Here is a 71,186-nt window from a genome sequence, read left to right on the forward strand (position 1 = left end):
TTATAGTGTGAACTCAGATATTCTCAATCACCTCAAGCACATGCTACATCTGCCTTTAAGGTGCAAACTTAACAATGACACTGGCTAAAAAGAACTATAAGATCTGCTATACTTTGCTAGTCTTTCCTGAGAGGAATCGTGACTGCTTTTGAACCCGGAGCGTCCGATAAAATTGAAACGATTCAGAGAAGATTAACACGGTCCCTGCCGCAAGATGACACGCACAAATCGAGAAATGTTCCAAATTTTTAAAATTTTCCGTTTTTCCTTTTTGTCACTTAACGGTGGTTTAGAGTTCCTCTCTTCGATACACGGGGAAGGGCATGAAGAGAGGCTTATATTAGCTACAGGATTTGCAAGTGTGATTGGAATACCCGAAGGACACATGGTGATGAAGCAAATTTTCTTATTAACAGTTGATATATTTCAGAATTCTTAGATAAATGTACAACTCTGAAACATAAATATTCCTATCACATAATTCATCGGACAGACAGCTTAAAGGAACTAACTATATGCGCCCAACATTAAGTATAGGCAAAACTCCCTTATATATTTCTCATGACGACGACGCATAACATATCTAACTGCTTCTTCGCTAATCTTTCATCTTCAGCTCATCCCCGAACATATGTACCCGAGTAAACTGCTTCTTAGCTAACCTTTCTTCTTCCTGTTGTTTTTCTTTAATAAGATACCGCCACCACTTTGTAAACACTATTGATATGATTCTGGAAGAATCATATATGTAATATAACCGCAATAGTACGGTGTCTACAATGTAGAGAGAGGCGAGTACAGATCGTTCCCACGAGGAGCAGTGGAAATACGTAATCAATATCTCTAATGGACTAACAAGTAAAGATGTTTTTGGATTTTTGAAAGAATAAAGACAATGAGAAAAATAAACTCAATTAACAAAACGAATCAAATGGGAGAGTTGGTAACCAGGGTTTAATGTATCCACCACTATTTCTATTCAAATACTAAAATGAAACATAATTCATGAATTATTTATTGTTCGTTCTATTGACATCACCTATTATATATATCAGAGTCGCAAATATCACTGGGACGCCCTAAGCATGGCACATCAAAAGACTAAATCAAAGCATGCACCATCAAATTGCATTAGCGAGAAATTTATACGAAACTAAATACAGGTTCTCAAATAATACCTGACTATTCTAAGCATACCCCATCAAAGAATTTAACCCAAGCATGATATATCAAATAAGTAGACAAATATACTTTCGATCCTAACAATTATGCACAAAGGTTATACGAAACCGGTGAAGCACAGATTATCATTAAATCAACATATAAAATCATGAAATTAGTTACTCAAATCAAAATTTTCTATTACTATATAATCCAATCAATCAAAAATGGTCTAATACCCATGTAGTTTCAACCATAAAAAAAAATAATTAGCAAGACATGGCTTTCTCAAAAACGATAAACAAATATATTAAATATTCACTAATTAATCGAAATAGAATTGGAAAAACGGAACAACGCAATACCTTCTCCGTCTCTCCTTCACGGCTCTGTAGCCGCCTCCCTTCTTTTCGTCTCCCAAAACCGGCTTCCTCGAAGATTTTCGGTTTACTTTAATTTCTTTCTTCCTCACGCCACAAATGTATTACCAACGAATGAGAGCGTGCCACATCACCCTTCCAGCATCACTTATCTAAGGTATGAAATTACTTCCTGCATGCGGATGCATGAAAGTATATTCTTGCCTTATTTGTGGGATCCACATACCCAGCTTCCTTTGTGTTCCTACCGAATTGATTGAATCACCATTCGTGCCTTGACTCTCTCCAGAACTCAAATGGCAGCAACACCCGTCTAGTGCTCTTCTCGTCTTCTCAGCAACTTCGACGCACAATTTCAGGTCAAATAAACGCGGCCACAGTCACCTCAATAATCCATCGTTGTCCCCATTAAATCGATACCACCATCGTCAGTCGAGTCCAGAAGCTCTTGAGCATCACCAACTCTTTCCTATACTCCGACCATTCCTTCCTAAATCCAACACATCAAACTCCCCTTCTGCATCTCGTCATCACTGGTTGCAGGGATCAACCAATTATTCACTCGAGCACAAACCTATGTTGACTGATCCAACAATGAAGCTTCGACTTTCTCCCCTTCAGATCCAATCCCGGAAGACAGCAAATACTCTAACTGATCATTTGTAAATTACAATTACAACCACCACGTGCCATCAAATAGCCCTTAACGTCTTTGTTGCTGCTTCATGTCGATGATGTTTCCAACAACAAACTGAACCAAAAATCAACTTCAAAACACCATTAGACTCAACCAATTAACATGCGTCATTACTCCAGCAACAGTGTCACCTCTTGTAGCCTGAATTCGCTGCATCTCCATCGTTACTGCTCAAAACCAGCATCACTTCAATCTTCCCTGTCATATCGTCACGACATCCAGCAAACACCAATCTTTTCTTAGTCCTTCCAGTCGACATTTATCTCCAGCACTGCCAGATAGCATTCACTCGGCCAACATTTCTATTGTAAATTTCAGACCGAACACAACCCTACTCTTCACTGATTAGAACTCCATGCAAAATCAGCCAACATAGCCATACCATAACAGAACTTTCAAATCCATTGTTTCCAGCCAACATCACCAGCTAAACAAACACATTTTTAGTTGGAAGCTTCCATTTCATCTTCTTTCCTGATTCGAAAACTGACCATAAGACAAGCTACAACCAGTTCAACATGATCGAGCCAGCTAACTCACTTCGAACAACAACCCATAATACCCTGGAACCCATTACAGTTGCCAACCCATACATCTCCACTTCCTTGTCTTCTAAATATCATCATCAAGATCGGTGTTATTGATGCAGGAATCCGAAATATCCATCACTGCCTATAAGATTTGGTTTCACAACTGCTTGAATGAGATCGAGACCAACCCAGCACGTATGCTGCTCGGATAAATCCATTTAGACACCACCAGCTCCCATTAGGAAATTAAAGTTTCTTTTGTTACGTAAAGAAATGAGATTCCACAGACTGTGTTGATAGGAAGGCACGTGCCACTTATTGCTTTTAGTGCTTGGCACGGAAGAATATGAGACAGCTTAAAATAATTAGTCATAGTGGGCTCTCTCTCTTGATTTGAGTAGTAGCAGTGTAGATCTTCATGTTGTGAATGACTCTTTAGCTTGTAGCTTAGCCACGTATCCCATTTTGGTGCCAGTGATTGAATTTACTCTTCGAGCTGCAATTTTGGTGTTCAATACTCGAATGATTGAAATTACTTGTACTTTCTACAAAATCACTAAAATAGCGTTATTAGTTAAAATATAAGTCCTAATTAATATAAATATGGATATAAAATGTTGTACTTACGTGTTTATCAACTATCATCCGTGGTCGGTACTTAGTTATGAACAAAAGATACCAACTATCTCCTACTCCATAATCACTCATCTCCCATATCTTCAAACAAACATCAGAGCCGCCACCTAGCAAGCAAAGGTGGCCTACGAACGCATCAACAGCTCTATAACGGGCATCAACAATGGTTTCAGGTTGTGGTATTTCATTGAAGATTTCGGCTTCCATATCGTAAGAAAGTATAACTCGGATTTCTGTAAACGAATTTGCTATCCAATGGAGAGATACGTTTGTAAACACCCCAGGCTCTCCCCCGTTACAAAGTTTGTAAGGAATGCATGAACTTTCTTTCCATGTGCTTGAACCTAAACTGTATATTTCAACCATAGAAACATCCATGTCTGGTTTATTGTAAAATGATACATGTTAAGTTATATCCAAGATATTATACGATCTTGGTGTTATTGTGTTAATATATGGTTGTAACTGCATATACATTTCCTTCTTTATTTATCCTAGATGTTGTTAGATATTATTGGGTGTATCCTTTATTTTTTCCTTATCAAGTTCTATAAGTTTGTATAAATCAGGCCTTTGCTTATCAATGAATATACAAAGAGTTAATCTCACAACAACTACAGAATCTCTATGCTCATGTTTAACATGGCATCAGAGCTAGGAAAGATCTAACAACCAGTTTTCCGTTGCAATACAATCCATAGAAAACATTAGTCATTGCCTCCTGATCATAACCTAGTTCAAACATTAGTCATTGCCTACAATCACTTTGTCATTTCTCATGAGGAGCTTTCTTAAAGGAAAGAGTATGTAGAAGTATGTCGATGGTACAGAAAAAGATCCTACAACAAACAGTTCTGGTGACAAAGGAAAAGAAATACAAACAAAGGATCCAAAAGAAGAATGGGAGATTAACAATCACAAGATTCTCACTTGGATTGGAAACACAGTTATTCCTTCTATAAGTATGCAACTCACCAGTTTTGAGGTAGCCAAAGATGCATGAGACTTTCTTTCAAAAAGATACACTCAAATCAACTTTGCTCAGAGATATAAACTTGAACAAGATATTAGATCTATGAAGCAGTCACATGATCAGACTATTTATTTTTTCCATTCTGAGATGTCTATAGTCTGGAATAAATTAGCACTCATGGAACCAATATGGACTGTAGACTTGGAACTGTGGCAGAAATATAGAGAGGAAACACGTTTAGTTCAACTCCTAATGGCCTTACGTGATGAGTTTGAGTTAGTTAGGGCATCTATCCTTCATCGTTCACCTCTTCCAATTGTGGAAGCTACTTTGTCTGAACTTCTTGCAGAAGAAACAAGAAAAAGAATCACACCAGAGATATCAGGAGTGTTTGTTGTGCCTGCACATTCAAGTTCAAATAATTTTTCAAGAAACTCAAGTCCTTCAGTGCAACAAGACCTGTCTCAAGTGCAGTATCACAATTGCAAGACCTTTGGACACTTTGTAAAGAACTGCAATTTCCCATCTTCTAGTTCCTCATCTTCCCCAACAATACCTGACACACCCGCAACACAGTGTGGGTATTGCAAGGAACTTGGTCATTCATCCAGATTCTGCACCTCACCAACCTCAAGAAACATGATAAGAATCAATGCTAATGGAGGAAACAAATTCAGTACACCAACCAGATTTATGGCAGCTCCAGTCTCATATGCATCAACATCAAACTCATCTGCATTAGTTGTACCTGGTAGTAATTTTGCACCAAACCTTGCTGATATTCTAGAGATGATTAAACAAGCACTCTCAATTGGTAACAATCCTACGGCTGCATCCGCCTTCTCTATCTCCTCATGAATTTATTCAACTGAATGGTTTCTCGACTCAGGAGCATCAAACCATATGACTGTTAATCAAAAGTTCTTTGAAAGTCTTCATCCGGTCATTACTCCTAAGATTCATACTGCTAATGGATCAACAGTAACGGCAAGTCATATAGGCTTGGTCAACAATTCAAATAACCTTTGTGTACTAGATGTGCTTCTTGTACCAAATATTACAATGAATCTTATTTCGGTTGGTCAGTTGTGTGATCAAGGTTATAACACGTATTTTTTTCCTTTTGGTTGTGCTATACATGATCTCAAAATCGGGAAGATAGTTGGGATAGGCTGTAGAGTTGGTCGGTTATATCTTCTTCAATCACCTATCCTTTCAGCAAAATCTAAAAGTCATATTGTAGTTATTACTCCTACTGCACATGTCTTAGTATCTCCTTTCATGTCTTGGCAATCTATATTAGGTCATGTTTCATTTACTCTCCTTTCGTAAATGATCAATAAAGGTTTACTAGGAGACACTCAAAGAGAAAAAGAACCCAATTGCATCTCTTGTAAACTGGCCAAACAACCAACACTTCCTTTCAATATCAATATGACTTTTTAAAAAGAACCTTTTGAACTTGTTCATTCAGATGTTTGGGGTAAATCCCCTGTTGTCTCAAAAGGTGGAGCATTATACTATGTTAGCTTTGTTGATGACTTCTCTCGTTATACTTGGGTTTATTTGTTCTCCTCAAAAGAATAATTTCTCAAAATATATGTTGATTTCTCTACTATGATAAAAACTCAATTTTCAACACAAATCAAAATATTCCGTGCAGATCAAGGGGGGGAGTACATATCCAATCCTTTTCGAGAATTTCTCAAAACTAAAGGCACTATTCTTCAACTTTCTTGTACTGAAACACCTGAACAAAATGGTGTTGCAGAACGCAAACACCGTCACATCATTGAAACAGCCAGAACTCAGTTAATTTCAACTTCAGTTCCTTCCAACTTTTGGGGTGAATCTGTTCTCACAGCAGTTTATACAATTAATCGTGTGCCAACAGCTGTTACAGGTGGAATATCTCCTTATGAGTGTTTGTATGGAAACAAACCTAACTACTCTGAGCTTAAAACATTTGGTTCAACATGTTTTGCTCTTTTATCTGAACGTGAGCGAAACAAACTTAATCAGAAGAATGTCATGTGTGTTTTTCTTGGCTACGGAGAAGAACATAAGGGATATCGTTGTTATGATCCAGTTAATCGCAAACTGCGTGTATCTCGTCATGTTACTTTCTGGGAAAAGATTCCCTTTTGGACCCTCCCAAGTAGTAAGTCATCAACCTTTGAAATTTTTACATATTTAAATCTTTTTTCATTAGAGATCACTAGCTCTTCCCCAGAGTCATTAGTAAACCCTGAGAATGCTACAATCATTCCTGAAGAACTCGACCACTCTACGATTCAACCTGACTCAGGAACGACATCCTGATGCTGAAGAGAATTCTTTTCCACCTCGCAATCGAATACCACCAGCTAAGTATGCAGACTATCATTGTTCCTTGTCTTCTATTTTATCATTTTATGAACCAAAAACATACAGAGAAGCAGCAACCATTCCAGAATGGCAAGATTCAATGGATGATGCACTGGATGCACATAAAGAGGCAAGGACATGGGAAATGGTGGATCTTCCTCCTGGAAAATCAGTTGTTGGAAGCAGATGGGTTTACAAAGTTAAAACCAAGTCAGATGGTGAGTTTGAACGATGTAAATCACGAGTTGTTGCAAAAGGATAAACACAAGAGTATGGTGTTGACTATGAAGAAACATTTGCACCACTGACCAAAATGGTTACAGTTCGTACATTACTCGTTGTTGCTGCAGCACGACAATGTGGGATTCATCAAATGGACGTGAAAAACGCTTTTCTTCATGGTGAGTTACAAGAGGAGGTTTACATGAAACCTCCTCCTGGTTTGCCTCATGGACCAAATCAGGTATGTAAGCTTCGACGGGCATTATATGGACTCAAACAAGCACCTCGTGCTTGGTTTGAGAAGTTTAGAAATGCAATTCTACAGTATGGCTTTACACAAAGCTTCTATGATTCAGTTATGTTCATCAGATCTTCAAACAAAGGGATTTTTATTCTTCTCTTGTATGTTGACGACATGGTTATCACTGGCAGTGACACACGGGGTATTAATAAACTCAAGTCATATCTCAGTGACTGTTTTAAGATGAAACATCTTGGACCTTTAAGTTATTTTCTTGGCATTGAAGTTGGCACATCTTCTGCTGGTTACTTCATATCACAGGTAAAATATGCTTCTGAGATTATACAACGTGCAGGGTTATCTGACAATAAGTTAACTGACACACCTCTTGAATTGAATGTGAAATATAGTCCTACAGATGGGACTTTGTTGTCCAATCCAACATCGTATCGTCAGTTAATAGGGAGCCTTAATTATTTGACTATTGCAAGACCAGATATAAGTCATGCAGTTCACATAGTCAGTAAGTTTATGTCTTCTCCAAGGTCTACTCATTATGCAATTTTTCTTAGAATTCTAAGATATATCAGTGGGTCTCTGTAACAAGGTTTGTGTTTCTCATCTAAATCTGATCTCACTCTTTGAGCTTATTCTGATTCGGATTGGGCTGGGGATGTTACAGACAAAAGATCTATTACAAGATATTATGTTTTCTTGGTAGACTCTTTGATTTCCTGGAGAAATAAGAAACAAAGTGTGGTTTCTCGTTCAAGTGCTGAAGCAGAGTATAGAGCTCTTGCTCACACCACATCTGAACTCATTTGGTTATGTTAGCTCCTTTGTAATATGGGAGTTCAAATTTCTGCACCTACACCAATGTACTGTGATAACAAGGCTGTTATTCAGATTACACACAATGATTTTTTCCATGAACGTACAAAACACATCGAGATATATTGTCATTTTACTCGTCATCATTTTAAGAAAGGTACAATCACTCTTTCGCATGTCAAATCAGAATTTCAAGTGGTAGAACTCTTCACCAAGACACACTCTGCAGCTCGTCTTCGGTTCTTAATTTCCGACTCAAGATGTGTACTCCACCACCTTGAGTCTGGGGGGGGGGGGGGGGTGTTAAGATATATCTTGGTGTTATTGTGTTAATTTATGGTTGTAACTGCATATATATTTCCTTCTGTATTTATCCTAGATATTGTTAGGTGTATCCTTTATTCTTGCCTTATCATGTTATGTAAGTTTGTATCAATCAGGCCTTTGCCTATCAATGAATATACAAAGAGTTAATCTCACAACAACTATAGAATCTCTATGCTCATATTTAACAATACAAACTTGTAATCATGGGATTTCGAATCATAACCGAACTTATAACCAATATCTTCATCACTCACAAAGTGCCTGCTCGTCAGAATCCCGACTGTTGATCGCGGTGATGATATTATTTTGTACTCTCCGGTGGATGAATTCCAAACGGAAAAATAAAAACCAATGCGACTTGCACAAACCAAACTATTACAACAACCCAAATGTTGAACACCTACCTTCACGGGGCTTCCTGTATGGGTTGTTTGTAATCTTTTATACATCCTCAGATATCAATGCTGTCAATATTTATTCAAACTCATTGTCATAATTTACTGCTTCTTTTTGGTAGAATTAGTTCAGAATTTTCATGTTTAATATCATACTTAAGTTTCAGATTAGCAAAACTAATATCATGAGTTAGTATCTTATACCATGATTTGCATACACACCTGAATCTTGCGATAGAGTTTAATGGTAAGCGAAAGAGAATTTCAACGAATAAATCTTCTACAAGGTTTGCTTCAAATCTCTGCCTTCTCGTTTCCATTGCTAATGGACAAAAAATTTAGGTTAGGCTCCTAGTTTTTTGGTTTATGGTGGCGTATATTTATAAGTATACAAAATTATACGGGTCGGGTCGTCCGAGATGTGCTAAATAGCCTGGAATTTTTAGTCCGTTGAAGCTTCCTGGTGAGTTAGATCAAAAAGATGGAGAGTACTCTCTGTTCAATTCCTTGCTTTAATATACAAAATTGCAAACATGGAGAAAACTTCCTCAGGGGCAATACTTGTCGATACATATAATGTTTTCTATTTTTGTTACAAAATCATCGTTTTAAATCAAACCGCACAATCTGCATTCTGACAATATCAAGAAACAGACAGCAGAGTAATAATCATACTTTTCTATTCATCTTATCTAGTCTATTGTCAAAGCATATGATATCTTCTGTCACCACATGCCCTGCGCTATTAGTCTCATAAGTTAGTTTGTCGTGAGAGGGAGAGATGGAAAACTCAAATGAAATGAGATGAGAAAGGAAGATCATTCGACCTTGGCCACTTCACCCCAAGATTTAGATTCACATTCAGGTTCAGTTGGGGTTCACCATTCCCCAGACGTGGGGTTTATATTGTAGGGAGGTGAGAGTTGATTAGTATTGTATACACATAATCATCTACAACCAACCACGTGTCAAGAATAGCACATGTGCAAGCCAAAGAATAAGGGCACATCGAGATAATGATGCCATGTGGAAATTCCCAAGAATCATGCATCATCCTCATCTGCCACGTAGCTGCCACTATGCGAATCCAACGGATGATGGGATAGGGAGTACCTGATCGCAAGACCGCCGCGAAGTACCGAAGAAGATCTATAAGGTTTATTTTTACCATCCCAATGAAGATCCGGATCCAACGAACGAGAGGAAGTACAGCTGACATCTGCATTAACAGCTGTCTGAAGTGTGCAGACTGCCCCAACCACACGCCTTAAATGCTACACACATAGGTTACGTGTAGAGTATTCTGTGGAGAACAAGAAGGTGCACCATCGTCACAATAACATTACCGTTGAAGACAGCGGATCCAGACAAAGATGTCATCGGGATCGGCACAAGAATCAAGATGATAAGGGACAACTGTCTAAGAAATGAGGGGCCCATCTAATAGGCATATAAATACCTAACTCCTCTAAGAGGGAGGGGGTCGACCAAATTTAGAGAGATAGAACTATAGTTCAGGAGAGAGAAATTGTAAGAGTAAGTATGAGTTTTATCTACCCCGATCCTAAGCATCGTTCCCTACTCAGAGTCACCTGACTATACTTTGTAACCTCATAATACATAGTGAAAAACCATACCCCTGTGGATGTAAGCCTTAGTGCTGAACCACGTAAATCATCGTCTTATTTACATTTCTGCACTTATGTTCTTCTTTTATGCCTAGAATGCAACGTTCAAGTCATCATGGGCTCTTCAGTATATGTTGTTTTATATATGCTTTAATCCTTATCGTGATCTTGTCCATATTGCGAACATCGCCGTTAGTTCTGTGTTCACAAGTACTGCCGTCATAAATTAGGATTGCTGAAGATCAACTCGTGACGTCCAAAACTGAAACCCGGAATTCGTAAAATTTCAAGATCTAGTTTAGTACCATATCGTTTAGAGTACGAAACGAAGATTCATTTATGTACTGGGAGCTGCTCTATTAGCTCGTCTTTCGGGGACATCCGATAAAATTGGAACGATACGGCGATGATTTCAACCGCACCTATAACAAAGAAAGATGCTCATGGCCCCTGTGCAAGGATGACGCGCAGGAACCGAGAAATGGACCATTTTTTATTTATTTTTCTTTTTGGTGCTTGAAACATACCGGGAAGAATGTCTGTGGTGATGGATGTTGCTTTTGGAGGTTGGTTTTCTAGAGAAGTTGCAGGAATCAGGATTTTTATTTTACAACCTTGCTGGACTCTCACTGGGTAGGAAGTGTTTTCTGCAATCCTACCAAGGTTAAGTATAACAAAATACCCGGGACGTGAAAGTGCCTTGTGATCCCATCGGCACCATCTAATAAAGAAAGATGCGCCATCTGAAAGCTAGTGTCATGTTGTATGTGTAAGATGTCAACATATGAAGTTATGAACATTCAATGAAGCAGAACAAAAATCGGCTGGCAGAAAAAAATAAAAATAAAATAAGAACAACCTTAATTAGCAGTTTACATCTCAGAATTCATAGATAAGTGGAAACATAGAACGATAAATTGATTCATGAATGAAATTTTACTTTCGGAAAGTTCGAATTCGCCTATCACATAATGCATCAGACAGCTTAAAGGAATATGTAATCTTCCTGTTCCTGCTCATCCCCAACATATGCCCGAGTTACCTGTAACTACGTTCTCTACATTATCTGGCTTATTTAAGATCCTGCGGATTATAATTCTTAGGGCCACCCCACTTTGGAAACCCGAGTGACAACTCTTCTTCTTCGTTTATCTCTAGTAGGATTTCGCCACTTTTCAAATATTGTCATTAGTGGTGGGTAATTATCAGTTTTGTGCCGCATTAACCAACTACTGCTCACTCCGTAATCGAGCATCACCCATATCTCAATACCAACATCAGAATCTCTACATATCAAGGAAAGGTAACCTTCAAACACATCAACAGCTACATAATCGAAACCGACATAGACCAGATATTCAGGTTTTGGTACTGTGAAAACATCTGTTTCCACATTGTAAGAAAGTAACACCGGTGATCTTCCGGTGAGGTTACCTGCCAACCAATGGAGAGCTCCACTTACAAACGCCCCGGGCTCTCCTCCATTAGAGAGTTTATAAGGAATACATGAATTTCTTTCCACGAGTCTGAACCTAAATTATATATCTCAACGTTAGAAACGTTATCCATATTCGGTCTACTGTAAATTGATACAAACTTGTAATCACAAGTTTTGGGATCATAACCAAACCCATAACTGGTATCGTCGTCAGTCGCGAAGTGTCCGCTTGTTAAAATTCCGGCCGGTGATCGCGGTAATAATATTTATTTTGTACTCTGCGGTATGTGAATTCCAAACGTAATAAAACTAACCAAGACGTCTTGCACATACCAAACCATTACAACGGCCAAGAATTTCAATACCTTCACGGGGCTTCTCGAATGTAATTTTCTCAGCATCCACATCAGATATGCATGAAAACAATTGGCGTTTAAATTCAGTGTAAAAATTCCCTGCTTCTTTTGGTAGAATTAGTTCAGAATTTTCATGTTTAATATCATTAATGAGTTTCAGATTGGCAAAACTAATATCATGAGTTAGAATCTTATACCATGATTTGCATACGCACCTGAATCTTGCGATAGAATTGAATGGCAAGCGTCAGAGAACATCAATGATCAAATCTTCAGTAAGGTTTGCCATTGATCTCTGCCTTCTCGTTTCGGCTGCTAATTACGAACAAGAAGTTCGGCTGCTAATTACGGACAAGAAGTTTAGCTTAGGGTTTTAGTTTACGTGTATCTATATGATATATTTATATGCAAAATCTTACGGGCCGGACTGAACAGGCCCGGAAGGTATGGAGATAGGTCCGGGCTAGATCAACAAAGATGAAAACAGAGTAATTCCTTGCTTAATTCCTCGTTTAATTTTTGATACATTTTTTTTTTTAATGTCACAAAATTATGGAACCAAATTCAAACCCCACTCTCTACCTTCTCCCAATAACAAGAACAGACAGTAGACTATGAATCCTATTTCTCTATTCACCCCATCTTGTCTATTCGACCTTGGCCACTCCACCACCAGGCATGCTGCCTTCAGTAACAGTCTCCCTCACAAACCTGAGAAAAGAAAATATGAATACGTTAATTACATAAAATTATTTTGTAGCAGCAACAACCTCAAGCGCAGGCTCTAGCACATTTTACTATCTTTCAGGGCGGAAACTTGATAGTGCTACTGGCAAAAAAGAACGATAGGAACTATACCTTGCTAGTTTGTCCTGAGAGGACTGCAACACATATATTGCAAGGATAAATGACATCGCAAGCCCTGTTTCATATACAAAGAAGAAAAATTAGCATCTGGACACAGGATACACACCAGTTTCTGTAGAGTTCACTCTAAATGTGATTATCTATCATGCCACAGCATGAGATCTTGGCCAAAGTACATAATTCTGAACTTGACTATGCTGGATTAAGTCAAAATTCTCAGGAGAAGGAAAGTATCACCATACGATGCACAAATTCATTATTAGATCTGGTGCAAAGCTAATGTGGAAGTTGATGTGGATCTTAGATCAAACATCGGGAAACTGGAAAAACTGAGGAACATAAGGCAGCACCTTGAACATGATTCTTATTACCTGATCCAAACAATACATAAAAACCAGCTGGAACATCTATCTCCGAGTGCTCCTCCCTGAACACGTAAAAACCAAAATTCAATCAAAATTTACAAAATGAAACGAATCAAAACTGTTACACGGGTACACATACTTCATTCCTTCATGGTTTCTGTTAGTTTAGCTCTCTCAACACAGATAAAGTGGAAAAAAAAATTACACGAAAAAAGAGTACAACAATCTCCTAAAGAAACAAATGCTATGTAAAGAAGTAGAACAATGATGCATAGCTCCAGAAAAAGAAACCTACACTTTTCATTCATGTAAATGGTAAACGTTATACCTACACAATTAATAGTCTAAGTTTCTGATGATTGAATGATCGTTGAGATGAGATAGACATACTCATCCAGAAACATAGTCGGAACAACTTTTTGACACGTATATCATCTAAGAGTTACAGAAAACTAAGTATGGTGCCATAAATGGATCAGAAGATACTAACCATGTGTATCTAACAAGAACATGTTTTGGCCAGTGCTCTGGACTCCAAAACTGATTACGTATGTTGGGATGAACTTCAACATCTGCAAAAAACAAGAAATAAAGTTGTTTTCTGTAACTAAATCGATCCACATTAAGCAAAGTTTTCTTGGACAAGGAAACGTAAACAGTCTATTATGCTACCAATAAGGTGCACTGACAACTAATGGACTCCGCTGGTAGTGGAGCCTAAATTGATGATTCGCTTTCACACAATATATCAGAATATAGGATGAAGAAATTAACAACTGCGGCCAAGGTACTAGTGCTACAGTTTGAAGCAAAATAAAGAGACAAACGGTGTGATGAATCAAGAAGAAGAAGCTGAAGTAAGCTATGGCTGATTGGAAATAGTTATTGAAGAGCCCGCGGTTTAGAAATGAAGTATACACCGTAAGGCCAATTAAATCACTTTAAGAGATAAAAAGTATATAAGTCACGTACAATGATGAGGCATGTCTACAACTTTAGCCGTGACACCATGTAAATCATTTCCTGAATACCTCTGTGTGACATCAAAATTCATTAATAAGAAAACAGGTTGAAACTGATAAGTACTAGTTATAGTAACCTTTAAAAGCTATACATGTTAAGGAAAGGAAAGAAACATCTTAGCTTAATGAAACGCAAGCCCTACCAAGTTGACGTCAATCATAGGGACTTCAGGCCCCTTCCGATTTATTACAAGAAGCCAAGGAATAAGAAACTTCTCTTTGCCAACTTGAAATGATCTGCATGTACATTAATCACAATAAAAGTTAGTTATGTGCATTTCAGACCTAAGAGACATGTTTTTCATGTGTCACAGGCTTATATAAACAATAAACAAAGACGTTCAACAATTACATTAATTTGAAAACAACAGAGAGCATAAACAAGAAAGAGAAACAACAGATAGTCGTGGAAAGAGGGGTAAAATACGAGTCTCGGGTTGCAATCATAACTAGGCAACAAAATCAGATAAGAACCCAGAATAGTGAAGCCTGTTGGAGGAAAAACAATTGGTCTCTCGTTTCTGTAACTCTATTCCTCATCCTGCAACTGAGTCCATCTAATGCCATATGGTAATAGTCTAACAATAAACACTTCTGAGAGCACACCACCAACTTCAAAGAAAACATTGAAATCCCAGATGGAGGAGAAGGACTTTTTCTTGCAGAGGTCCTACCAGTACTTTTTCTTCTCAAATAAGTAAGCAGCACATTCCAGATAAAACTAAAGGGAAAACCGTAAAGGTCAAATGAAAAATCTTGACTTGAGAGGAAATGAGAAAATTATCTCAAGATGACAAATATGGTCATCATCTTCACAAAGGTATGGATCTATTAAAAGATGCAGGAAGAATGAGATGATAATGACCAAATTTGTCATCTTCATTATCGAGCCTCACGAGCTGATGCATGTGACCGTAGCACCATAAACAAACAGATATACTCATACACATTGATTTGGATGCAAACTATACCAAAAAGAGAGAGTACAACACACCCACTTCGAAGTTGGCATAAGATGTGTACAGTCAGCTAAGTTAGGCAATATCCTGTTGGAATAGGCTTCTCAAACCCTTGGTAATCTTCTTGATTTCCGAAGCTAGTTTCCAGTCGAACACCCTAATTGCAGTGACACTCATGTTTCAACCACAACGTAACTATAATCTAGTTACTAATCAGTACAAGACTACCAATAATCATAAAGTTCACACAATCACAGTTAAATCCGATAGCCTGTTGGAGAAGGCCTATTATCTGAACTCCTGTAGGCCTGTACTCTCCTTCACTTTTGTTTTGAGCTAGTCTATAGTCGACTACCCGAATTTCAGTGACACACTCATCATGCTTCAACCTGAATCTACCGTAAACTAACTATAACCTAGTTAATACACAGTAAAAGACTACGAATAATGATAAAAAATATTCACACAATCCTGGTGTATAAAGCCTGTTGGAATAGGCATGTCTCAACCCCTTGGCACTCTCCTTCACTTTCGGGGCTAGTTTCTAGTCTAATTCCCTAACTGTAGTGACACACTCATCATGCTTCAAACTGAATCTACCACAGATTGACCATAACCTAGTTACTACAAGGTACTGTACAAGAATAGCACAAAAATGATCACAATCACAGTACAAGTCTTTACACTACTCCAATCATACATATAATGTACAAAAATCTGTAATGCGGTAATGTGTATAGCCATATAGTGTTCAGTTTTTGTTTCTCAATTTAAGATGCTTCGACCTGAATCTACCTCAAATTGACTATAACCTAGCTCGTTACTACATGGTACAAGACTAGCACAAATTCACTCAACCACACAGTATAAGTCTGATAGCCTGTAGAAGTTGGCCTATTTCAAACCCCTTGATACTCTCCTTCAATTTAGGAGCCAGGCTCTAGTCGAATACACTAATTATAGTGACAAACTCATGGGTTCAACCTGAATCTACCACAACTTGACTATAACCTAGTTACTATACGGTAATTGTCACAGGCTTATATAAACAAAGACGTCCAACAATTAGATTACTCGAAAACAACGGAGAGCATAATCAAGACATGGAAACAACAGACAGTTGTGGAAAGAAGGGTAAAATACGAGTCTCGGTTGCAATCAGAACTAGGCAACAGCATCAGATATGAACCCGGATTAGGGAAGCCTGTTCGAGTAATATTTTTTATTTTCATTTCTGTAACTCTATTCTTCATCCTGCAATTGAATCCATCTAATGCCATAACAGTAACAATTTAACAATAAAAACTTCTGAGAGCAGAGCACCAACTTCACGGAAAACATCAAAATACTAGATGGTGGAAGGAAACTTTTTCTTGTAGAGGCCCTAGAGGTGCTACCAGTACTTTGTCTTATCAACTAAGTATGCACCACGTTCCAGATGAAACTAAAGGGCCTACCATATAGGTCAGATGAAAAATCTTGACTTGAGAGGAATTGAGAAAACTATCTCAAGATGACAAACATGGTCATCATTTTCACAAAGGTACAGGATCTATCAGAAGATGCAGGAAGAATGTGAAGATAATGACCAAATTTGTCATCTTCATTACCGAACCTCACGAGTTGATGCACGTGATTATAGTACCATAAGAAACAGATATACTCATATCCATTCATTTGGATGCAACTCTATACGAAAACGAGGGAGTGCAACATACCCACTTTAGAGTTGGCATAAGATGTGTACAGTCAGCTAAGTTAGGCGATAGTCACTTTGAATAGGCTTATATCATAGACTCAAACCCATGGCTATCTTCTTGACTTTCGGAGCTAGTCTCTAGCCGAATACCCTAATTGTAGTGACACTCATGTTTCAACCTGAACCTACCACAACGTAACTACAATCTAGTTACTACACAGTACAAGACTACCAATAATCATAAAATTTACACAATCACAGGTTAAGTCTGGTAGCCTGTTGGAAATGGCCTATACTCTCAACCCCTTGTTACTCTCCTTCACTTTTCGAGCTAATTTATAGTCGACTACCCTAATTGCAGCGACACTCATCAAGCTTCAACCTGAATCTACCGTAAATGAACTACAAGTTAACCTAGTTATTATGCAGTACAACTACAAGACAACCAATAATGATAAAAAAAAAATCACACAATCAAATTATATGTCTGATAATCTATCAGAATAGGCCTGGCTCAACCCCTTGGTACTCTCTTTCACTTTTGGAGCCAGTCTCTAGTCGAATTCCCTAATTGTACTGACACACTCATCATGCTTCAAAGTTCAAACTGAATCTTCCACAACTTGACTATAACCTAGTCATTACACGATACAAGACTAGCACAAATTCACACAATCATAGTACAAATCTTTGCACGACTCCAATCATACAAATAATTTACGAAGAATTGAACTTACATTTAGTAAGGATCAGTTCCGGTATGCAAACTTACATTTTTTCTATCAACTAAGTATGCAGAACGTTCCATATGAGCCTGGAGGGCATACCATATATACAGGGGGAATGAAAGCATCTGAATATGAAACATTTGGTCATCATCTTCAAAAAGGTTCAGATCTATTAGAAGATGCAAGAAGAATGTGATGCATGTAATCATGGAACAAAAGAGAAAGAGATACACATTGATCAAGATGCAACTACATACTAAAACGAGGGAGTACAATACACACACTTGGAGTTGGCATAAGATATGTAAGGACAGCTAAGTTAGGTTATATCCTGCTAATATATAGGCATGTCCCAACCCCTGTAATCTTCTTGAATTGTGTAGCTAGTCTCAAGTCGAACACCCAAATTGTAGGAACACTCATGCTTCGACCTGAATTTACCACAACTTAACTATAACCTAGTTAATACACAGTACAAGACTACCAATAATGCTAAAAAAAGAAGTTCACACGATCATAGTGTATAAGTCTGATAGCCTGTTGAAATAAGCATGTCTTAACCCCTTGGTACTCTTCTTTACTTTTCAGCTAGTCTCAAGTCATATACCCTATTGGTAGTGGCACACTCATGACTCATCATGCTTCAAACTGAATCTACCACACCTTGACTATAACCTAGTTACTACATGGTACAAGACTAGCACAACTTCACTCAATCATAGTACAACTCTTTACACTATTCCAATCGTACATATAACGTACAAAAATCTATGATGCCGTAATTCGTATAGTGTTCGATTTTTGTTTCTCAATTTAGGATACTTCGAACTGAATTACCTCAAATTGACTATAACCTACACGGTACAAGACTAGCACAAATTCACTCAACCACACAGTATAAGTCTGATATCCTGTAGGATTTGGCCTATTTCAACCCCTTGGTACTCTCCTTCACTTTTGGAGCCAGGCTCTAGTCGAATACACTAAATATAGTGACAAGCATACGGGTTCAACCTGAATCTACCACAACTTGACTATAACCTAGTTGCTACACCGTACAAGACTACCACAAATTCGCACAATCACAGTCCAACACTTTACACTACTCCAATCATACAAGTAATATACAAAATTCTCTAATGTCGTAACTCAATAACCATATATGTAGTGTTCATTTTCATATATCAATTTCGGATACTTTGAAAGCGTTACATCGGATTAGTTAACGATAAGTTGAAGAATTGAACTTACATTTTGTAAGGATCAGCTCCAGTATACCCAGTTGGTTTAGCTAAAGGTACCAAAACCTACACAGAAAAGAGCAAATTACAAATTCAGCCAAAAAGAAAATCAAAAGTCTAAGACTATATGAACCCTGAATCGAATCAAATCACAGAAGAATAAATAATACCTCACGATTTACGCCGAATATAGGACATTGACGACCAATCATATCATGCCAAACAGTTCTTTGCTACAAATCAGACACAAAATTAAAATCGAAATAAATTTCAATTTCAGTTTGAATCAACAAGAGATTTTGTTTAGGTTTAGGGTTCGTTTAAAATACTTACGGAATGATATTGACCCATTTTGCTCATAGGAACTACGTCTCCAGGTCTATAAGCAACTGAAATCGAAGCTAAGCACAAGAACCAACAGATGAGGATGGATAATGAGGTCGGAATCTGAACCCTGAATTTCGTCGCCATGATTTGGGAATTTTTCTTCAGAAAATCTCTTTCTATCAGAGTCGAGAAGAAGATGAAGATCTCTCTCTCCACTAGGCAGCTAAAGAATGAGAAACAATTGTTAAGAGCACCCCAAAATTTGTTAACATTTAACCACGTGAATCAGATCTTGCCCCAACGAAGCCAAAACATGCCGAACGAGTCAATATCCGGTACCAGATTGCTTGCCCTTAAGTTTAGGTGACTAACTTCATTTCAGAAAAAACGATATTTTTATTTTTAATCTTTTTCATTTTTGCTAAAAAAAAAATATGTCATATTCAAAGTGAAAATATCATTTTTACTAAAACAAGGCGTATTTGTGAATTATTCATGGAAACTATTGAAAAACTAAAAGTATCATTTTTCTTAAAAGGGAGAGAGTATTTGTGAACGAACCGTTGAAACTATCAATTTTAATGAAACAAGGAGTATTTGTGAACGCTTCGTCGGAACATTTGAAAAAGTAAAAATATCATTTTTCCAGAAATGGAATGAGTATTCGTTGTCAGAACTGTTGAAAAAGTAAAAATATCATTTTTTCTGAAACACAGTGAGCCTCCGGGAACCGACCGTTGGAACTATAGTTTGCACAATGCAAATTTGCTCATTTATGGGTAAAAGATCTTGATGCTAGCTGTTGTGGTCAAGTACTCAAGTTCACTGGGTTCTGGTCTCATACCTCGGTTCCCCGCTCTGGAAAATAAGAGCTAGCAGTTATTAAGGCCTTGCTGCGGCGACTCTAATAACCCAAAAGAGAGGATTCGAGTTCTAGCAGGTGAAACTGGGGCAATCGGGGTTTCCTATTTCGATAATCCAGTGCTCAACTCCCTCGGTCACTTTTTAATATGCCAGTTTTTTTTTCCTGAGAAAATTAAGGAAATTAAGAGAACTAATTATTGAAAGTGGTCCTCTAAACACTTGTCAATAAAAAAAAAGTGAAATGAAATGGTCCTCATGACACTTGTCAGCCAAAGAAATAAGTGAAATGGTCCACATACTACTTGTCATCAAAAGAAGTTAAAAGAAAAGTGGTCCCAAAAAATTAAACTAACATTTAACATTTGACTAAATAGTAAGATCAGAAAAACTGTTCAAGGAAGAAATGTAGGTTACTTTAGGATTGCATCAGTGGTCTTGCTCATTGGTTGCTCGTGGTTCGCAGGTGGATCTTGGGTTGCAGTTGCGCCGGTTCCAACAAGCGTTTCTAAAAAAAGAAGAAAAAAAATGAGGTATTGATAAAAATATTAAATAACTACCAAATCCTGAAAGGTGTGCATAGGTAAGTTTGATGAGGTATATACCGCTCTCACATAAGACCTCATTTTCTGAGATTCTTCTGAACTTGAAATCAGGTTCAGGTGAATCCCATATTAGATCCTCGTCTACTGGAGCAAGGTTTCCTCCTCTGTGCCTTGACGAATGCCTTTTTCTGCTGTATTCAGAAATCAATGTTTAGCAGATGCATATGGTGACATATGTTGTTGTGTTGTCTATGATGCTTAAACTTATAGAACTTGGCTCATGATAATTCTGGTTTCCTCTAACCTTCCTGAAGATAACTGGACTTCTGGTTCCACTAGCAGGAAGACATTTCCGAGTTCAGAGCTTGGAGTGGATCTCTCACTGTCCCCTGTTAATCCACAAACAAGTTATCGTGGCTATATATCTTAGAAGTACAAAGTTCTAATGGTGTCTCTGCTATAAAGGAAGGATGAAGAGTATACCAGAATGTCCAGGAGTGAAAATCATGTTGGCCTCGAGAGATATTGATATTGACATTTTCATTGGCTTCTCAATGGATGGTTGCTTGGAACGAGAAGCTTCAACCTCCTTCTCAGAAGATGCTTGCATGGAACGAGTCCTAACACCAGTGTGCACATCATCAATGAGCTTTATATCCAGAAAATTCGCATGTCAGGCACGGAGTATGTTTTTACTATGAAACATACTAGTAATGGGTGGATTTAACTTACAACAGAATGTCTTGGCATTTGCTTTTCTGCAGATGCTCGCATGGAACGAGTCCTAACACCGGAGTACAGATCTTCAATGGGCTTCATATCCAGAAAATTCGCATGTCAGGCACAGAGTATGATTTTACTACGAAACATACTAGTAACATGTGGATTCCACTTACAACAGTATGTTTTGGCATTTGCTTTTCAGCAGATGCTCGCATGGAACGAGTCCTTACACCGGTATGCACATCTTCAACAGGCTTTGTATCCAGAAAATTCGCATGTCAGGCACAAAGTCTATGTTTTTAATACGAAACAAGTACAGAAATGGATGGATTTGGCTTACCAGATCTGCTGGATTTCTATCAACTCTCTTGTTCACAATTGGTGTGATTGGTTCCGTTAGTTGGGGCTCTAAAGTACTTCCTGAAAATTGACCAGAAGGGGAATTGCGAATCTGGATTCTTCTAGTATACAGATCAAGCAGAGGTTTCGGATAATAGATCTCCGTGGTATGCTTTCCTGCCAACCCCATTACAAGAGCCACGGGAGGGATGTCCATGAGCTGTGCTGTGTTCATTCTAGGGATAGATGTTGCTCGCTGCAAAAACATCGAGTACAAAAGGATTTTTAGCATAAAGACAATACCAGAGTTTCGTATTTTCAGTCATAGATTTTGTGGAAAAAACATTAGAACCTTCCGTCTTTGTACAAGGTCGGAGGTGTCTTTAAGCCAGCTCTCCATTTCGTCATTGCTAATGACAAGATTGGAATCTATAGCAAGCTGTTTGTTTCTGTTTCTTCCCATATTCCCTTTTGGCTTAACCTCGTCCTCTTGTACCTCCTGTTATAGAGTTACATACATACGCGCTTAATTTCACAAAGAATGCAAGTAATTAGATTGGTTTAAAGTGCTTAATACTTACTCACCAGCTGGTTCATGTCATCAACTTCCATAGGGCCTAGAAGTAAGTGGAGGAGAAATCATCAGCTACGACATTCCAGAACAAATGAACTAGGCAGTTGTTTCAATTGTTTAAACTGTTAACCTTGAATTTTTGGTGGTGGTGTAGGAGCAAGTGTAATGGGTATCTCATGAAAACTGAAATTTGTATACACGTCTTCGTCATCCCCGTCAACATCAAACCTGTATGAGACTAGGCAGTCACTGAATGAAATTCTGAAATAAAGCAGTGATGTTTCTTCACAAGTGCAGGAGGGATAGTAGATATCTTGTTACCTCTCAAAGCGATTGAATTGATGTTGCTCTGGTGGAGTGATTTCGACAGGTTCAAGCAATGTAATTTTTTCTCTATTAGCTGAATAAGAAAAATGAGTTTAGTTAATTACATCAGTACTCCCATTCTACGGGAGACTCGTACTTGGAAATTAAAGGGGAAATTACAAGGTACCTTGGTGGTGGTTTTTATCCTCTGGGTGTTTCCCCTCACTAGTAAAACACTCCTCCATCAAGTCCAGTTCCTGCAATAAAAATTAAACAGGCTTTGAGTTGCAGACATATATATACATATTCCATGAAATTAAACAAAGAGACAAAAACAAAATAAGGATTTGGGGCAAAGTTTCTGGCGCAAATATTCTCAATACCAAGTTTAACCCTGAGGAAACATCCAAAATGACCCCATGAATTACAAAGTGGAAGGGCAAAGTATCAAAACAACAGAGATGTGTATTTTTAGGTCATTATCATACCACAGGGAAATAAGCAGCCTTATTGTGCTTGTACTTATAGTTGTTGTTATCACGTGATTGTTCGATCTCAGCTGTATCATCCATTGGATCGTTCTCAGCCATTGTTACTTCATCAAACCTTGAAATCACAGATTAAAATCAATAACACAGAAGAAAATAATAACATAACTATTGAAGACATGGGGGTGCAGTGTAGGTTAACAGTAGAAGTGGTGAAGGTTAAGACATGTGTTTATCCTTAAACCCTGACAGTAAACCGATGCTAACATGCGCCTCTCTCCATGAAAAAACACAAGGAAAGAGATGATGAAGATTAGTTTACTGACTTGGCTTGATTCTTCCCCTTAGGAAGTACATCTTGATCTCCAACTGCTTTTAACTTCCACATGTCATTGATCTCCAACTGCTTTTAACAAAGTAAAGTAAAATTGAAATTCAAAATTAACAATTCAGAAAACTCGAAATAAGTAGGAATCAATGAAGTGTCGTTTACCAGTAATCGAGACGCATCATCTGCAATAAAACGAAAAATCCGAATAACAAGAAATTTAACGGATTAATCACATGATTTGAATCGGCAATTTCAGAGTGAGTTAAGTTGATTACCAAGCAGAAGCTTCACTTTCATCTCATACACTATCACAACCCCACCTGTAAAATTCGGTTGAAAGAATCAGAGTGGAAAAAATAACAGAGTGTGAGAGGAAATTCTACAGACAATGAATCAGAAAACCTTTACCCATTAAAATTTCTGACAATCTCAAAGCCATAGGAACAGAAGGATTCATAATCTCTTGGCTACAAAAACAAAAACCCATTTCACAAATGAACCAAATCAGTAATCCAACAAGATTAAACGGAAAATAAAAGATTCATGTGATATTTTCTCACCATATTTTCACTATATCAAGCTTATCCAGTTCCCTCCTCTTTAGTTTCTTATGCAGAGTGGCCGCCATCCTTTCAAAACAAACAACCAAACCAGAGGAACTTCAATCAAAATAAGAACCCAATTGAGTAATCAACAAATAACAGCCAAGACAAGAAATTATGAGAGAAATTAAAATGAATCACCACACCAGATTTGGCCTAATGGTGCTTTTCTGGCGAGTAGTTGATGAGAGTAAAACATCTTTTCTACCTTTCAATTCTCTGTCACATAGTGATGAAGAATTGATCATCAATAAAACCAGACCAAGAACAATCTTTCTCTCTCTCTCCTTTTTACAGAACTATTATTATAATATATATACTATTACAGTTCTGTGAAAAGCAAATAAGATTGAGTTTGATGTCTGTGAGCTGACTCCACGAGTTAAAAACTCTAAACTGAGTACAGGTGGCAGAATACCAACTGAAGTTGACTTTAGTTGACTTTCTTCTTTTTCTCGTGTGGGTTTCTAGTGGACCCCAATATGATGGAGAAGTATCAAGATTTGATCAACAGCTTGGATTTTCTGATCAACTGTAACTATCTGTTTTGTGTATCTATAAAATAGATAGATGAGAGTAAAAGGCAAAAGTGAAAGCAGCTACACATTTTAATCACTGGGTCTGTTTCTAAACCTCATGTTAAACATTATTACACGTGCATCAACTGTATCTAATTGGCCACCACAATATCTCCACTATTAAAATGAAATTCTAGTCACCAATTTTCCAATTTTAACTCTGCTCTCTTTTCAGCATTTGAGTGATTGGCTGAGCAGCTGAGGCTGTTTACCAATACCAGCATGATATGCTCCGGTTTTGCCAGGGTTATGCACTACATGGGCAAGCCAATAACCTGGTTCTAAATGCTAATACTAATGAGATTCAACCAGTTAGTAGGAATACTGTCATGTGTTTTTCATGTGTCACAGGCTTATATAAACAATAAACAAAGACATTCAACAATTAGAGTACTTGAAAACAATGGAGAGCATAAACAAGACTGAGAAACAACAGATAGTTGTGAAAAGAAGGGTAAAATACGAGTCTCCAGTTGCAATCATGACTAAGAAACAAAATCAAATAAGAACCCAGATTATGGAAGCCTGTTTGAGGAATACTTTTTGATCTTCATTTTTGTAACTGTATTCCTCATCTTCAACTGAATCTAATTTTATTAGAAATTTAGGAGAGTGAAATATTTATGGAAAGTAAAATATATTGATGCTGCCTAAATTATAGGTAATTTTACTTAACAGGTTTACTAGAAATTAAAATTTAATAACCAAATATAGATATTTAGAGTATGTACCTTCATTCTCCTTGGCTTTTGTGACTTCTACCTTAATTTTCTTGCCTTCTTTATAAGGTTGATCACGTAGTTCAGTTATTATCTCATAAGGGGTCAATCTTTTGTCCGCAGCCAACACAACTACACCCTCGTGATCCAACACAATTCCACATCCAGTACCTCCTTCGCCTTCTGGAAAAGCCTTTGGTGGCTCCTGAATGGTTCCCTGCATAGCTATCTCGTTGAAAATTTCTTCAGAGAAGAAGAAACTGGAGCTACAGGGAAAGAGAGAGAGGAGAAATAACTAAAGCAACAAATTTGTAATTACAGTAAGAAAAGAAATCCAATAACAGAGACAGAGTATCATTTTTCTGACAGTACATCACTCATTGGTTATAGTGCATCACTGTTAAATCTTTAGAAAATCGAATTCAGAGTATAAACTTCAAATCACAATACAATATCATTACCAAAATCAATGAATGAAACAAGATGAGTTTCCATCTAAATCTTAGTTCTAGTCGTGATTTATGCTTTCGCATAAGAAAAGTTTTCTGAAAACTCAGGGTTTTTAGAACCAAAAACTTGGATTTCACGGTGAAGAACTACCTGCTAGTAACAATAATCACACCTTCAATCACCTTGAGAAACTATGTTTGGAGAAGAAAATATCTGAGAGTCACTTCTCTGACTCCAGCATTAAGCTTTTATGATTTGAACTTTCTTTCTAGTTTTTCCTTTTCTTATTAATGTACTTATGATTAATACCTTATAATTATTTTTTCCTTTTCTTATTAACAATAATCACTCCCCTAAAGTTCTAATACCTATAACTTAGGCAGAATCATAAGTACATTAAGAGCAAGGGCTCTATGGGGTTGAAACTTTCTTTCAAAACGAAAGAGTTGATCAAATTTCATCAAATTAGGTCATACTATGGGTAGAGGGTAACCCCCTTTCACCTCAAACTCAGTTGATCAAATTTCATCAAATTAAATCATACTATGGGTAGAGGGTAACCCCCTTTCACCTCAAACTCAGTCAGCTTCTCTTTCTTTCGATTGAAAAAGTACATGAAAGTCTTCCCTACCCGGCTAACAATTTGCCGTTTGTAATAAATATAAGAAAAACGGCAAGCGGTTTGCCGTGAATAAGTAGAATGAAAATTAAAGGGGAACCGTTCACCGTTTAAGTTGTTATTCTCTTCAAACGGTTTATAATTCCCCGTATGTATATATGCTAAAAGGACGGAAGCTGCAAGTTTGGGCTTTTCCCAAGTGATATATGCATGTTTGGATCCTTTTCATAAAAGAAAAAAATGGAGAACAGTTTCCCTGCTGTTTAGTTCTTTTGCAAAACGGGTAATCGTCTCCCGTGTAGTCTCTCCACACTCTATCCCATGGGTGATTTTTCACTCATTCAGAACAAGAATCCTCCATTTCGAAAGGGATTGACTCATTTAAAGTCTATCCCATAGCCCTTGATCTAATAAGAAAAGGAAAGATTAGAAAGAAAGTTCAAACCATAAAAGCTCAAGGCTGGAGTCAGAGAAGTGGCTCTTAGATATTTTCTTCTCCAAACATAGTTTCTCAAAGTAATTGAAGGTATGATTATTGTTACTAGCAGGTAGTTCTTCACCGTGAAATCCAAGTTTTTGGTTCTAAAAACCCTGAGTTTTCTAGAAAACTTTTCTTCTGCGAAAGCATAAATCACGACTAGAACTAAGATTTAGATGGAAACTCATCTTGTTTCATTCATTGATTTTGGTAATGATATTGTGTTGTGATTTGAAGTTCATACTCTGAATTCGATTTCCTAAAGATTTATCAGTGATGCACTATAACCAATGAGAGATGTACTGTTAGAAAAATGATACTCTGTCTCTGTTATTGGATTTCTTTTCTTACTAGTAATTACAGATTTGTTGCTTTAGTTATTTCTCCTCTCTCTCTTTCCCTCTAGCTCCAGTTTCTTCTTATCTGAAGAAATTTTCAACAGGATAGCTATGCAGGGAACCATTCAGGACCCACCTAAGGCTTTTCCAGAAGGCGAAGGAGGTACTAGATGTGGAATTGTGTTGATCACGAGGGTGTAGTTGTTTTGGCTGCGGTCAGAAGATTGACCCCTTATGAGATAATAACTGAACTACGTGATCACCCTTATAAGGAAGGAAAGAAAATTAAGGTAGAAGTCAAAATAGCCAAGGAGAATTAAGGTACATACTCTAAATATCTATATTTAATTATTAAATTTTAATTTCTAGTCTTAAACCTGTTAAATAAAATTACCTATAATTTAGGCAGCATCAAAATATTTTACTTTCCATAAATATTTCACTCTCCTAAAGTTCTAATTTTATTCCTCATCAAAATATTTTTTGCAACTCTAATATCATAACAATAACAGTCTAACAGCAAACACTTCTGAGAGCAAAACACAAACTTCTCATAAAACATCAAAATACTAGATGGTGAAAGAAAACGTTTTCTTGTAGAGGTGCTACCAGTGGTTTTCTTATCAACTAAGCACGCAGCATGATTCAAATGAAACTAAAAAACTAAAGGGCATACCATACAGGTCAAATGAAAATTTTCGACTTGAGTGGAATTGAGAAAAGTATCTCAAGATGACAAATACGATCATCATTTTCACAAAGGTCTGGGTCTATTAAAAGATGCAGGAAGAATGTGAAGATAATGACCAAATTCGTCATCTTCATTATCGAACCTCACTTGATTCATGCGATTGTAGCACCATACAGAAACAGATATACTCATATACATTGATTTGGATGCAAATCTATACTAAAATGAGAGAGTACAACATACCCACTTTGGAGTTGGCATAAGATGTGTACTGTCAGCTAAGCTAGGTGATAGCCTGTTTGGAATAGGCTCATCTCAACCCCCTAGTAATCTACTTAACTTTCAGAGCTAGTCTCTAGTCGAACACCCTAACTGTAGTGGCACTCATGTTTCAACTGCAACCTACCAGAACGCAACCATAACTTAGTTGCTCCACAGTACAAGATTATCAATAATCATAAAATTCACATAATCACAGTATTAAGTCTGATAGCCTGTTGGAAAAGGCTTATTATCTCAACCCCTTGGTGCCTTCACTTTTAGAGCCAGTCTATAGTCGACTACCCTAATTGCAGTGACACATCATGTTTCAACCTGAAACTGCCACAACATCACTATAACCTAGTTACTATGCAGTACAAGACTACCAATAACCATAAAATTCAACCAATCACAGTTTAAGTCAGATAGCCTATTGGAACAAACATATCTCAACCCCTTGATACTCTCCTTCAATTTTGGAGCTAGTCTCTAGTCGAATTCCCTGATTGTACTTACACACTCATCATGCTTCTAAGTTCAAACTGAATCAACCACAACTTGACTGTGACCTAGTTACTACACGGTACAAAACTCGCAAAAATTCAGTCAACCACAATATAAGTCTGATAACCTGTAGGAGTTGACCTATCTCAACAGCTTGGTACTCTCCTTCACTTTTGGAGCTAGTCCATAGTCAAACATTCCTGATTCCAGTGACACACTCATCGTGCCGCAAAGTGAATCCACCACAACTTGACTAGAACCTAGTTACCACACTGTACAAGACTAGCACAAATTCACACCATCGCAGTACAAGTCTTTACACTCCAATCATACATATAATGTACAAAAATCTATAATGCCACAATTTGTACAGCTGTATAGTGTTTAATTTTTCATTCCTCAGATTCAGGATACTTAGACAGTGGATTTTTCTATCGATAAGTTGAAGAATTGAACACTTACATTTTGTAAGGATCAGCTCCAGTATACCCAGTTGGTTTAGCTAAAGGTACCAAAACCTATACAGGAAATATGAAATCACAAATTCAATCAAAAAAAAAAAACAATTCAGTAGACATATGAATCGAATCGAATCGAATCAAATGGAATCAAGGACGAATTTACCTCACGATTTACGCCGAATATAGGACATTGACGACCAATCATATCATGCCAAACAGTTCTTTGCTACAAATCACACACAAAATTAAAATCGAAATAAATTTCAATTTCGGTTTGAATCAACAAGAGATTTTGTTTAGGTTTAGGGTTCGTTTGAGATACTTACGGAATGATATTGACCCATTTTGCTCATGGGAACTGTGTCTCCAGGTCTGTAAGCAACTGAAATCGAAGCTAAACACAAGAATGAACAGATGAGGATGGATAATGAGGTCGTAATCTGAACTCTGAAACTCGTCGCCATGATTTGGGAATTTTTCTTCAGAAAATCTCTTTCTATCAGAGTCAAGAAGAAGAAGAATATCTCTCTCTCTCTCCACTAGGCTAAAGAATGAGAAAATTTTGTTAAGGGCACCCAAACATTTGTTAACTGTTAACCACGTGACTCAAATCTTGCACCAACTCTGGCCAAAGCACGCCCAATGCCTCAAAACCAGAGTACTTGCCCTCACAAGTCTACACGGTCCTACCTCCGTTTCAGAAAAAATGGTACTTTCATAGGGGTTAGTCCTCGAGTGATTTCGGGGGAGTTGAGTGTATTTTAAATATCAGGGATTTTGAGAGAGTTTGAGAGAGTGTAGGGAGTTTGAGAGAGTTTTGTATTTTTGAGTTCAGGGAGTTTGCGGAGTGTAGGGAGTTTGAGAGAGTTTATTAGAGGGAGTTTGGGGGAGTTTGAGAGAGTTCACTCCTAACTCATTCTCTTTTAAGAAACAATAAACCCTTATTTGCAAATAACATTGATCTTTAATCAAAAGAAAAAAATAAATGAAAATGATCATATCTCTGTATCAATAGTATGTTATTTTGTGCAACGAGATGATTTTTTTTCCCTTCAATTTAACGGTCTCCATACAATTCTAACTCCCTTTGTTCACGAACATTTTCCCACATATCATCCGCTATACTCTTTCACCGTGCATTAGCTTCTTGACGTTGTTGTTCTTGAGTTTGTTGTGTCAAAATTTCATCGTCATTTACAAGTATTAACACGCAGAGCTACTTAGCCAAATTGTTAATCAAAGAAAATCCCTTAGCAACTCGCAACAAAAGCACCGTATGAATTGGCTAAAACACGCCAATACGGAATGAAGTACGCCACTGTATTGAACTTTGGCATATATAATAGAAGAGAAGTATGTGTCTAAATAAGAGGACTTAACAAGTGATAGTGATTCTCAATGACACCCATGCAAAGTAGCAAGCCAATTAATGCATGATGACATAACAAATTATGAAGATAGCTGTAAAGGAATTCTGTTTCACCGAAACACAGTTTCAGATTGTCCAATCTTTGCAGTACTAATACTCACCTGATCCTCTTTAATTTTTTTTGGTACACTTAGAACTCAATATTCCACAACACACTCAAAAATCATAGCCTTCCAACGGTTCATTAAAAAGATACATTACTCAGAACCCGACTATTTTCAATATGTGCATACAGAATTCAGTTCCGGATTTCTCACACTTTGATGTACCAAAAGTGATCAGAACTTCATGAAATTCCTACAATACGTAACCTTCATATATACAAACATCATACTAAAATTTCAGCTTTGTCCGATAAGCGGAGAATGAGATAAATAGGAATCAGTCCCCTATTCGGGATTTAAACTCATCGGACCATAGTCATATATTGTGCAAGCTTTGCAGTAGCAAACGTGACCTGATCCGCGTGAAAATTTTACTGTACTTCTATAACAAGGTAAACTACGACATACTCAAATTTCATCATATTCCAACGGTTGAATTTAAAGATAACATTATAATCAAATCATGCAATTTCTTACCAATATCTTTTGAACCACAAACTAGGGTTTTGACAGAGAGAGAGTACCCACAAAAAAAACTATACACACAATCAAAATAAACAATCATGGAGATCAAAGATATGAAAAACAATCAAAATAGTACACAAATCAAACTATTATAAACAATTATGGAGATCAAAGAAGAAAAAAACATACCTGGAAAAAAAACGTTTCCTCTTCTTTCTCCTATGGTTTTCTACGCACCAAACTCCTCCCAAATCTCTACTCTTTTGAGAGATTTGTTGTGAGACCAAAATACACTAAAAACTCCTTCGAACTCCCCAAAGAAACCAACTCCCTAGTATTGTAGGGTTTTATGACTAACAGGGAGTTCAAGAGCTTTTTTTAAACTCCCCAGCGACTAACAGGTGTTTTCTAGAGAGTTTAGGAGACTCCTCTAAACTCCCCCACGACTAATGGAGATTTGGAGAGACTCCCCCAAACTCCCTCAGGACTAACAGGAGAAAACCTAAATACATTAAAATCTCTCGAACTCTCCCACGACTAACCCCCTGTAAGTTTTTAATTTTTGCCTCCTTTTGCAGGAGAAATGATATTTTTATTATTATTTTTTATTTTTGCCTTGAAATAAGTCAATGGAAAAAAAATGAAAGTATCACTTTTTTTGGAAATGGAGGGAATAACAAAGAACCGTCCATTTGTAAATATGCTCATTTCATTTATGGGTAAAAGATCTTGAATGATTTTTTTAGGGACCATGGTTTTATTAGGTCACCTTCCCTATAATGATATAGTGTGTCCTAAAACGTTGAAATGACTAACCTACCGTTAACCTAATTTAATTTAAAACCAACCTAATAACCAGATATATATAACCACCATCTCCTCCCACCACCACCGCCCACCACGGCCGATTACCACCACCACCTCCTCCGATTATCACCACCACCAACCACCGATTACCACCACCACCGCCCACCATCGCCGATTACCACCACCACCACCTCCGATTATCACCACCACCAACTACCGATTACCACCACCACTTCCTCCCACCACCACCACCACCGCCTATTTAAGAAATGTAACAACATCAATGCAATCACAATTAAGTTCTGTTACATGATAATTTTATCGAGTATAAAAGACGCCAGCCGCAGCCTGATTCTGCCATGGGACCACTCCGGAGGTATTTTCCAACAAACTCTTCACTTTAATTTGATTTTGATTGCTTCAATCGAATAGAAATCATCAAAATAGGGTTTTAGTAGGAGTTACAGAGTCATGTTCGGTTAGGCCGATTTTCCAAAAAAACATAGTTTACTAACCGAACTTCTGGAAAATGAAGAACACGAAGAACAATTCGGTTCTATTGGATTTAAAACTAAGTCACCGAACTCTCTGTTCTGTTGTTTCGCAAAAAAAATTAAAACTACAAAGTAACCGAACTCCACCCTTAGAACCGAAAAAAAAAACAAATCCAGTCTAACCGAACTGTGTTGTTGTGGCCACTATCTTGAGTTCCAAAATAACCGAACTTAGCCAACAGAGTTCGGTTTTTTCGCAAAAAAATTTAAAACTATAAAGTAACCGAACTTAGCCAATAGATGCTGGAACTTCAATTTTTTTTGTTTGTTAAGTTCGGTAACTTCACAATTTTATTGCAGAAACCGAACTCAAAGTTCCGTTGGTTAGCTGTTAGGTTCAAGTTTGCGAAAGAACCGAACTTTGTAAACTTATATACTCTTATATTACGTAAAGTTCGGTTAGATCAAAAGTGCATGCAGTTTGTGAACCAACCAAACTTTGTACACCAAAGTTCGGTTAGTTGAGAACCAGCCGAACATAACGCTGTAACTCCTAGATATTCTATTATTAGAGATTTCGGTAACCTGCGTGTTTGGAACAAGTAACCGAACTACACTTTCATATGAGTTCGTTTACTTGTTCGTCTCACGGGGCAACCGAACTACAGCTTCAGATGACTTCGGTTACTTGTTCTTCATATAAAGTAACCGAACTACAGCTTCAGATGAGTTCGGTTACTTGTTCTTCATATAAAGTAACCGAACTGTTCAAAATCCAGTTCAAATCCGGATCATTTTGAAGATTAACAAATATTCTAGGAGAGGATGGAGATGAAGAATCAGATGAGTTTTCATCATTTGAATACTGAAACTTAGTGAATTGGAAAAAAAATCTATTTTCCATGTTTTTCTCCTTCATCTTCTCTAACTCTACTCTCTCAATAATTCTACTCAACTGATAATAAACCCATCTTTTAATTTAATCTCACTAATTATTTTTAACTAAATCATTCACTAATCATCACCCAAAATTAATCTGGAGGAAAATTTAGGTATTAATATAAATATCTAGGTAAGGGGTGACCTAGATTTACTTTTAATGTCTTTACCCAAAATAAAACCATGGTCCCAAAAAGAACCATGGGCCCAAAAAATCGTTCAAGATCTTGATGCTATTTGCTGTGAAGTTTATTTGATTATGGTTCAGATAACTCGATTTCCTGCTATGGATGATGAGAGCTTGCAGCTGTTGAGGCCGCCAAATCAAATGACCCAAAAGAGTGGATTGGGGTTCTGGCCTGTGATACTGGGCTTCGTGTTTCAACAACCCGGTGCTCAAACCTCCCCACAGGTTAAGCGGCGTACCTTAATTAGTGGTTGAAAATTATGGAAGAAAATAAAAAGTGAATCAATAGACGACGACACTGGAATTTCAATCTTGATTTACTGCAACTTGTAATTCGTGTAATACAGGATTTTTTCGTTTTCACTTTCGAATGACAGGCATTACCATACATAGATGCATTCCCTTAATGATTCATAAACTAGTAAAAGAGTGATACAAGTAAAGGTAATAAACAAAATTTGATGTATATACCCGTGCCAATAAAGGTATTCCAAAGCCCTCAATGTTTCTTTAAGGATAGTAGCGATTCTTCAAATCCATCTTAATATGCAATCTTCATAAGGTGTAGACAAAAACCTTCAGCCATTAACATTCATTGTTCAACAACAAACGAATAGAACGCCTTGGTTACATTCAGAAAATCTATTAAATCATCGTTTGTGAGCAGAGATATGCCAACCTTTTCTGCAGATCTAACACATCGGATAAACTGCAAAGAGACATATGATCTGATGAGGTCAGGTGTTAGATCGAGTGAACCGCCAATTCTTCCTTCAGACAAAGTTCAGCATAGATGAAGACATGCTACTGATTCACCTGGCTGAGAAGAATAAGTGGAAATATTACGTGAAAAGACCGGTGCCATGTTTTTGAAGCTCAACGACTCTTCATTCATCACATCATGGGATTCACCAGACTTCAAAACATTTTCGTCACAGGACTTTGAAACAGTTCATGGAAATTTTAATTTTGTAGGATCCAATGAAGATGGAAATTTTATTAAGAAAACTTCAAATGTAATTATGAACTCCATACACATGAGACACATTAGCGAGCAACAACAATGTTAGATTTAAAGAAAATATTTGCAGTATTCTGAAAAGGTCATGGACTTTGCAGGAAAGAGTAAAGTTGGGACTAGGATAAAGAAGCATACGGCATTGAATTCCAGAACTAGAATGGTCTAATATGACCTGCACCAACCTATTCTATGTTCTCGTGTTATTTATTAACAAATAAAGACAAACTTCAGTACCTGTTCAAACAATAATGCGTTATAGCAGTATCAAAACACTAGACATAAACATAAACAACTATTAACAAATTGGATCCTTGAAAGTTTATAAGCATATGTAATCAGGGTCCCCATCTTTATCATTAATTTCAATTCACTGCATTACTGTTTTATCTGCTTTGCCTAATTCTTTCAGCGAAACTAAAGTGTTTTTGTGAAGGCATACTTGAACACCATCATCCTTGAACTCCAAAAGATGTTTCCAGATTGGAGTTTTAATAGAGCAGCTGCTGAGATAATAAGGACTATAACCTATAACACGTTCGCTCTTCCTAAGGGTTAATAATTCGTGATCATCGTTGTCAGCGAACCTACCCTCTTTACTCCAAACCAATGACTCTCCATCTTTCATGTTTTTTAATATCCACAAGTCATACAATTCATCTCCTGGAACACTCAAGCAGAAAGACACATTCTTATCCCCTATTATACTATATTTCCAATACAGGTCTGGTGGTGGGGGAAGTTTTTTCTCGCAAAACTTTTCCTCAGCCAAATCAAAGATAGCGATCTTATCGAATACAGCATCTACCCAATATAGTGCTCCATTGGCAAAGACACCAGGACTAGTCCAAGTATAGCTACTGAATTCAGAATTGACCTTCCCAAGGTTTCTCCATCCACTGCCACTGCCTAGCGTGAATATACGGACTTTTACAAACCCAGTCGTCTTCGAGGGATATATTCCCACAACTTTGTATTCATTGGTTGAAGAAACATAAACAAAGCGATACCTGTTACTGTTACTCATACTCTTAAAGCTATACCTGTTGTTACTCTTACCCTTACTATCCGGAAGCATCGCAAATTCCTTAGTGATGGGGTTGCAAATACAAATAGATCGCTCAACATAAAGACAGATCAAGCTATTAATGGAATCAATCAATATAGTCATGCTTTTTTTCTCGGAACGGAGAGGTTATATTCATCATCCTAATTCTCTGAATGGCGTCGTCGTTCTCATTATATTCTACATAATAAAATCTTTTAGGCCCTAAGTTATTAATCAAAACAATGAAACCCAACATACCAGAATCATCAGTAGAATCCTTATGACGATGAAAATGCATCATGGAGAATGATGGATGATGTGAAATAAGATTATTCCAATCTGTGCAAACTGATTTGCATTCCAGAACAGATTCAGTGGGTACTCTGCTTAATATGTCCACTGTAATCTCCGCTGGTTGTCTTTTGAAGTGATCCATGAAACTCTTTCAAAGAGAAGAAATCTTAGGGTTTCATAAATATTGGGATTTCGCGAAGAGAAATTAGGGCTGGAAAAGCGTAAAGCTAAAAATAAAAAAATAAAAAATAAAAATACTAGTTTATATATGAGGAGAGGAATGGTTTGTTATCTTTACACACGGATTTTATATTTTGGCACCCATATACACTTCATTTCTCTACAGTGTGGTTGTCCATTTAGTTTGACTTACATTTCTCCAATAATCATGTGAAAATATCATTTTTCTTGAAACAGACGGAGTGTTTGTGAACAGTACTATTGTTGAGTCTGATGACCTGAAAGAGCCTGAGATACCGGGGCAATCGGGGTTGCCTGTCTGGTGCTCAAACCAACCCTACAAAGATAGTGATTGAGCAGCATACATTAATGGTTGAAAATGATGGAGGAAAAATAAAAGTGACAGAATCTTGATCAGGGAGAATCCATACACCTGATTTTGGATCTTGATTTACTGCAACTTATCACTCGTGTAAAACTGGACTTTTTGGTTTTTAATTTTGACTGAGACATTATCATACATTACAATACGTGTTGTTTATAGAAGAACCACCACATATACAGAGATCTACATTTGCATTATTACACTCGTACACACTGACGTACCCCGAAAAATGATGGGTAATAACACTAAATAAGAGAATGAGTGACTGTGAAGGGAGTGAAGATGTACATCTTACAGTCATGGGACTCGACTTCAACGCTGAATTTCGACACTGCATTTCCCGGTATGTCTTCATGCTGGCAATAATTTTACAACGAAGTAATGTAAGCTGCAAATGGCATAAAGCGAAAGCAGTTTGTATGGTTTAAGGAAATGTTAATCTGGAGAGGAATTTCTTACCTTCCATAAATCTCTTACAGAAACACTGGATCTCGATTCAAGGCCTAGTGCTTCCCATTTGGCAGTGATGATAACAGTTTCAGGGCATCGGTTCCAAAGGGCAACTACTAATCTTTTTCCAGATAAAGGACCTGCCCAAACCTGGAGCAAGAGGAACATAGTCAGTTATAGAACATGAATCAAGAATGTCGTGTCTAAGACTCTAAAAGTTAGGATCAAAGGTTGGAAAGAAGTATTGACAATGCTGCATTCATAGAGAGAAAAAGCACCTGATTGCATTTCCCCGGTCCTTCAACAGACACTTTCCTACCCTGAACACCCAGATGGTCTGCAAATCAAAATGAAAATAGGACAAGAATAAGGGCTTCAGCATTACTCTTTTAAGAAAAAGGAAAAAGAAAAAAAAAAATCCATGTTTTAACAACTATGTAATGTCTGTCTGTTATGTGGAGGGTTTAGCAAAATTGGAAGTCAGAAAGTTAACTTCGGAGGATGTTACCTTGGTTTACTGCAATAACCTCCTCATTACTTAGAAGCTCAAATGTTTCTGCAGTCATGTTTCTTACATCACAACCTACCAGAAGAGGAGCCTACAGACATGCAACCTTAAAGTTTAGTACAAAAACACAGAGAACAACTGCACATATTACGACCGTTACCAGTTAGTTTATCGTCCTTCATAAGCTTATTCTCATCAGTTAGTTGTCATTTTCCTAATTCAGATAAAAATGTGAATACTGCTTATGAGTCATGACAGCTGATAATGTCTAGAGACAGAACAGTTTCAAATGTAAGAGAGCAAATAAATAAAAAACACTTGGGATTGTGCTAGAGAACCTTCATCAAAGCCCATATACTAAAATGTGCACGATATTCTTGGTAAGTCATGCCTCCGTTACCAACTTCCAACATATCCGGATCTGCCAAAAGGTTGCCGAATAAAACATGAAAGTCAGCCAAAATTCAGTATTACTATCTGACAGAAACATTAATAGGAACGATCCAATAGTTGGCTTTAGATATAGTGATTTAAGTTCTTACCATTCCATCCACCAGGTCCAGCATAAGCAGCCCACTTGTCATTCAGATCAGCAATGGTGGTCATACTACACATCAAGAAACAGGCTTCATAAGTACCAGAATAAGACATTACCAAGTCAGTTAAAATGAATTCGAAGTTCAAACTTCGAACCTTGCCCATGAATCATTAATATCCTCTGTTGTTCTCCAACTATTTCCAACTTTTCCTGCCCAGAGTGCAGGGTCATTCACTCCCCTACCAAAGGAACAACATAATCAGATTCACCAAGGTCGTGCTCCGAGGGGTAAGAATAAACTTGAGAAAACTGGTGCAAATAAAAGTGAGCATATTAATACCATTCACAAAGTGAGTAGAAAATTCTGCGACCTGTGTCATTTAAGGCTTCACGCATTGGGGGGTACCTGTAAATGGAAGAAATTTATCAATCACGGAGTTACTAAAACTTCCTATAACAACTCTTAAAAATTTACATAGATAAGGAACCAACCGTTCCTGTGGTTCGATCCCAAGATTGAAACAGTTGTCATACTTCAAATAGTCGACACCCTGAAAAGAATCAAATGTTAAACATAAAGTCAAAATCCAACATCAAATACTGAGTCTAATATTCATAAACTGCGAAATCCAAGTAAAGCCAAGTACTCCATATCGAGAAATACATCTGTTAAAGAAACCAGAATTCTTACCCAAGATGCAAAAAGTGACGCATCAGCATTTTCATGGTATAGTGATCCCGGTCTAACTTCACATGTAAAAACCCTGGAAGTTCAACTTGGGTCAGACTAGAGTGAAAAGAAAAAAAGTATAGGAGCAAAAAAACCACGGCGAACTAAGCATCAATCACATCCTTGAAAAAAAAACAATCAACTCTTAAATTGGTATTACAGAAACTTACCCAGCATCAGAATAGATACCCAGCTTAAGGCCCTTCCCATGTATGTAGTCCGCAAGAGCTTTGATCCCAGACGGAAAATTCTTCGGATCAGGGACTAATTCACCCTGTATAACCAACCAATATATTTCAAAACGACAAAAAAAGATAAAACAGCAAAAATCACTAATCATTCGCTTATTTTGTTATGAAGATGAATTGAATGAGCACTATAGACTGGCAAGAGGGTGTGCCTGCTCTTTCATAGGAATTGGTTCAGACTTCAGACACTTGTCTGGCGATTGTCAGAATACGAGAACCAAAATATCCAGCACCCACAAGTCAAACAACGGAGTTAGATCAACAAGAAAATGGCTGTCCTCTACCACGACTGATTTTGAGGTACCAATATGGACATAATAATACACTTACATGATATAATCTTTGGACACAAATTGCGATACATACAGAAAAATTCTAAATGAATCACAAATTCACACCATCTTAAGAGCACTAAAAAGACATTTCAAGAGATATCCCCAATATGTTTGGGAAACTCAACACACATAAATACACAAGAATCAGCAAAATGATGACTTTTCGGCAACACAAAAAATGACAAGATATCAACAGCATACCTTTGAACTCCTAGAGAGGGCAGACCAGCAATCATCTGTGCCACAAAAAATCAAACATTTAGTCCACATCTAATGCATTAAAAACTTAAAGAGTCTTTGCAAGAAAATCATTACCTATATTAACATAAGTATAACCCAATTTAGCCAATCCAATATCAACAAGTGCATCAGCTGTTTCCTTTATCAGTGTTTCATTTATATTACAAGCAAAGAAATTCCAACTATTCCACCTGCAATTCATAACAACAAACCAATTTTCCAATTCAATACCAAATCATATGAAAAACACATGCAATCTCTAAATTAAAGAAATTAGAAGGTGGGTTTTTTATTACTAACCCCATCTGTGGTGTTTGAGCTAATCCATTGTTGAGTTGAAGTTTTCCATATAGAGATGTATCGAAGATGTTGTAGTTTTTGGTGGATGGTGTAGAAATTGGTAATACACGAAGAGATGCAGAGAGTATTATGGAAGAGAGTAGAGTCAGAATTGTTAGATGCAGAGTAATGGGGGAGAAGAAGAAGAAGAAGAAGATTAGTTTGACTTCAGCCATTTTTTTGTTTCTTTCTTTCAGCTGAAAGTCTGAGACAGAAGAAAGAAGAAGAAGAAGGTTGGACTTGGATAATATATAATATTAGGATTTATATTTACTTTAATTAATCCTGTTTAAACAGATTATCTCTCTTTTCTTTTTCCTTTTACATTTTCGAATAATCTCTCTCATTTATCAAAAACTACTAGATTTTGTGCCCGTGCTACGTTCGGACGGCTTCGCAAACTTGGTTCACCAATTCAATGTACAACTACAAATATCAACCAACCATAGAAGTAATGGTTCTTTTCCTTTGAATCATTTTTTGATTTGGTAAAGCTCGGCTTCGCCTCGCCCCGTGCAGATATGATTTGGGAAAGCTCGGCTTTGGCTTCGCCTCGCCCCGTGCAGATATGTAGGTAAAGCTTGGCTTTGGCTTCACCTCGCCTCGCCCAGTCCCGATATGATTTCGTAAAACTAACAACAGTAACTTTTCCCTTATCAGCCTTCCCTTTCAAGACGTAAGAACTGCACAAACTTGAACTGCATAATGAAAAACGGTTGCACCATCCTAACCACATACATTATCATTACTTTCGTCTTATAATCTTTAAGAAAACTGTTCGAAATTTTTAAGATTTTACTGATTTTATTTTGCTTACCCTGACCTGTCTGTAGCATGAGGCCTTGCGCATTTTCTTAAAATATGACTAATAAGAGGCTCTTTTGTTACAAAACCTATTCAAGCTCATTTGACATAAAATAAGCGAACTTTCATACACTGAAGCATTTTTACAACAACTACAAATTTTTCCTTATCAATACCATCAATATCTACACCATCTCAAAGTAGTTTATGCATAAAATAATTCTGACTTGACTATGCAATGGTCTCCACTTTTTCTATGTTAAGAGTCGTAACAATTTTCAAACACCAAAACTGAACTATGAATGCATGCCCTTTTTAGCGAAATTTTAAAGGGAACAAAAATCAAGTAGACAACAAAGGTTCAACTAACTAACAATTGATATTTTAGTAAGATCAGGAGCTTCAATTTGCTCAAGGATTGCCCTTTCTTCTGGTCCCAAAAGTAATTCAACTTCTCCAAAAACCAAAAACTAACTACATCTTTAAAACACGTAGAGTAAAACAACCTATGATCATATGGAAGGCTAATTACACTCTAACAAAGTATGTTTCATAGAGAAGATGGAGAAAATCCAACAGCCAATGACTAATAATTCAAAGTTTGATCCAAGATTTCCCTTTCTTTTGGTTTATTAAGATAGTTGATTCCCCAAAGATCATCTCATGCAACTTCAAACACAATAAGCAAAATAGTCAGCAACCAATGACTAATCCATTGCAATTGTATTGGATTTTCAATGAGAAATAAGAGACGTCTTAAACAGAATACTGGCTTGCATATCATGAATCACATACCCGTACGTACTCTATAATGTTAAAGAAATAATGCTGTACTTTTTTTAAGTGCAATCAGTTTCTTAATAAAACTAAAAAAAACAAACCCAGTTTTTTTTTCACTCGTAAGAGAATAGGTTTATCCGTTTAGGTTACCATAAATTCACTTGCACAAAAGGCAGAAAAAAATGGCAGCAACGTATTTGCAAGAAAAGCAAACCCTAATCAAAATTATTTAAAAAAAAAAAGAAGTTAGGGTTTGCTCCACCGGTGGAAGAAAATAGGGAAAAAAAATTCTTTGCATCTGTTCACTTCCCTTTCTCCTTGAACCTGAATTCAAATCCAACTGAATTATGACCTAAATCAACATACATGTCTTATCACTATCACTGACTGCACTCTTAATACTGGTAACATCCATCACGACCAACGCCAATTTTAGGTCAAATCCCTGAATCATAGAAACAATCTTTGTATATCCATCCATCATCCTTACTGAATTCCATCTCAGAACAACCTCATGATCCTCTCCGTTCATCACCATTTCGCCACACGTGATCAGTGGCAGCAGCAGTCCATGGACCCTCCTTTCTCGCCAGTTTATCGGCTTAAACGCAGTCGATATCCTTCAACGGACCGTTCCCCAGCGCCGTACAACTGCAAAATACAGCCACCAAATCTTGTCAACACCCATCGTTAACATATCACCAGCACCGTACCTTGTTTGCATGTTGGCTTCTAACAGGTCCAAGCCAATGCCAGGCACGCCTTGTACTCGGCTCTTGAACTCTGGTTAGAGGGATTACGATCAAATGTTTGTCAAATATTATCAAATTGTGTTAGACATGTACATGATATATAGAGCAGTAGGGTGGTTTCAGAAATTACCTGCCTTTAATCTTTCTTTTATTCATCGACCTTTCTTAAAGTTCCTGTTACGACATCAGCTGATGGATTTTGAAGACCGAATTGGAGACTGTTGGAGTCTCGTATGGATTACACGGGTTAAATAGTGCAATACCGTGGATATAACAACAAATATGCAAGGTTAAATAGGAGAAAATGGAAGGTATGAGATCCACATTGGTTATATGAGAAGTGTATTAGTAGAATTCAACGTATTGTAAATTTTCGTTACTATGATGAGTAAACTTACCTTGTCTTGGATGACATGAGCATTGTCAGAAGACATTTCATGTATCTCATTCAGACAGTGACCAAAGCATGAGTTCTCGATGGCCTTGATGATAAAGAAAAGAACTAAGAAGCAAAAAATAAAAAAAATAACAACGGGATTGCAATCACCTAACGTTCCTGATAATTTTCTTGCATATTGCGCCAGTGCAAAATCTTTATGTTCCTTTCGCATTCTCTTTAAAATTACTCTATAATAGATAAACACCTGAATCAATAGTCTAAATTTGTAGATTTTGTTTCCAAATACAAACGTAACTACGGAAACAGAGAACTCTTTATATGCTCGTGGAAAAAATAAAAACATGCATTTGTAAGAACTTAATATGTCACTCCAGTATTCTAATAAGTATACATGGTTTCTGCAACTCTACTTCATATATATATATATATATAGACTGTGCAAGAGTGTGAAATAAATTTTAATAAGCATACATGGTTTCTGGAGTTCGTGGGATTTTTAATAAGCATATATACATGCTTAAATAAATAAGAAAAAAATGATCAAATCACCTTGCTTGGGATTTTGCACGAATAATGGTACGAAAGATACAATCTTTTTCCTTTTTCTCCTTCTTATCAACAACACCATTAGAAGAAAAATTTGAAGTTCAAATCCATTAAACATCTGATATTTTTTTTTGGAGGGAGATGAGAACATAGAATTAATCCATGAATGACCAACTGCTAGTTAACCAAGTAAGACCCAATTTCTGGTATATGAGAAATAAAAACCATGAATTTCTGGTACATGAGAAATCAAAACAATTTGAAGTTCAAATCCATTAAACATCTGATATTTTTTGTGGAGGGAGATGAGAAATCTATGAACGACCAGCAGCTAGTTAACCAAGTAAGACACAATTTCTGGTATATGAGAAATAAAAACCCTAAATTGTTATTAATGCATCTGCAGTACCCTTAAAATCAACCTGACAAAAGAAGTAGATCAATGAAGAATTAAAAACAAAAAACTTAAATAGACAAACCCGTTGCTGCCCTTAAACAAAAGCTGCATTCTGGCTAAATGTTCAAGAAACTGGAAATTTCGTGATCCAATACATAATTAACTTGTTTTGAACCTTTTTTTGTTAGTTCAGGTAATGATAGCTAATAGCTTGATGTACAATCAACTCTTTTAATGGAAAGTATATAAAAAAAATATTGAAGAAGTTTACCTTCTGCTTCCATAGTAAAACAAAAAAAAATTGAAGAATACTAACACAATTCAGTTTAGACTGGTCATACAAATGATGGCAGCATCAGGCACTGTCTAGAACCGAGAACCTAGTACCCTGTCCATATGCAGTAATACTAACATCCCTATCAACACGGAAAACAACCACCAATTTCAACTAAAAATTAAATACTATACACATCCGTGCATAATAAAAAATAAGTCCTTACTATTAATAATCGACAGTGGAGAAAAGAAGACCATGATACTTGCTTTACTTTACTTTGCTGCCCTTAAACAAAAGATGTATTCTATCTAAATGTTCAAGAAACTGGAAATTGGTTGATCTAATACACAATCAACTTGTTTTAAACCTTTTTTTGTTAGTTCAGGGTAATGATAGCTAATAGCTTGATGCACAATCAACTCTTTTAATGGAAATATATTAAAAAAATTGAAGAATTTTACCTTCTGCTTCAATAGTAAAATGAAAAAGATTGAAAAATACTAACACAATTCAGTTTGGACTGGTCATACGAATGATGGAAGCATCAGGCACTGTGTAGAACTGAGAACCTAGTACCCTGTCCATATGCAGTAATACTAATATCCCTATCAACACGGTCAACAACCAACGATTTCAACCAAAAAGTAAATACTACACACCCGTGCATAAGAAAACATCAGTCCTTACTACTAATAATCGGCAGTGGAGAAAAAAAGACCATGATATTTTCTTTACTTTACTTTGCTTTCTAACATTGATATGTATGCGTAAACCTCATCCCGATAATGAGATCAACGTAAGGAATCCAATAAAGATATACTATATTCTGTCAAAGACTTCAAATTATTAACTAAAGTAACATACTCTCAAACAAAGATCACTAACTCGTCTCTATTACTGTAGAAAATGTATGTATAAGCTAAGTGGCCACATATATGAAATGGTTGAACAAACCACATACATGATCAGAAGAATTTAATCTAAATAGAATTTACCTAATTCATAATTTTTCGGTCAATCTTTGTATGATTTTATGGTTTTCTTTCTCCCTTTCCTTAGCTTTTACCTATAAACAATAAAACGTAAAAAAAAAAAAGACCGAAATTAGATATAGCTCAAAATTGGGTTAAGATGTCAAAGAGAGGGGGTATGAAAAGAGTGACTAATTGATAATATGTAACTAAAAACTAAATGAATTGACCCACCACCAAGCATCTTATGCATTTTTATCTAACGCTTCATGTTCCCTTGCTCATCTCCTTCTTCGCTAAGAATGCAACTTAGAACATACATAACCTCAATTACACAAAAATTAAACCACTAAACCTTTATCCTGAGCTAACAGTGTCCTAGGAACCAAATGAATGAGCATGGGCAATGAGAATTGTGAATTGCAAAAAAAAATAAAAAAGTTAACATTTACTATGAATTCCCGCCTGTTGAGTGTATCCAGTGTTCCATTGTTGTCTCTATGCACGTGGAAGCCTAGTTCCAAGCATGTGGTTGAGATCCATAACCTGCGGGCCACACGTTTTGCGCTGCTGGATATGCACCCATCGAATATGAAAAGAGCCCTTGTGGCACAAGAAGAGCTTTGAATGCTGTTTCTAAGCATTCTTGATTGACTGAGTGTCTCCATAAAGACCCAGAAACTACAAAACAGAACCATAAACAACCTCAAGCTTGAGTTTTCCAACCACACTGAGAAAATAATTGTTAATACCAGAAAATTCAAATTTGTGAATTAATAGTTCCTTGCATTTCAACTTAATAACATCAAAAAGAAAACGGTCCCTTCAAATGTCTAGCAGAATAACTTAAATGGAATAATCAAGTGAACAGTCAGCAGAATACATTTTACCAATCTGTCTTATGTTAGAGTGCCGGTATGCAACACAATAAAATCCCTGTTTTCTAAATTGCCTTACATTGTCTAACAAATATGTACCTGATGGAGACCAAATCAGAATATATATATATCAAAAAAATATTGTAAGAGGTTAACATAAACCCACCTTCTAATGGTAAGCCAATTTTGTCCCAAACTTTTAGGACCTGAAAATCACTCAAAATGCAAACGGATTCATAAGAATCAACAGAAACAATGATTTAATTAAAACCATAATACGGTGATCACATACCTTGGTTCATAATACCCTGGATTTCTTCTTTCTAAATGCACAAAACCTTGAATCAACATTAATCTCTGCAAAAAAAAAGATTTGGTTTATAGATTAGGGTGAGGGTTTACGAATAGTAAATAAGGTGTGAGATCAATGATTTATTTTGATTGAAAATATATGTACAATTTGTGTACTCACAAAGCTCGTATTTTCCTGGTCGGGTTTCCAATTTCTACGCTTCTATCACCATAACAACACTTATACAATCAAATATCAAAGCGAGAATTATGAGAAGAAATAGAGAAATGCAAAATAGGGTTAGGGTGTTGTTGCAAAGCTCATACCTTTTCAGTGAAATTCATGGGAAATAAAAAGTACTGTGGAGGTTTAGCCTCATTACTGTTGTTCAAGCAAAAAATAACTTTCTATAATCCAGCGATTTTTACTATTAAGCAAACACTAAGAATATATATGATGAACCCATCCCATCAGAGCATTGGTACAACCAAAAACTCAACAAAAGAAGAAATTAAGGTTAGGGTTTACCAACAAATTAAGGTTAGGGTTTACCAACAAACTATGAATCTTTTGAGAAAATAACGTACCTGGAAAATAAAATCAAACACATTAGGGTTAGGGTTTACCAACAAAATTATGAATCGTATTTGATCCTTTTGAAAATTACATGGTAAAAGAATTAGTCCCCTTTTCAGATTCCCTATCAAAGTATATCACCTGCGACAGAAAAACAAAACAAAACAAATCAATAGTAAATCAAAAAAAACACAGAGAGAATCAAGAAGAAGAAAGGACGGAGAACCAAATAGATGTGATGAATGAACCATCGCGATGGAGAAAGAATTTTTTTGGCGGTGAATAGAGGAGAAGATGACAGAAGAAGAATCTTTTTTTAGGTTTTGTTCTACGTTTTTTTTTCTCTCGATGTTTTTACTTTTTATTTTCTTGGATTTTGTTTTTATTTTCTGGGATAAATAAATTTGTTAATTTTGTGAGTAGAAATCGTTTTTTCTCTCCTTTGTTAATTTTAAAGGAGTTAGATTAGTTTCTAAACAAACCGTCCCCAAGCTGTCAAGCACCGACGTACCGGTATTGGTGTCGTGCCCGCGTCCAACGCGTGTCGGACACAAGACGCACGTGGGGCACCGATACAACGCATGTGTAAAAATCTACACTCCATTTTACTAGTTGGGTAATCTAGTGTGTCATAGAAATTAGAGTAATAGTTAATTTTTATACATGTGGACTAATCTAACAACATAAATTGAGTTTTTTCATATAATTGTGTGGTTAATGTATTTGATATACCATAACATTGTGATTTTTGTATATAAAAGTTATTTAATTAGTATAAATATGAACGGGTCTGTGTCCTGATGATTTTGAGTTTTGAAGGTCCATATGTCTGTATCGTGTCCCGTATCCGCGTCAGTGTTTCTCATCCCCCAAGACTCCCCAAAACCGTTGAGACAAAAGGAGTGGACCCAACTCACCCATAAATGGCCCCTTACTAATTCCCAGAGGGTTGAGTTCCACTGAGCTCTATCACATGATGGTTTTGGGTAGTTTTTTGGACGGTTTGTGCAGAACTACTTTATTTTTCACTCTCAAGCATCTTTTGAGATCCTGCTCGGAAATTCAACTGATGAGATGACTTGATTCGTAATCATCTATGTTGTAAATGATGCGGTTCACTAGGCATCAAAATAATAGGTAGCTAGACAAGGTGTAGGATTTTCAAGCCATGAATATAATGAACACATGTATGACTTCAGTTCCATCAAACAAAATCTCCAGATTTGGTTAGTTCTTACAACATTGTTTTCTTGCACGAGACAAGTTTTCATTTACTCTTTCTATTTTCGACATATAAATATTTTGATAAAAATATTGTACTTTGAACGATTCTTGTCAATACATAATTTCTACATCAGAAGAAACCAGTGTTCGAAATTTATCTCCAATTTAATTTCTTACCTCGTTCGCTGGTACGACGCTTAGACATTTTACTCTTTGGTGATTTCTAAGGTTGATTTGGGTTTATAAGCTTGTCTCTCTCTCTCTCTTTACGCTTGAACTCAATAACCTCCTGAAGAATCCTATTTTTCTGTTGCCTTTCTTTCTCAAGTTTTAGGAAACAAAAAAGAAGTATGTAACAAGGGGTACTTCTGTCAAAGTAAACAAAAATAAAATAAAATTCTTTTCCTACCAACTTGCTTATTTGCTGGACCGAGCTCAACCCACCTAGATAATGTGGAACGATAAAGAGGAATGCAACACAATATTGGTGGAGATGGATGATAATTGACAATATTAAATAGGAGAAATAAGAAAAGATAAAATAGAATTCGTACGAAACGAATAATAAGATTGTATCTTCTAAGACAACGCTATGCCTGGTTATCTAGGCTACTAGATAACTAGAGTTCTAAATAAAGAAAAATACTAAACAAGGAAATAGTGATTATTTGTAAAACAATGTAGATGTCTTATCTCAGTCCACCTTTCTTGAGAAAAACTCGACCTCGATTTCCCATCATAGAACGTGATTCAAGATCAAATAAATGCGGCGCTTCTTGTCATATTCATACTTCAAACAGTAATCTCAAGCCGCTCAACTGTTTATGCGGCTTACCAGAGTCAAATTCAAATCCTATGGATTTGGATCTAGATCCTAAAACGAAGTAGACAAGAAAATTTGTATGATGCGTGTCTACTTTTTCCACAATCAAACACAAAACTCACGTCATTGGTGTTCATAATAGTACCAACCATACGAATAGCGGTCACTAAATTCTTCACTTCTCCTTTTACTTGGTGGACCCAAGATATATCTTTCGCAATAAGATCATCTATCTTATCAACACATGGATTTTGTTTTGAATTAGCACGATCGAAAAGAAAATCACATATTTTGAATTTCTTGTAGTTCACTACTCCTATCTTCAAGTTCTATAAAGGCTTTATGATTTGCAATTGTGAGAGAAACCATAGCGACTGTGAGTAACATATTCCAAGAAACAATGGTATCTTGTAGTTAGATTTTTAAATTCCAAAAGAGTTAGTACACCGAAACGCTTGAACTCATCAGTTGTAGCATCTACTTTTGTCGTAGTATATTGGTCACCATTGATTTTGGGTGCCAAAACTTGAGCCAGAATATTTTGATTTGTTGGTTCCTTGAAGTAATGAAGTGCTTCTGTTATCCTATCTAAATTTCGACGATCGATTGGCACTACTCTAGTTGTAGCATTCATGCAAATACCAATGTCTTGATCGAAATACATGTTGTTTCTTACAAAATCTTTGGCTAACGCCATTCTCTTCATGTGTAAAGAAAATTCGACCACGAATTCTTCCAGCATAATTTTTAGTAATCATTTCTTTGTCAAATCGATAATGATTCACAAATGTAGACATACACAACGAAGTAAAATAATCCCAATAAGTTGATTCAACAAGTTGATTCTTGCTAGGTTATGAGACATGTTTGTTGTATACGAGCGATTAACAACTAGATTTTCTCAACAATAAGATAAAGAAGATAATTCAAAATCAGAATCTACTAAATCATTAGGTTCATCAAGATTTGAACACTCACTAATAACATCTAGTGATGATTTATGCGAAACCTCTTTGACATGATTTTCTTCTTCTTTCTTTTGAGTAGTAACTTCCATAAATTCTTCATCAACTGATACTACTGAAACAACATCAATACTCTTAGATAATGGAGAATCCTCTTTAGTCTCTATATTGACATTTTTTTCTTAACGTTGTGAAGAAGATTCTTCTTTGGGAATACCGAAATACGCCATGATAAGCTTGATTCTTTTTTTATTTCCGAAAAGACTAGCTGCATTGATTTACAATATCGTTACATTGATTTACAATCTTCTTATATTTATTTACAACTTGCTGAAATCTTGTCAAGATTGGAATGAATATTACTCTTTTTTCTCATTGTTTAAAACGGATAAAACTTTTAGAAGTAGGAAAGAAAACTAGGTGTGTGTGTTTTTTTTTTTGGTTTGAGTTGTAGAATCAATACCTAGGATCAAATTTTAGATAAGAATTTAATTTTTTTGGCTCTGGTGTCAACTAATGTAGAACGATAAAGAGGAATACAATACGGAGATTGTTGGAGATGGGAGTCGACGAAAAGGATGATAATTGACAATATTAAAGAGGAGAAATATGAAAAAATAAAATATAATTCGTACGAAACGAATAATAGATTGATAATAATATGATTGATAAAAGATTGTATCTTTTAAGGCAATCATATGCTTGTTTATATAACATACTAGATATCGAAGATAACTAGAGTTCTAAAAAAAGAAAAATAACAAACAAGAAAATAATGATCTTGTAAAACAAGGTAGCTAGATTTCCTACATCACTAGCCCTTTCCTCAAATTTTTGAGAACTTAGTGTCTCAACTAAGACATTCTCTGACGGACTGATTTGAACAAACATCCATACTTTTGAGCAACCCCCTGCGATCCATAACATATATGTTAACATTGATATTAAGCATCTTACCTTTATGAATCATATTTTGGAAAACCTTGACGTACCTAATGAAGGTTGAAGTAAGCGGGTCATCTTCCATCTCCTGCAAATGGCCCACGAAAATACTCAGCACCTGAATATAAAGTTTATACCAGATTATAAGAAAGTTCGAGTGAGAACCTATAAGGAACGTGTTTGCTGTTTGAATCTCCTAGAGCATCTATAACATACCCAAAAGCTGAGAGTGATTTTTTTTGTTCTTATTTTATTCTAGCGGGTCCCCCTCAGTTTAAGTTTTGTCTAGCCTCTCACTGCCAGCATCGAGAGGCTACTTGGGTGAAACGTGAAGCTCTTTTTCACAGTGGAGATACTCGGGTCAAACGTGATTTTTCACAGTGGAGCTACTCGGTACTCGAAGTTTCCCATATTCAGCAGCGTCGAAGTCGACAACTGCTGTTGTGAACCCAGCTGAAATGTCTTCCTATTTTAACAGACGACATCTGTAGAACACCCTAACATTTCCTTTCATCTCTAGGAGTTGGTTATGCAGTTTCTATCTCTCTGTTTGTTTCTCCAAGAACTTCCTTCTCAAGTCATCACATTCACGTTGCAGACCTACTGAACATTTTTCTTATTCAGTGAGATGCATAATATACATTCAATAAATATGAGAAATTTTCTTATTCAGTGAGATGCATATTGTACATCTAATAAAAATATAAAGATCAACTGAATCTCGTCAACTAACCGATGCTTGAACAGCAGACGCCATCTGACTCAAATCAGCGGCTTCTCGAGAATTTAGGGTCACCAAATATTCCTCGTACTTGGAAACTCGATCTATCAAGATTTTAACTTGCAAGAGCTGGTAATCAAGATTTTCTCTAGATTTTTGGAAATCGTTCTTTTTATCTTTAATTTTCAAAAATATGAAATCCATCATCTAAGGAAATCCCATAGTTGTTTATTTCTCTTTCTTTGTTGGAGATACACAATCGTCGTACATTACGCTCGAAGTCGAAATATTGCGTCATACACGTAATCAAATGTGAACATTTTGTCTTTAATTGCACATGTTTTAACCAATGGTCATTGAAGATATCCATGAGCTGGTATAAGATATGAAAGATGAACAATATTTCTATTAGTTTGACCCTAAATTATAAATCCGAACCTCGAGTCTAACCGAATCTCAGGATACTGCCACACTTCAATTAAGTTGTACCCATCAATATTACAATGATTGTAAAACTCATAATCGGAATATCCATTTTACCATTGTTTGTTCGCGCGAGAGTGTCTTATAAAACCTATGTTTTTTCACCAACGATTTTTTGATTTTTTTTTATCGCTTTTAAATTATAGTCTTTTTATCATTAATCTTTAAAAAAAATTATTTGTTAATACTGTTTTTTGTAAAAGAAATGTTAATATATTAAAAAGAAAACTTCAATACGGTTACAAGAAAAATTATTTGTTTAACTAGTTTTTTTAAAATACATCAACTTGAAGTGATGTTTCAATTTTCTTAGTTTTTTTTTTATGTTTTAGTAAATTTTATATCAATATAAAGGACGAAAGACAAATTTTGAAAATCCCATGCTGCTTTGGTTACAACTATGCATGATGAGTGTGAACATGGCAAGACTGATATTTGATCAATAAACAACTTTTGCTATTATATTGTAGATTTTAAAAGAGTGAATAATTCAAGCACAAGTTTAGTGAAAAAAGAATATCTGAAATTCTCGCTCCAAAGATGGGGCAAATGTTCATTCTTTTGAAAAAAAAGCACTTTCTTCAAGATATTTTATTTTGTCAATGTATTGAGTTATTTCCAATTAATTAATCAAATTAAACATGAAGCTATGTGTAGAGAACTTTTGTTTAATTTAATTTTAATCAACATCAAGGAAATGTTTGTTCTGAAGATGTTGTTAATTTGTCCTTTCAACAAACCATGGTGAATTGGAAAAAGATGTTAATTTTTCCTTTTTACATCAGAAGAAATCAATGTTAGAAATTTATCTCCAATTTCATTTATTACCTCGTTTGCTGGTATCACGCTTAGACATTTTACTCTTTGGTGATTGCAAAGGTTGATATGGGTCTTTTAGCTTGTCTCTCCTTACGGTTGAACTCCATAACCTCCTGAAGAAGCCTATTTTTTGTTGCCTCTCTTTCTCAAGCTTCGGGAAACAAAAATGAAGTATGTAACAAGGGATACTTCTGTCAAAGTAAGAGAAAAACAAAATCAAAATGGTTGTCCTACCATGGCTTTGACTTTCTCAAGCTCACTGACAACTTGCTTATTTATTAGACCGAGCTCAACCCTCCTAGCCAATGTAGAACTATAAAAAGGAATGCAATACGAACATTGCCAGAGATGAGAATTGACGAAATTATAATTGACAATATCAAAGAGGAGAAATAAGAAAAGATAAAATAGAATTCGTATGGAACGAATAATATGATTGATAAAATATTACATTTCTAATATGATTGATAAGGATGATATAATTGACAATCCCATGCATGTTTATGTATGGTACTAGATACCTAAAATAACTAGAGTTCTAAATAAAGAAAAATACTAAACAAGAAAATAATGATAACTTATAAAACAAGGTAGATGTCCTACGTCAGTCCAAATAATGATAACTTGAACCAGAAAGACGAAAAAGAGAAATCTTGTTTCTAAATAGATGATCCAAAATTCATGAATAAGAAAAGTCTTGTTTCCACGTTTCTATTGTATGTCTGTTAAAATAATCATAGAATTAATAAGACCTTACATCCATCATCTCTCATGAAGAATCACACACTAATTCAGAAATGTAAAATTTTATTTAGTTCTCCATAGTCACTCACATATCTTGTCAGTACCCATTGAACCTTGACGATCTACCTTCTTTCCCGGATCTTAAACCCCATTCATGTATATATACTTCATCAGAACCATTTTCTTTCGAATACTCTTTATGTATGGGTCACGTTAATTTTTTTTTTGTTCCAATATAGTAAAATGCATTTATTTTTGTATTATGTACTAGCTTGTCTTGCAGTTTAATTTCTAATAATTGCATATATTGAACTTTCATTATAAGTTTTTTCAGAGACATTATATATTCCTAGACTGATTCTCATAATTAATCAAGACTGCTTGAAATGATTTCTTCTACAATAGCATATCTACAAGTTAGGTTACAAGCCATTCTTCCTCGTTACATGCATCTATTAATTCAGACAATGCTATGAAAATGCTCTTTAATTTTACAAATTAATTATAAGTTACCTATTAGTTGTAGTTAACATTCGTAGTTCATTCACAAGAAACCATTATAGAATTGATTTATTAAAGGCATACACAATTCGTAGGTAACTTATACTCGCTATCTCGACAAGTATGTTAATATGATGAGTAAATTTCCTACTCATGCCTGATTCTCTACAATTTGTTTCAGAATATATATAATATTTAACATTATAAGCTACGTAGCAAGTGCCAAATTCATGCGCATTTATATTCTAACACCTAATCTTTCGATATTTGGTTGGCGCCCAATCTTCCACTACATAACATGTTAACCGACATTCAACTTTCAATGTCTTTTAAGACATGCCAATTTCCAGGTTCTAGAACGCGTACAATTCTTATTGCAAGAATTATGTTCATGTCATACAACATTTATCTCAACGATTATGATAAATTTGGTTATAAAATAACCTAATAACTAGATAATCTTATAACTTTGTTATCATATATTTTTTCTTGTTTAACGACGAAGCTAAGATCATGCTCATAGAGACAATTAAGAAATGAGAGAATGAACTTACGGAAGTGTAAGGAATAAATCCATAAATTTAAATTTGGAAACACTTTTAAAAACAGGTAATCTAGTACCTTTTGTAATTAACAGGGATCTAGGGCAGAATCGGCCCCAAACTTAACTTTGGAGTCGTTGACAATAGTGGAGCAGTGGAGGCAACTAACCCTCTTAGGCACTTACCATTACTTGGTCCGTGCCTAGTCGTATTCAGTTCCTCTTGGAAGCAACTCCAGGCCCGGACCAATTCGGCCTAACACATAACAGTATAAGCCTCACATCAGTAAGGCTGGCCTAAAAGGGCATCAAATATTTTAGTGAGACCAACTTGAAAAAGAATTTCTCTGTTACCGATCTCACTCCAATTTCATTTGGGGGAATCGACACCAGTTCAAGTAAGTAATCGAAACCCTAACTTACCATTTCCAATTCCATTTTGTGTGCTTATATTCAATTGAAATCGAGAAAATAATACCATAATCGCAAACTGGGTTTTTAATATTGGTTTGTCTCATTTGCCTTTAAGGTGTTTGTCAAAATGGCTAGGAGAATATTGAATGAAGCAATGAGTAAAATTGTCAATGGGCAGAGGAGAAATGGAGTTACATCCAGTTTGCAACCTGTATCTGGTCTAATATCATCATTTTTCAACGGAGGTAACTAACTCGCAAGCTTATTATCTCCATTGACATTGTAGAACTGGTTGGGTATACTTCTTGTAAAGTTGCTGAATAATTAAGTTATAAGCATCTTTGAAATGCATTCAATTCAAAATTTTCGGATAGAAAAAGAGATGTTTATTGCAAAATCATTTGTTATGTGATACAACTAAAGGACCTGCCCTGTAACTAAACTTGAGAATCGATGCAAAAGTAGGTGATTTCACATGGGGAATCGTATCCAGTAAGGATTAATAATATTCTGGTTTGATCCATGAGTGAAATGAATCCAGACCGTTTACACCAGAATGTACTGACTAGCTCTTGAACATCGTTTTTGCGTTAGGTTACTGTGATGTCTTTGACTCGACCGATAATTCTGTAGGCACAAAACCTGTTGCCACTAGATTTTCATCTCAAAGAAGGCTATTTCCTGCTGTTCCTAGGCCATACATTAATCTGGGCGGTTTTTGTGTATTACATGAGCTTCGTGCCTACCTAATCCTGCCTATTGTATGTCTTAGATGCATTATTTTTTTGTTCTTGTGAACTTCTTTGTGTTTGGCTACTTGACATGAGCACTTTATAATCAATACATATCTGTTAACACCAGAATGGACACTGTTAACACCAGAATTTACTGGTGTATCTCTCGAGGTTGAAATCCTAAACATCATTTTTGTGTTAGGTTACTGTGATGTCTTTTGATTCAACGATAATTGTATAGGCACAAAACCAGTTTCCACTAGATTTTCATCTCAATGAAGGCTATTTCCTGCAGTTACTTGTCCATATGTTAAATCTGGGCGGTTTTTGTGTACCAGCATGAGCTACGTGCCTACCTAATCCTGCCTATTGTACATCTTAGATGCATTTTTTATTTTTTCTTGAGAACTTCTTTGTGTTTGGCTACTTCGACATGAGCAGTTTAAAATCAATACATATCTGTGGTTATTCACTGCAGGAAGATCTTTTGTTTCTACTCCAATTGATGTTTTGGATCAGGAGGAAGCCATAGAACCAGGATTGTTGGCACTGAAAGATGGACATTCAGGGTTGCCCAATAAAAAGAAATCGGCCTCGTCGTCCAAGTGCTCGGAAATTCTTAGCTACATGGGAGGCCTGGATGGTGACCAAAACCAATTGATCAAGAAGTTGGTTAACTTTAGGATGAAAGAGGGTCAAAGAACAAAATCTCGTGCTGTTCTGTATCAAACTTTCCGTCGCCTAGCTCGAACAGAACGCGATGCAATCAAACTGCTGGTTGACGCCGTAGAGAATGTTAAGCCCATATGCGAAGTCAAAAAAGTTGGGGTAGCAGGTAGTCTTTATGATGTCCCAGGGATTGTATCTAGGGATCGTCAGCAAACTTTAGCTATTCGCTGGATTCTTGGAGAAGCAGGTTCCAAAAAAGGGAGCAAGAAGGCAAGTACGGAGGAATCTCTCTCTGCTGAGATACTGAATGCTTACCGTAAGAGGGGAGGTGCACGTAAGAAAAGGGAGACTCTTCATGGACTTGCTTCAAGCCACCGAGGTTTCGCACATTTCAGATGGTGGTAAAACGTTAAATTCCCCAGTTTTTCGTTGGTCATTTTTGTGAGTTTTGCTCTTGGACTTTTCAACTAGTTTTTGCCTTTTTGGTTAGTGTCTGGATAATTTTTCCTTATACTTAGAATCAATGGAAACAAATAAAACTGCAGCACCTGATCCTGTGAGCTCTGTGCTTTCCATTTCCCACTCGAAGTAGATGGGTTTTACATTTATGTTGTTTTTGTATAACTTCTAATATTCAATTGCAGTTCCTGTAGTTCTGTTTCTCCAAGTTTTTCCTGTTTTTAGCTTTGAAGTGCATGAAATCTGAAAACATGGTGCTTATATTGTGTCTTAGAATTGTTCAACAGGCTGAAAACATCAAATAAAGCCCATTAACGTTTAGTTCCTTTTCATTCAAAGCCTGCTTTGCCTTTGTATATCATAGGATTGGGTTTTGCCTTGCTTTTTTACCTTGGCTAGTTGGCTGTGACTAGGCCTGTCAATGGATACCGATTTTCCGTTATCCGATACCGATAATCCGTTAGCCGTTACTGCTACCATCCGACATAGCGGTAAACGGATATCCGATACCGATAAGCTAACGGATAATCCCTTCTTAACGTAACGGTAGTGGCAGAGCCTATTTCCGTTAGGTTTAGTTCCGTTATCCGCTAACGTGCGTACTGCACGTGTAAATTTTTATACGTTATGTATTGTTTGGTTTATCTCATCTCATTCTTCTGTTCTTCACTTCGAGTTTCGACACAACAGAGAAGTTCTCAGAGAGAAAAAGAGAGAAACTACGGATGCTGAATCAAGCATCGTCTTCTCTGCCTTAGAAATCATCATCTTCTCTGTGTGATTACTGATTAGAAACTAGGGTTCTCTTCTTCATTTTCCTTTGAGTTTAATCTCAATCTTCAAAACTCAATTTCAATTTAGGGTTTCTGAAATTAGGGTTCACAATTTCAGATTTGTGAAATTAATCATGTCCCAAAGCGAAAGAGGAGCATCAAACCATGTTGGGTCTTCACAAAATCTCTCTATTTCAGTTGCATCACATTTACCTGCTGCTGCTGCTGCATCCAACCAAGTTCAAGCTTCTGGAGTGAATTCAACACCTGCTTCTATTACACCTGCAATTCGTCCTAGAGAAGAAGAAAAAGAAGATGTAGAAGTAGATGAAGACCCAGTTATAGTTGAAGAGAAGAAAAAAATGCGCTCAGTAAGGTCTGATGTATGGGTTGATTTTGAAAGGAAGGTTGGAAAGAAGACAGTAAAAGGTGGGAAGGAGGTTGGGGTACTGATAGCTGAATGCAAACACTGTCACAAGAGAATACCTGCTCCCAGTAACCAAGGAACCAGCCGCTTGCATTACCATGCCAAAATCTGCAAAGAAAAGCCTGACAATAAGAAAGGACAAAGCAAGATTACTTCTCTCAAAACAGGTAATGCTCAAACCAAGTTAGCAAATTGGAAGTTTGACACTAGTTGCCAAAATGATTGCTAAACATGGTTATCCAATCACTATAGTTGAGCATCCTTATTTTAGAGAGTTTGTTAAGTCTTTGAATCCTACTGCTAAGCTTTACACTAGGAATACAGTTAGGGAAGACATCATGAGACTAACAACTGAGTTCAAACTGCAATTACAAGAAAAATTTGAGAATATTACATCTAAATGTAGTTTAACAACAGATATGTGGTCATGTAAGCATACAAAGGATGGTTATTGTTGTGTGACACTGCATTACATAGATGAGGAGTGGAAACTGGTTAAGAAAACACTAGCATATACTTTAGTGCCATCACCACACTCTGGAGAGGTTCTAGCATCTGTAGTGAAATCAGTGTGTCTACAATGGAACATAAACAATAAGCTTTTTGCTGTAGCTGCTGACAATGCTAGCTCCAACAATGTTATGATGGAACAGCTGAAGAAATGGCTTGATAGCAAAGACTGTTTAGTTCTTAATGGGAATATGTTCCAAATGAGGTGTTGTAATCATATATTGCACTTAATTGTTGGGTGGGGAATGAGAGTAGCTGCTCCATTTATAGATGCAGTTAGAGAGTGTGTAAAATATGTCAAGTCAACTCAGGCTAGAAAAGAGAGATTTGAATGTGCAATTTCCCAAGTTAAGCTTCCTGCTTCAAGGTCTGTCGGTTTAGATGTGGATACCAGGTGGAACTCCACCTTTAAGATGCTAAAGGATGCAATTTTTTTAGACAAGCTTTTGCTAGGCTAGCTGATTTGGATGATGACTTCAAGATACTACCAACCTCTAAGGAGTGGCAACAAGGAGTACACATATGTGAATGTTTGGAATTGTTTGATGTCCTTTCAACCAAATTTGCTGGGATTAAGTATCCCACAACAAATTTGTATTATAATGGGGTTCAAGAAGTTAATAGATGCATTAAGCTATGGGAATCAAGTGATCATGAGTATATCAGAGACATGGCCAAGAATATGAGGATAAATTTGATAGCTACTGGAAAGAAAGTAACACTTTGATGGGAATTGGAGTTGTTTTGGATCATAGGTACAAATCTAAATGGGTGGAGTTTGTTATGAAGAGAGTATATGGTGTGGAACACTATAAAAGTCACTATAACAAATTTGAGCTTGAACTCAATGCTCTTTTCTGTGCTTATGAAACTAACACTACAGCTCCAGATTACTTTGATACTGGAATGCATTCAACTGCAATTGAGAGCTCTGCAGGTACAACAACATCATATGAATTTGGTTATGATGATTTCATTATGGAAAACAATATGTTTGAGGTTGAGAAGTCAGAATTGGAGACATACTTAGCAGAACCAGTTCTTCCTAAAGGCACAGCCACTGAAGAAATGAGGTTTGATATCTTAAGTTGGTGGAAGAATAATGCTCCTAAGTACCCAATTCTCTCAAGGATTGCAAGAGATGTATTGGCAGTTCCAGTGACAAGTGTAGCATCAGAATCTATGTTTAGTATTGGTGGCAGAGTTCTCACATCTCACAGGAGTTCATTAGCTCCAGATCTTGTTGAAGCTTTGCTTTGTTTGGGTGATTGGCTGCCAGATCTCACTCTCAGTGACAGTGATAGTTGTGTTACAGGTACATCTTAATCTTTCTTTTTTTTGCAATTTATTGGCTTATTGCACTGACAATGACATTGCCAGCTTAAAATGTCTAACACTTTTGATTTTTCTTTCAAAATACAGAAGTTCAGGACTAAGGAGTAAGGTAAATGCATTTGCAGATGCAGTTGGCACTTGGGACTTGGCAGAGGAGAATCTGGAGATGGAGGAGGAATGCATTTGCAAAAAAACACATGAAGATTATGAACTTGTTTTCTTGTGTGGCAATGGCATGAACATCTGTATGTCTTTTTTTGGTGTGGCATGGATTTAGAACATGTTTTGTTGGATTTTAAAGCTGTTATGTGTACTTGTTCTGTAACTTCTGTGTTTTTAGCCTGTTTTGTGGCTGTCCTGTGACTTACCGGATGGCAGCGGAAAAATATCCGTTATCCGGTAAGTCAAACATAACGGTAAAGTTTTTGAATTTCTTATTTCCGCCGGAAATGAACGGTAACGGATATCCGCTAAATTTTAACGGAAACGGCAGTGGCAGAGCCTATTTCTGTTACGTTAGCATCCATTAACAGGCCTAGCTGTGACGGAGTAAGTATAAGACCAAATTTATTGTAGTATAATGCATGGTTCCCGTGATTTAAGTTCGAAAATCGTCAGCACCAACTTGTTTATTGATTTTTTAGGACAACTCCTTGGGCAAGCCTTCTTGCTAATTTCTTAGGCCAAACATTACATTTACACTAATTTTCCCCCATAGAAGTGAGATTTCTTATTTCTTCTCATGAAATTATTTCTGGCTCCACCCTAGAATCATCCTCCCTACTCAAAGCATGTGGAATTGAACAAACTTCTACTAGAGTGGAAGGAAATTTCCTCCCTTTTGTGTTTTAGTTAGGAAATTAAGAGACAGAATCCATCCATATGGTACGCAAACAATATAAAAAATTGTTTAGATTAGTTGAGATGTCGTCAAGACTATTAAGGAATAGTTGATATAATAGTAAGGGTTAGGCCACCCTGAGTATTAAAGTCTAGACTACCAACTAGTCTTTGTCTTCTCAAATCTCTCCCTATTCATCATGACTAGTCCCTACGTTCCTACCCCCTACCCCAATACACTGTTCAGTATTTACACAATTATAGTGAGTGTACTTATTGTACATATGCATGTACCAATAGTGCCGATTTCATTGACCAAAATATTGTGCGCACGACGTTGCAGTCTTAGATAAGGGTAGATCTACATTCACTGAAGTAAAACCCTCGATTATTCGTGATTTTTTTATTCGTAGTTTGATCTAAATTGTAAATGTCACAAGTTTCTAAGATTTAGATATACAAATCAGTGTTTAGACGGATAATTTTCTGATCGAGCACATGAAATAAGACAGATAGATAAGTTCTGTTTACTGACTTTATTACCCTGCATGTTTAAAACTTCTCTGTCTGTAACTATTAATTTCACAAAATTGGTTAAAAAGACCAAAATCAACAATTCATGGGTGAAAAGGACATTTAGATTTTGATACTGTTTAAATGGACAAAAATGTAAAAATAGCCAGGATGTAAACAATTTCATCCTACCCATTTTCAAATATTTTTTCTTATTTTTAATTTACATCAGGATGCATCCAGTTTCATCCTCGCTATTTTTTAAGTTTAAGCCAGGATGAATCCAGTTTCATCCTTACTATTTTTTTTGTGTCCATTTTACCCGTACTAATTTTTAGTCGTCCATTTGAACCATGTTTTAACAATATTTAAACAAATGACCCATTTTTCGTATTAATTTCTAAATCGTTTCGTGTTCTTTGGTCTATCTATCTATTGTCAGGATTTTCTTAGGGAATCACTGATAACCGCGGAATAACGGATCTTGAGATATTATGATGAATAATAAGTAAACCAAGCACAAGAAACTATAATAATACGAGAAAGATAAATCAACTCACAAGACACAAGATTTATAGTGGTTCGACCAATACATACAACTTGTATATATTGTCTACGTCCACTTTGAGCCGCACCAACTCAAATCCACTATGAAGGAAAAACGATTACAACGTCGTGTGAATCCCAGCAAACTCTTGGTTACACCGCAACAATTACCCGAGATGATAACTTGTCTCTTGTTCCTCACCAATATGCTCTCACAACGAAATCCTAGCTTTAGACCTAAAAGCTATACAAGAAATCTCTCATCGATATCTTAATCGTTTTCTACACAACGTACAAATTCTACAAGGCCTAGTTACCTATTTATATAGGTTACAAACTTGGCCACCAAGAATTCTAACCGGTTTAGGAAACCCCTTCCCTAAATAGCCACGGCTAACTTTAGGAAATAATTAATTAGTCTTCAATAACTAACAATCTCCCACTTTGAAGACTTATTGATTGTATTCCATTCTTCAACTTTTGATTGACGGTGCTAAAACATCTTCCTTGTTAGTGTGGATCCCTTCCCAGATCCTCATTCTGAGAGACCAACTAAAGCCTTGCAGAGCTTTAGCTTGTCTGATGTAACTCCCTTGGTAAACGTATCCGCCGGATTCTTCGAACCAAGAATCTTCTCGAGCTTCAACTCTCCTTCTTCAAAGAGATCCCGAATTAAATGATAACGGATATCTATATGCTTCGTCCTAGCATGATAGGCTGTGTTTTTGGATAAATGTATAACACTTTGACTGTCGCTAAACAGAACATTATCTCCTTGTTCCTTGCCCAACTCAGCTAATAATCCTTGTAACCAAATCATCTCCTTGCTCGCTTCCGTCACCTCTACGTACTCCGCTTCCGTAGTAGACAATGTCACCAACTTCTGTAATCTTGAGTTCCAACTCACTGCAACTGACCCCATAGTATAAACATAACCAGTCGTACTTCGCCTTTTATCTACATCACCTGCGAAGTCTGCATCCACATAACCCCTCAAAATAGAACCACTTTTTCCATAGCACAATGGTACATTTGTGTTACCTCTGAAATACCTGAGAATCCACTTCACAGCTTCCCAATGTTGTTTTCCTGGGTTGCTTGCATATCTACTCACTACTCCCACTGCATGTGCAATATCCGGTCTCGTGCACACCATAGCATACATTAGACTCCCAATAGCCGAAGAATATGGTACATTAGACATGTACTCCTTTTCTTCATCTGTCTTCGCACACTGCATACTCGAAAGACGAATTTGACTTCCAAGTGGAGAACTAACTGGTTTAGCATTCTCCATATTGAATCTTTTCAACACTCGTTCAGTATATTCAGCCTGACTACGCATAAGTACACCCTTGGCTCTGTCTCTTATGATCCTCATACCAAGAATCTGCTTTGCTTCACCAAGATCTTTCATAGCAAACTCACTTGCTAATTGTTTCTTCAAATTCTCAACTTCTTGCAGAGAAGTTCCGGCAACCAACATATCATCCACATACAGTAGTAATATGATGTAGTCAGAACCATCCATTTTGAAGTAACAACAATGATCTGTATTACACCGTGAGTAACCACTTCTATGCATGAAGTTATCAAACTTCTTGTACCGCTGTCTCGGAGCTTGTTTTAAACCATACAAACTCTTCTTTAGCTTGCACACCATCTCTTCCTTGCCTTTTACTATGAATTCTTCTGGTTGCTTCATGTAAATTTCTTCATCTAGGTCACCATGAAGAAAATCTATCTTTACATCCAACTGTTCAAGGTAGAGATCTTCAGAAGCCACTAGACTTAATACTACTCGAATAGTAGTCATCTTCACAACTGGAGAAAATATCTCGTTGTAATCAACACCAGGTTTTTGCTGGAAACCTTTCACAACCAACCTCGCCTTGTAGCGAATATCTCCATTTGCTTCAGATTTCATCCGATAAACCCACTTGTTATGAAACGCCTTCTTACCTCTTGGTAATTTTACTAACACCCAAGTGTCATTCTCATCAAGTGAATTTATCTCATCCTCCCTAGCAAGTTTCTACTTGCCTGAATCATCAGCCGCTAGTGCTTCCTTAATATCTTCAGGTTCGCCTCCATCCGTAAGTAATAGATAATTCAAAGCATACCTTGGGTTTGGTTTAGGAGTTCTTGACGATCTTCGTACTTCTTATGAAACTGTAGGAATAACTCCCACTGCAGTAGAAGTCTCTTCAACTTGTACTTCTCTACCATCAACAACATCATGCTCTTCTTGTTCCACACTTCTTACAGAAACATCATCAATATCGATATACAACTCCTTATCGACGTTGCTTGACCTGACATCTTCAACTTGTGATGTATTCCTGTCCTTGTACAACTCATTCTCATTAAAAGTGACATCTCTACTTCTAATAACTTTGTGACCCTCATAGTCCCAAAGGTTTATACCCAAAAGCGTCAATTCCATAACCAAGGAATATACACTTCTTTGCTTGAGCACCTATCTTAGGCCTCTCACACGGACTAAGATGAACATAACCAACACAACCAAAAACTTTCAAATAAGAAAGATTTACCTTTTTGCCAGTCCAAACCTCCTCTGGTATCTTCATATCTATAATGGACTACTAGGTGTCCTGTTAATTAGATAAGCATCCGTCTCTGTTGCATGTGCCTAGAAGGTCTCGGGCAAACCAGACTGCAACCTCATGCACCTTGCACGTGTATTCAACGTCCAATTCATACGTTCTGCTACTCCATTCTCTTGTGGTGTTCTTGGAACTGTCCTCTCCAAACGAATTCCATTTGTAGCAAATAACTGTAAGAATTCTGTTTTGTCATACTCACCACCGTTGTCTGACCTTAGACACTTCAACTTCAGACCAGTTTCTGTTTCAACCAAAGCTTTCCACTTTTTAAACACTTCATACACCTCGAACTTATTCTTCATGAAGTAAAGCCACACCTTCCTTGAGTGATCATCAATAAAGGTGACATAATACTGGAACCCGCTGTGAGATGCAACGTCAATTGGTCCCCATACATCCGTGTGAACCAAATCAAGTTTTGCATTTCTCAAGTCTCTTCCTCCTCTGCTGAAACTAACCCGTTTTTGCTTTCCAAGAACACAGTCTTCACAAAAACTCATATCAACAGACTTCACCTTAGGTAGATATCCTCCCGAACATAGAATCTTCGTGTTCTTCTCACTCATGTGCCCTAATCTTCCATGCCATGAGTTAGTGTCTTCACCACTACTAGCCACTGCTAAAGTAGTTCCATCTGAAGTCCGGTATAGAGTACGGACTCTAACTCCACGAGCTAATACCATAGCTCCTTTCTTCACTTTCCAATTACGTTTCGTTAACACAACTTCACAGTCATCATCAAAAAACTTGGCCCACAGACACCAAGTTCTTCGTCAAATTTGGAACGTGTCGTACATCCTTCAATTTCCATGTCGAACCATTGACTTTCAAGATCACATCACCCAAACCGATGATGTCGCATGCTTCACCGTCACCCAAGAATACTTGGCCATAGTATCCTTCTTTATAAGAAATCATAATACTCTTATCACCCGTTGCATGGAAAGAAGCTCCCGAGTCTATAATCCAAGACTCATCTTGCTTTTCCTCAGAGAGTAGTATAAAACCTTCCGTAATCATCTTCTTGTTATCAACAAGGACCTTCACCGGTTCCGCAGCTGCAACTACGTTGCCCTCTTCTTGATTACCTTTGTTTCCACATTATTAGCACCTTTGTTTTGCGGACAGTCGCATTTGTAGTGTCCTACTTTCTTACACGCCCAACACTCAACAACACCTCTAGGCCGGGATTGAGATCTCCCCCTAGACTTTCCTCTAGACTTCCATCTAGTCTTGTTGTTGTTCCTATTTGAACTCTTTCCTCTATCTTCTTCATGCATACTTAAGGCCGAGCTTGAAGAACTAGAAACACAACCTTGTTCTATTCTTCTCTCCTCTTCAGCAGTTATCCTTTGTTGCACATCATCAAGCTTCAACTTCTCGCTCCCTGCAGAATTGCTTATGGTTGTCCTTGCAGTCTCCCAAATCTTTGGTAATGACGACAACAACCGTAAAGCTTTTCACTTCATCATCAAAAGTAATACTAACTTTTGAAAGCTGAGAAATAATTGATTTAAACTTCCCAAGATGTGCTGAAATCGTCGCCTTCTTGCATCTTCAGATTAAATAATTGTTCACAGAACATAATCTTCCCCGAGGCTGATGACTTTTGATACAACTTTTCAAGTTTATCCATAAGATTCTTCGTACTAGTTTCTTCTTGTACGATATTGTAGACTTCCTCCGTTGGACATCTACGGATCACGGCTACACACTTGCGATCAAGAGTTGTTCATTCATCGTCTTTGCGTGCTCCCTTTTTCGCAACTCCATCCAATGGATCAGCAATGTCTTTCTCATATAGGTAGTCTTCCATCTGAGACTTCCAAAACGCAAAGTTCTTCCCATTAAAAAATTTAACCCTAGCTACCGTACTTTCGTTATTATCACCCATAACTCCCACTCCAATCGTACTACGATAAACCCTAAAGCTCTAACCCGAGGTCTGATACCAGTTGTCAGGATTTTCTTAGGGAATCACTGACAACCGCGGAATAACGGATCTTAAGATATTATGATGAATAATAAGTAAACCAAACACAAGCAACTATAATAATACGAGAAAGATAAATCAACTCACAAGACACAAGATTTATAGTGGTTCGACCAATACATACAACTTGTATATATTGTCTACGTCCACTTTGAGTCGCACCAACTCAAATCCACTATGAAGGAAAAACGATTACAACGTCGTGCGAATCCCAGCAAACCCTTGGTTACACCGCAACAATTACCCGAGACGATAACTTGTCTCGTGTTCCTCACCAATATGCTCTCACAACGAAATTCTAGCTTTAGACCTAAAAGTTATACAAGAAATCTCTCATCAATCTCTTAATCGTTTTCTACACAATATACAAATTCTACAAGGCCTAATTACCTATTTATATAGGTTACAAACTTGGCCACCAAGAATTCTAACTGACCCCTTTCCTAAATAACCACGGCTAATTTTAGGAAATAATTAATTAGCCTTCAATAACTAACATCTATGTACATATAGCATTATTCATGACAGCTATATAGGTAGACTTTTCTCTAGTGTTTTTACAGTGAACTAAACAAGTTGATTGTTGAATGAGACTAATCGAAAGATCTTGATCAATTAATTATCATACAGATATAGTTACCAACAAGACATACTTTTCTTTGTTTTCTTGTTGTAATGGCCCTTTCAATCCTTCCATTTACTATAACACACCCGCACGTATACAATGACCATTCGTCTTAATAAATTTTGTGATCATCATCAATCTGTTCTAACTCTATCTTACAGGGTTTTATTTCTGTCTCATTGTGTGAACCACAAACTAACACATCCCTCCTTCACTTTCACTCTTAGCTACACACACAGGGATCGTGATGGATAATGATCATTCATTCATGTACATTTGACCATTGAAAAGCTATCTTTTAAGTATACTACTCATTTTCGATCTGGTCGGCTCATCCATATGACAATGGAGGAGACAGTAACGTGCACGTCTACACTGAAAACTACGCAAAGGGATGTCTGCGTCTGTTGTGTTAACACAGTAGAGACCAGTTCATCAGGATGTGCATCCTAATTTTAAGTACAGCTTGATATATCATGATTTTACCACTGTACTACAGTGAAATCGGTTTTGTCATAAGTCTGTACGGATCAAATGACACTATATGAAATTAATTATGTTAAAATGTGCAGTAGTACTTGTTGCTGGTGGTGACGGTTATCCCCACCATTAACTGTTTGTCATCTGACTCCGACCAAGAGTAGTTAGTTTCCATTTGGATATTGTGGAAAGATATGCACTATACATAGTATACGGACAACACAAATGTTAATTTAAGATCTCCTCTCTTATCCATTTACAACTTTGACTCTACTAGAGAGCCATGACTCAGATTTTTACATTCAAGGGTCTATTCATATTTTTTTAACTCTACGTTTAATATGAGAAGTTTCGTGGAAAATCCGTTATTAAAAACTGAGAGTTCATAATTTTGCTGAATTTGATTAATATTTCTTCAAAAATGGTTCATCATATTTCTCCTAAGGTTTCCTCGGCAGGTGTAGCAGCATTGAAATCTGTATCAAGGTTTATCAATTTATTTTACTATTAGAGTAATCATTTATCTCATAAATGAAATTGTCATGGACAAGTGGCATCAATCGACTCCGCTCTGAAAATGAATCCTTAATATACCTTAATTAGTTTTGCATACGAGGTCTTAACTTAATCATCGTTATATTAACCACTATTGTTGTTGTTTGTTTACTTTTTGACACCTCAAAGAATGGTAGGTACAACTTGGGATCTAGCGAACAAACAGTCTACCAACTCCTTAAACAATAGTTTATCAATTCACATGCGTTTTGATCTATTACATATCCGTTGAGGTAAATTAAAAACAGGACTTTGAGCATTGATCAGATCAAGATCACCTGAAAGAATGAGACCCTCCTCATCAACTTTCTCTCGAGTCAAAGCAGTGTGCTCGAGTATTTATTTTGTTTTTCTTCTCAAAAAAGTTGAATGTTGGTGGATGATCATTTCTCTCTTTATCATCAGATCAATACAAATAAACAAGATATGACTCGAATCTTTCTTTGTAGAACCAAAAAAAGCAAATGGAATTGCTTTTTCGAAAAGCCAAACATATAAATGTCAATCTCAAAAGAAATTTTACTAAGTACGATTTTTAATCAGATTGAATGAATTATTATTTGATGGATTTAATGAGAATCATTATAATTTCGATTGTAGCAAATTAGCTATCATCGGATAATACAAATTACACTTACCGGTGGTGGTTTGAATTATTACTTTCTCGATAACTAGAAAACTTGCTTTTACCTCCAGTTTTTTTCCTTTTCAGCTTTAGAGCTCATGCGGGTATAATTTCTCTGCTACTCTTATAAACTTAACTTGTCCATGCTTTAAGCATGGCATTTATGTGCAAAAGTGTAAAAAATGCACCTCTTTGATTGTTACTTGGTTGCCGTTGAGATGTGGTACGTTTATGACCATGAATTCTCCTAGTTATTTCACGTTCAGACCAATAATTTGTTTAGGAAATAAATAAAGTTTTCGGGTAGGAGCATATACAGACATGCACCTTCAAAACTACACCTTATCAAGTTTCATGACTGATATATCATCGTTGAATGTTGTATGTTTAAAACTTCAGTAATGTTCTTGGAAACCTTTACTAAACTATTATCGCGTCAAACAAAGTGTAAAAGTATGACTAATCTTGCATTAGCTCAAATCTCAATTATACAACCGTTAAATTACACGTTTTGAAGTTCAAATTGCTTGTGAAAAAACTCACTTTAACTTTTCCAACTCAGAAAAATGTATTAAATTTAAATCATATCACCTTTAGACAAGATTTGAAATGTTGTAAACATTTTTGGGTTCATCAATAGAAAAGTAAAAAAATGGCACTCCTTTTATTTATTTTTTCAATTTTTTTACCAGAGTGTTTCAATTTCTGCTTTTCCTTTTCTTGTATATTTATTTATAGCAAAACTGAACTTCCCATCTCAAAGTTTTCGCCTTCTATGCTTGAAAATGAGTCATTTTTGTACCTTAAAACAGTAAAATTTTGTGTCAGTGTACGTATTTGAATGAATCTTTTATTGTCTTTAGTTTGAATGAATCTCATCTTTTTCACAATTGGGGTCACTCCTCAGACAACACACATTTATTCACTTTGTCAGATAGCAAAAACCGAGTCATGACAAATTGACCAAACAAAAAGCCCGAAATAAAAAACGGTGGAACTCTTTTGAGAGACATGGTTTCATTATAAGTACGTCATGGATAAATAGAGTCCACGTTTCAAAGCACTAGTGCAAATTTCTCGTGCATTTAGTGGAGTAACTGCAAAAAGAAAAATTAGAAACACGCCTTGATCTAAACGGTAAATGATATGGCTCCGTCGAACTAGTAATATAAAAATATTTATATTTTTACAAAATATATGGTGAACTCATTTGGAACGGTAGCTTGAGCAACAAATTTCGTTTTTCCGAATCGGTAATGCAAATTTCTCGCATAATTCACAAAATATACGTTAAACTTTTCAAGAAACGTGACTTGATCTGAAATGTGGGTGTTACAGTTTAGTAAATTTCAGGTTTAGATATCACTAGTACAAATCTCTTCACGTTTCCACAAATTATGCGATGCATTTTTTTTAGTGACGTGTACTTGATCTAAACTGTGAGTGAACTGTCGGTCTCATGCATAAGTAAATTCCACATTTCATATCATTGGTGCAAATCTCTCTCACAATTTACACCCATTATTGAAGAAGAAAAAAATGTCTATAATAAAACAAATAACAAGAATAAAGAAATTGTGCCACTAAATAATGCTCTGTTTTGCTCTCTGTTTTGAGAGAAATTAAGAACTTCTTTATTGAATCCAATAGGACTATTATTGTACAATTGAGATACTACTATTACTAACTAATGAATGTCAGTAAGATCAAACCAAATTTGTTGAAATACTTTAACGATGATATCATGATATTCATTTGAATTTAATGAAAGATAACAAGCTAATAGTTCTTCTAAATCACCTGATTTCCTTAAATCATTCTCAACAATCATCTCCACCATTGACTCTCTAAAATCCCTTTGAGGATCAAATGAAGATTTTATGACTGCAAAACTATCCGAAACATTCGACGACACCACCGGTATTAATTTCGATGATGAGATGGTTGTCGGTTTCTTCATTCCGGTGGTGGTGGTGGTACGTTGCTTATTTGGCTTTGCTCCAAGGAACGTCATCGTCATGTCCTTCGAGTGGACTTTACGTGACAGAATTCTCGGAGAATTTGATCGAAGCTTAAGTCCCGGAGATCCCGCTGAGATAGATTTTCGAACAAAAGGACTAGATTTTTGTTCTTTCGAAGAAAGTGACCCATGGACATTGTTTTCTTCCACATCTTTACTGGTTGATGATTTTCTTCTTCTGGATGATTTTTGTTCTCTCGTCTTGTTTGTAGGCAGCTTGGTAATGATCGGAGGAAGTTCAAGCTCCATAATGGGATCGAACCCATCATCGAATTTCTCAGCACAAGAAGATTTTTTACTATCAGTAATATCTATAATGATATCAGTAGTTGAAGCACTTACTCTGCAACTACAAGAAGTAGTACTACTAGACATCGACATAGACACAGAGTTAGCGTCAACTGTTATTGATTCAGCACATTCTTGATCATTGTCTAGTTCAGGAGAAACAGCAGGTGTAGAATCAGACTTACTAGCAGAACTCCATGCGGATGATGATGATTCTCGAATATCTCGACAATTACAAGACGGTGAAACCGAAGAAACTGATTTATTATTACCTGTACTTCTTCTTCGACTGTTCTTCGGCCTTGATCTTTTGGATGATTT

General features: G+C 36.5%; 7 protein-coding genes, 1 long non-coding RNA gene, 1 other non-coding gene and 1 pseudogene across 22 annotated transcripts in view; 3 read left to right on the forward strand and 7 right to left on the reverse strand.

Annotated features, from left to right (window-relative positions):
• Positions 1-144: 144 nt before the first annotated feature.
• Positions 145-250, forward strand: LOC113284739. The gene has a single exon (XR_003328361.1). It is a non-coding gene; the product is annotated as a U6 spliceosomal RNA (small nuclear RNA).
• A 10,504-nt stretch (positions 251-10,754) lies between these two features.
• On the forward strand, positions 10,755-10,884 carry LOC113284746 (annotated as a pseudogene).
• A 1,762-nt stretch (positions 10,885-12,646) lies between these two features.
• On the reverse strand, positions 12,647-19,593 carry LOC113283716. The gene is made up of 9 exons (XM_026533046.1): positions 19,397-19,593; positions 19,234-19,296; positions 19,074-19,129; positions 14,580-14,673; positions 14,387-14,447; positions 13,905-13,986; positions 13,421-13,476; positions 13,041-13,104; positions 12,647-12,893 (listed from the first exon to the last, which is right to left on the reverse strand). The coding sequence occupies exons 1-9, from the start codon at positions 19,532-19,534 to the stop codon at positions 12,830-12,832; spliced, it is 678 nt and encodes a 225-aa protein (XP_026388831.1). The 5' UTR covers positions 19,535-19,593; the 3' UTR covers positions 12,647-12,829.
• Positions 19,594-20,067: 474 nt separating this feature from the next.
• Positions 20,068-29,757, reverse strand: LOC113283715 (sister chromatid cohesion 1 protein 1-like). Of its 6 annotated transcripts, none has more exons than XM_026533042.1 (22): positions 29,585-29,757; positions 29,422-29,484; positions 29,260-29,315; positions 24,118-24,186; positions 23,966-24,024; positions 23,833-23,877; positions 23,720-23,739; positions 23,553-23,629; positions 23,227-23,344; positions 22,926-22,995; positions 22,754-22,832; positions 22,563-22,660; positions 22,444-22,475; positions 22,211-22,357; positions 21,860-22,114; positions 21,693-21,773; positions 21,529-21,609; positions 21,280-21,445; positions 21,101-21,185; positions 20,857-20,984; positions 20,669-20,759; positions 20,069-20,248 (listed from the first exon to the last, which is right to left on the reverse strand). In XM_026533042.1, the coding sequence occupies exons 1-22, from the start codon at positions 29,720-29,722 to the stop codon at positions 20,164-20,166; spliced, it is 2,043 nt and encodes a 680-aa protein (XP_026388827.1). In that variant the 5' UTR covers positions 29,723-29,757; the 3' UTR covers positions 20,069-20,163. The 6 variants fall into 6 exon arrangements, 5 of the variants coding, with proteins under 5 accessions (XP_026388830.1, XP_026388827.1, XP_026388826.1 ...); XM_026533041.1 differs by having other exon boundaries at positions 20,071-20,248; positions 20,857-20,987; XM_026533043.1 differs by lacking the exon at positions 20,069-20,248 and adding an exon at positions 20,263-20,417 and having other exon boundaries at positions 20,857-20,987.
• A 4,306-nt stretch (positions 29,758-34,063) lies between these two features.
• On the reverse strand, positions 34,064-36,246 carry LOC113278181 (putative F-box protein At1g19160). The gene is made up of 2 exons (XM_026527086.1): positions 34,363-36,246; positions 34,064-34,259 (listed from the first exon to the last, which is right to left on the reverse strand). Exon 1 carries the CDS (start codon positions 35,870-35,872, stop codon positions 35,072-35,074), a length of 801 nt encoding a protein of 266 aa, XP_026382871.1. The 5' UTR covers positions 35,873-36,246; the 3' UTR covers positions 34,064-34,259; positions 34,363-35,071.
• A 391-nt stretch (positions 36,247-36,637) lies between these two features.
• On the reverse strand, positions 36,638-40,211 carry LOC113283717 (alpha-galactosidase 3-like). Its single transcript, XM_026533047.1, has 14 exons — positions 39,958-40,211; positions 39,733-39,848; positions 39,619-39,653; positions 39,005-39,108; positions 38,796-38,868; positions 38,597-38,655; positions 38,445-38,510; positions 38,260-38,343; positions 38,109-38,173; positions 37,905-37,987; positions 37,567-37,657; positions 37,337-37,395; positions 37,068-37,208; positions 36,638-36,964 (listed from the first exon to the last, which is right to left on the reverse strand). The coding sequence occupies exons 1-14, from the start codon at positions 40,170-40,172 to the stop codon at positions 36,854-36,856; spliced, it is 1,302 nt and encodes a 433-aa protein (XP_026388832.1). The 5' UTR covers positions 40,173-40,211; the 3' UTR covers positions 36,638-36,853.
• A 1,403-nt stretch (positions 40,212-41,614) lies between these two features.
• On the reverse strand, positions 41,615-42,842 carry LOC113283719. The gene is made up of 2 exons (XR_003327590.1): positions 42,463-42,842; positions 41,615-42,363 (listed from the first exon to the last, which is right to left on the reverse strand). It is a non-coding gene; the product is annotated as an uncharacterized LOC113283719 (long non-coding RNA).
• A 14-nt stretch (positions 42,843-42,856) lies between these two features.
• Positions 42,857-47,032, reverse strand: LOC113283720. Of its 9 annotated transcripts, none has more exons than XR_003327596.1 (6): positions 46,274-47,032; positions 46,094-46,158; positions 45,968-46,007; positions 45,376-45,604; positions 44,948-45,018; positions 42,857-42,959 (listed from the first exon to the last, which is right to left on the reverse strand). XR_003327596.1 is itself a non-coding variant. In XM_026533049.1 (5 exons), the coding sequence occupies exons 2-5, from the start codon at positions 46,101-46,103 to the stop codon at positions 45,015-45,017; spliced, it is 270 nt and encodes an 89-aa protein (XP_026388834.1). In that variant the 5' UTR covers positions 46,104-46,158; positions 46,274-47,032; the 3' UTR covers positions 44,775-45,014. The 9 variants fall into 9 exon arrangements, 2 of the variants coding, with proteins under 2 accessions (XP_026388834.1, XP_026388833.1); XR_003327598.1 differs by having other exon boundaries at positions 45,158-45,604; XR_003327593.1 differs by having other exon boundaries at positions 42,864-44,529.
• A 7,658-nt stretch (positions 47,033-54,690) lies between these two features.
• On the forward strand, positions 54,691-56,916 carry LOC113283721 (ribosomal protein S7, mitochondrial-like). The gene is made up of 3 exons (XM_026533050.1): positions 54,691-54,830; positions 54,962-55,091; positions 56,059-56,916. The coding sequence occupies exons 2-3, from the start codon at positions 54,974-54,976 to the stop codon at positions 56,652-56,654; spliced, it is 714 nt and encodes a 237-aa protein (XP_026388835.1). The 5' UTR covers positions 54,691-54,830; positions 54,962-54,973; the 3' UTR covers positions 56,655-56,916.
• Positions 56,917-70,169: 13,253 nt separating this feature from the next.
• The window catches only part of LOC113283722 (transcription repressor OFP1-like), a 1,489-nt gene continuing 472 nt past the window's right edge, over positions 70,170-71,186 (reverse strand). Inside the window, exon 1 of the mRNA XM_026533051.1 lies at positions 70,170-71,186. This exon is cut by the window's right edge and continues 472 nt beyond it. Within this exon, the coding sequence (XP_026388836.1) occupies positions 70,245-71,186 (942 nt within the window). The 3' untranslated portion in view covers positions 70,170-70,244.

This window comes from Papaver somniferum, chromosome 5 (genome assembly GCF_003573695.1).
Source record: "Papaver somniferum cultivar HN1 chromosome 5, ASM357369v1, whole genome shotgun sequence".
NCBI lineage: Eukaryota > Viridiplantae > Streptophyta > Magnoliopsida > Ranunculales > Papaveraceae > Papaver > Papaver somniferum.

Coding starts and splice junctions, on each gene's coding strand:
- LOC113283716 (XM_026533046.1), bottom strand. CDS start 19,534: ATGGCGACGAAATTCAGGGTTCAGATTCCGACCTCATTATCCATCCTC. Junction 19,130..19,233: donor TATTCGGCGTAAATCGTGAG/GTATTATTTATT, acceptor TTTTCTGTGTAG/GTTTTGGTACCTTTAGCTAA. Junction 13,105..13,420: donor TTATGTATTGTTTGGATCAG/GTAATAAGAATC, acceptor TATATGAAACAG/GGCTTGCGATGTCATTTATC.
- LOC113283715 (XM_026533041.1), bottom strand. CDS start 29,722: ATGGCGACGAGTTTCAGAGTTCAGATTACGACCTCATTATCCATCCTC. Junction 22,115..22,210: donor ACCTTGTACAAAGACGGAAG/GTTCTAATGTTT, acceptor ATGTTTTTGCAG/CGAGCAACATCTATCCCTAG. Junction 21,610..21,692: donor AAATGCCAAAACATACTGTT/GTAAGTGGAATC, acceptor CTGGATATGAAG/CCCATTGAAGATCTGTACTC.
- LOC113278181 (XM_026527086.1), bottom strand. CDS start 35,872: ATGACTATATTGATTGATTCCATTAATAGCTTGATCTGTCTTTATGTT.
- LOC113283717 (XM_026533047.1), bottom strand. CDS start 40,172: ATGGCTGAAGTCAAACTAATCTTCTTCTTCTTCTTCTTCTCCCCCATT. Junction 38,656..38,795: donor CGTCACTTTTTGCATCTTGG/GTAAGAATTCTG, acceptor GATTCTTTTCAG/GGTGTCGACTATTTGAAGTA. Junction 37,209..37,336: donor GACCGGGGAAATGCAATCAG/GTGCTTTTTCTC, acceptor CTCTTGCTCCAG/GTTTGGGCAGGTCCTTTATC.
- LOC113283720 (XM_026533048.1), bottom strand. Junction 45,605..45,967: donor AATTGGCTTACCATTAGAAG/GTGGGTTTATGT, acceptor TCTGTTTTGTAG/TTTCTGGGTCTTTATGGAGA. Junction 45,019..45,375: donor TCAACAGGCGGGAATTCATA/GTAAATGTTAAC, acceptor TATTGTTTATAG/GTAAAAGCTAAGGAAAGGGA.
- LOC113283721 (XM_026533050.1), top strand. CDS start 54,974: ATGGCTAGGAGAATATTGAATGAAGCAATGAGTAAAATTGTCAATGGG. Junction 55,092..56,058: donor ATCATCATTTTTCAACGGAG/GTAACTAACTCG, acceptor TATTCACTGCAG/GAAGATCTTTTGTTTCTACT.